The sequence below is a fragment of the Cervus elaphus genome, chromosome 7 (genome assembly GCF_910594005.1).
Source record: "Cervus elaphus chromosome 7, mCerEla1.1, whole genome shotgun sequence".
In the NCBI taxonomy this organism is placed as follows: domain Eukaryota; kingdom Metazoa; phylum Chordata; class Mammalia; order Artiodactyla; family Cervidae; genus Cervus; species Cervus elaphus.
Window position 1 is genome coordinate 1,494,792 of NC_057821.1, and position 57,848 is coordinate 1,552,639.

Consider the following 57,848-nt stretch of genomic DNA (forward strand, 5'->3'; position numbering starts at 1 on the left):
GTGTGACAGTGTGTGCAGAGCAGTGTTAGCCATCATTAAGCCTTGGTGTCCAGGGTTGTTACTGGGGCTCAGTCACATTCGAATGAAAGGATCATATGACTGTACTTACTACTTAGTCACCAGTACCCCTCCCTGACATCAGACTGTTATAGCCTGTCCAAATGACCAGGACTTGATTAATAAATAACAACATTTCTAACTTTTCTCACTGCTTCCAGCTTAGGACAAACCACAGAACCCAAATATATATACCTAACCAGTCACATAAGGTGCCCTACTTTGGGACTTCCCTGGTGGTAGAGTGGCTAAGAACCTGTGTGGCAATGCAGGGAACATGAGTTTGCTGCCTGCTCTGGGAAGATCCCACAGGCCCTAGGGCAACTACACCCGTGTACCACAGCTCCTGAGCCTGTGCTCTGGAGCCCACAACTACTGAAGCCTGAACACCTAGAGCCCGAGCTCTGCAACAATGAACACCTTACTCATCACAGCTAGAGAAAGCCTGAGTGCCACAGTGAAGACCCAGCACAGCCAAAGACGATAATAAATGCAAACGTTACAAATATGCCCTACTTCTAGTTAGCTGTCAACAGCTTCCCAGTTCCAACAGCCTCTACTCAGGGCACACCCAAAGCCTCCCATTATCTCCCCTATAAAGCTCCCCCCTCCCCTGCCAAGCTTTGGATCTCTGGCCAACACAAGTAATGGTGGCTGACTCCCTTGTTAAAGCAAGCTCCGAACAAACAACTTGGCTTCTTTTCATTTGGTTGGTTTGTATTTATTCCCAGCTACATTTTTAATGGCTTTCCTAGATTCAAGTCTTAAATGATAGAAAATTGAAATAGAAAAGTTATAGAAAGAACACTGTCAAGGTTCTGATTCAAGATGGTGATGCAGGAAGATGCTTTGCTCACCACCTTCCACGGACACACCCATTTTACAGCTCTATGTGGAATAATTTCCTCGGGGCGGGGCTGGCGGGACTAAAGACTGGCTGAGCAATAACTACACATCAGGCAAAAGAGAAAAAACACACACTGAATCAGATGTGAGAAGGCAGACCACATCTCACAATTAACCCCACCTCTGACACTGCAACGCACAGTAGGGATGGAACTCAAAAATAGGAGATTCTCCCTGAGAAGCAAAGGGCTTGAACCCCACATGGAGTACCCCAACTTTTAAGACCTACATATGAGAAATGAGCCCCCCAAACATCTAGCTTTGAAACCCAGCAGAGATTGCATGTATTATACAAGACCCTAAGACTGCCATGATCAAAGAAACAGATCTTAAAGAGCTCATGAATCACACTCACCCATCCAATGGCCCAGTCCGTTGTGCAAACTTTAAGTGAGAGAGAATCATTTGCATGTATTACAGCATTGACCTGAGGGGCACACACCTGATTTAAAACACACAGCAAAGAGTGTGCTAGACAGTCATCAAGACAGTATGGTACTGGCACAAAGACAGAAATATAGATCAATGGAACAGAATAGAAAGCCCAGAGATAAATCTACAAACCTATAGACACCTTATCTTTGACAAAGGAGGCAAGGATATTCAATGGAAAAAAGACAACCTCTTTAACAAGTGGTGCTGGGAAAACTGGCCAACCACTTGTAAAAGAATGAAACTAGAACACTTTCTAACACCATACACAAAAATAAACTCAAAATGGATTAAAGATCTAAATGTAAGACCAGAGATTATAAAACTCCTAGAGGAGAACATAGGCAAAACACTCTCCGACATGAATCACAGCAGGATCCTCTATGACCCACCTCTCAGAATATTGGAAATAAAAGCAAAAATAAACAAATGGAACCTAAAGAAACTTAAAAGCTTTTGGACAACAAAGCAAGCAGTAAGCAAGGTGAAAAGAAAGCCCTCAGATTGGGAGAAAATAATAGCAAATGAAGCAACAGACAAAGGATAAATCTCAAAAATATACAAGCAACCCCTGCAGCTCAATTCCAGAAAAATAATTGACCCAATCAAAAAATGGGCCAAAGAACTAAACAGACATTTCTCCAAAGAAGACCTACAGATGCCTAAAAAATACATGAAAAGATGCTCAACATCACTCATTATTAGAGAAATGCATCAAAACCACAATGAGGTACCATTACACGCCAGTCAGGATGGCTGCTATCCAAAAGTCTACAAGCAATAAATGCTGGAGAGGGTGTGGAGAAAAGGGAACCCTCTTACACTGTTGGTGGGAATGCAAACTAGTACAGCCACTATGGAGAACAGTGTGGAGATTTCTTTAAAAACTGGTAATAGAAGTGCCATATGACCCAGCAATCCCACTTCTGGGCATACACACTGAGGAAACCAGATCTGAAAGAGACACGTGCACCCCAATGTTCATCGCAGCACTGTTTATAATAGCCAGGACATGGAAACAACCTAGATGCCCATCAGTAGACGAATGGATAAGGAAGCTGTGGTACATATACACCATGGAATATTACTCAGCCATTAAAAAGAATTCATTTGAATCAGTTCTAATGAGATGGATGAAACTGGAGCCCATTATACAGAGTGAAGTAAGCCAGAAAGATAAAGACCATTACAGCATACTAACACATATATATGGAATTTAGAGAGATGGTAATGATAACCCTATATGCAAAACAGAAAAAGAGACACAGATGTACAGAACAGACTTTTGGACTCTGTGGGAGAAGACGAGGGTGGGATGTTTCGAGAAAACAGCATGTATATTATCTATAGTGAAACAGATCCCCAGCCCATGTTGGATGCATGAGACAAGAGCTTGGGCCTGGTGCACTGGGAAGACCCAGAGGAATCGGGTGGAGATGGAGGTGGGGGGGTGGGATGGGGATGGGGAATACATGTAACTCCATGGCTGATTCATGTCAATGTATGACAAAACCCACTGCAATGTTGTGACGTAATTAGCCTCCAACTAATAAAAATAAATGAAAAAAAAAAAAAAAGCCTTAAACGCCAAAAAAAAAAAAAAAAAAAAGTGTGGTAGAACACTTGGGGGACAGAGACTGGGGGAGCATACCAGTCTGGGTATGCATTCTTTCTGTCTTGCTCTGGACAGCAGGCACCATTTATTTTTCTTCTACTTCTTATGGGGGTACCCACCAATAGGTACCCACCTAGCTACAGTCAGCAGAGGGCATGTTTGCATGCTATCTCTGCCATACTCCAGAGCACCAGATTCTATCAGAAGGAAGCTTTTACAGGCTTCTGGTGCCCTGATTTCTGTAGCTACTGCCCAGGGAACCTCCTTGGTCATCTGGTTCTGGAGACAATGGGAGGCTTGTATTCCTTCATGTCAGAGAGACACGTTTTGGTAGGCTATCAACCCCAGAGCATTGCACAGATAGCAGACTGAAAAATGCCCCACACTCCTTTTCCCACAGTGGAGGAGGCATATTTGCTGATCTAAGAGCTCTGGCCTGAGGAGCAGGCTTATGGTATGATATAAATCCAGGGACCTAAGGTAGTGCTTTCAGGGAGCAGAGGCGATCAGAGACGATCTCTGCATTCTCCCTTGGTCTCGCCCCAGCTCATCAGTATCTCTCAGAAGGTAGCTTCTACCCTTGGCAGAAACCACAGATTTTGCACCTGCTGCCAGGTGATGCGTGTACATGGTCTGCCTCTGGTGGTTAAATGACTTACACTAATATGTCCCACAGGATGGTAATCAAAAGAAGAAGTGTTCTCCTGAGCACAGCAAGAGACAACAGGCCCAGGAGCTCAGTCTATGAGACAGGCCTAATTTCTCTCTCTTTGCTATTGGAGTCAGCTTTTCCCCTTCAGGAGTTGTTATTCTTTATTTGTTGTTATTCTTCTTTTTTCTTTTCTCTCTTTTTTTTTCCTCCCTCACACCCCACATCATGTGGGATCCCAGTTCACAGGCCAGAGATGAGGTGTGAGCCCCTGTGGCTGAGTTCGAATTTCTTGAGTAACAGAGAATGTCGGGCCCCAGGAAATATTAATCAGAATAACGTATCCAAGAGGTTCACATCTTAACACCAAGACCTGGTTCTACCCAACTGCCTGCAAACTCCACTTCTGGAAATGTCAGGCCAAACAACTAACAAGATGGGAATAAAGCCACAGTCATCACACACACAGACACACACACAAATGATGAGACGGCAAGAAAAAAAATGTTCCAGATGACAGAGAAAGGTAAAAATTTACAAGACCAAATAAATGAAGAGAAAATAGGCCAACCTATCTGTAAAATAATTAATGATAGTAAAGAAGTTTCAAAATATCAAAATAGAATGGAGAAAATGCAAGAAAGATTTACTCATTTAACGGACACCTAGAAGAAATAAAGAATAAACAGTGACGAGCAACACAGTACCGAAATTAAAAATACTTCAGGAGTTGATAGCAGAATAACTGAGGCAGAAGAATGGATAAGTGAGCTGGAAGACCGAATGGTTAAAAGAACTACCAAGGATCAGAATAAAGAAAAAAGAATGAAAATAACTGAGGACTGTGTCAGAGACCACTGGAACAATATTAAACACACCAACATTTGAATTATAGGGGTTCCATAAAAAGACAAGAAAAAGAAAGGGTATGAGAAAGTATTTGAGGAGATTATAGTCAAAAACTCCCGTAACATGGAGGAGGAAAGCCACCCAAGTCCAGGAATTCCAAAGACTCCCATACAGGATAAACCCAAACAGAAATGCACCAAGACACATACTAATCAAACTAACGCAAATTAAACACCAAGATAAATATTAAGAGCAGCAAGGGAAAAGCAAAAAATAACATACAAAGGAATCCCCAAAAGGTGAATACCTGACTTTTTGGCACAAACTCTGCAGGCCAGAAGAGAGTGGCAAGATATATTTAAACTGATGAAAGAGAAAAACCTACAAGAGACCTCTACCCAGCAAAGATATCATTCAGATTGGATGGTGAAATCAAAAGTTTCATAGACAAGCAAAAGCTAAGAGAATTCAGCACCACCGAACCAGCTTTACAACACATGCTAAAGGAAATTCTACAGCAGGAAAGGCCAGACAGGAGAAAGATCCACAAAAGAGACCTATTGCTAATCATCAAAGATGCAGTCTGAAAGATAAATTTCTAATCAAACACACATCTGAGGTCTGACAGAGACATCCTTTCTGTAGAACTCAGAGGCTGGGTACTAGTAACATTTGACAAAATTCAACATCCATTTATGGCTAAAAAACCCAACAAAGTGATAGAGCAGGAATAGACCAATATGAAATAAAGTGATTTATGACAAGCTTACAGTTATGGTGAAAAACTAAAGCTTTTTCTCTAATATAAGGAACAAGACAAAAACGCCCACTCCTTCTGGTTTATTCAAGAAAGTGTTGGAAGTCCTAGCCAGACAAATTATTAAAAATAATGATAATAATCATAATAATAATAAAAGCATTCCACTAGAAATAAAGAAATAAAAACTGTCACTATTTGCAAATGATGTAATATTATTTATAGAATAAAATAAAGAAGGACCAGTCAAGATGACAGGGTAAGAGGATGTGAAACTCACTATGAACACAACAAAACTAAATCTACATATAGAAGAAGTCTCAACGAAAGGTAACAGAAAACTGGATGAAGGATTCCAGTACAATCAAGACTATCAGAAGGAAGCACAGGTAGTCAGGTAGGAAGGGATGAAAAGCAATCTTCTTGACATCTGTGGCCTTAGGAGGACACTCAGAAGAAAAGGGAAAATACACAGCTGGACACCTCCCCTTGGGAGGGATTCTTAAGACCCACAAATTGGGGTCTAACACAAGGGAGACAAGCCCATTGGGTGGTGGAAGGACTGCTGGGACAAATAGATGGACAGTGGGAAACTTGGACTTTCTTCACAGGGAGAGCATGTGCTGGCTTGCTCCTGAGGCAAGGCGAAGAGAATTCTGTTCTAGCAGCTGTTGATTTTCTCCTTATCACCTCAAAACATGTCCTAGCCTTAGAAAAGCAAACACTTTGGTCCTGCTCACTCCATGGCAAAGTTTGGCATTGAATCTGGAGCAATGACGAGAGATAAAGACATGACTGTGGCAGCAGAAGTAACCTGGCTTTGGGGTAGAGCCTGGGTTTGGCAGAAAGAGCGCAATGCTTGGTGCTTACTCAGCAGGGCATCAGGAGCAGCCCAGACCTCTGACAACAGCCACTGCATGACATCTTGCTCCCAGATACATGCAGAGAGGTCACTAAAGCCCTTTGTCTCCACAACTGGGCAGGAATGGCAGAAAATGGGGGCAGTGATCAGCTGTGAGGACCAAAGAAGTCTTGAACCTCACGCTGAATCTGTGCAGACTGAAAGAAGTAACTATGGGTGCCTGCCCATGCAGAGCATCAGAGAGAGCTCAGGCCTCTGTCCACAGCAGACTTACCTGAAGAACCTCCAAAGGCCCCACTTGCTGCATGTCTCACCCCCTCAGGGGCAAGGGACTTGGTGAAGGGACAGGAGAAAACACACTTAAAGGAAACAGGGCCAACTTGGGCCCAACCCATTAAATAAGAATATGGGACTTCAACACCTCAAGTGCATCAGTGGCCTTCATTGGTACAATAGACAATAGATCAATTGGACTTCATGTATCATTACAAGACATTGTATCCTAAAGTAGTAGAATAAACTTTCATATGAATACATAACGTGCTAGGGCACAAAACAAATCTCAACAAATTAGAGAAGAAAAATTATATAAAGCATTTCTTTTTTCTGGTCACACCAGTACGAAATTAAAAATAAATTGCTGTAAGAAAATGTGAAAAAGCACAAGAGACTAAAAATTCTAACAACAGCAACGAAAAAGCAATTTGTCAGTGAATATCTCAATGCCAAAGAAAGGCAATGCCAAAGAATGCTCAAACTGCCACACAAAAGTACTCATCTCACACACTTAATAAAATAATGCTCACAATTCTCCAAGCCAGGCTTCAGCAGTACATGAACCATGAAGTTCCAGATGTTCAAGATGGTTTTAGGAAAGGCAGAGGAACCAGAGAGCAAATTGCCAACATCTGCTGGATCATTGAAAAATCAAGAGAATTCCAGAAAAAACATCTATTTCTGCTTTATTGACTATGCCAAAGCCTTTGACTGTGTGGATCACAATAAACTGTGGAAAATTCTGAAAGAGATGGGAACACCAGACCACCTGACCTGCCTGTTGAGGAACCTGTATGCAGGTCAGGAAGCAACAGTTAGAACTGGACATGGAACAACAGACTGGTTCCAAATAGGAAAAGGAGTATGTCAAGGCTGTATATTGTCACCTTATTTAACTTCTATGCAGAGTACATCATGAGAAATGCTGGGCCAGATGAAGCACAAGCTGGAATCAAGATTGGTGGGAGAAATATCAATAACCTCAGATATGCAGATGATACCACCCTTATGGCAGAAAGTGAAGAGGAACTAAAGAGCCTCTTGGTGAAAGTGAAAGAGGAGAGTGAAAAAGTTGGCTTAAAGCTCAACGTTCGGAAAACTAAGATCATGGCATCCGGTCCCATCACTGCATGGCAGATAGATGGGGAAACAGTGGAAACAGTGGCTGACTTTATTTTTCTGGGCTCCAAAATCACTGCAGATGGTGATTGCAGTCATGAAATTTAAAGATGCTTACTCCTTGGAAGGAAAGTTATGACCAGCCTAGACAGCATATTAAAAAACAGAGACATTATTTTGCCAACAAAGATCCATCTAGTCAAGGCTATGGTTTTTCCAGTGGTCATGTATGGATGTGAGAGGTGGAGTATAAAGAAAGCTTAGTGACAAAGAACTGATGCTTTTGAACTGTGGTGTTGGAGAAGACTCTTGAGAGTCCCTTGGACTGCAAGGAGATATAACCAGCCCATTCTAAAGGAGGTCAGTCCTGGGTGTTCATTGGAAGGACTGATGCTGAAGCTGAAACTCCAATACTTTGGTCTCCTGATGTGAAGAGCTGACTCTTTTGAAAAGACCCTGATGCTGGGAAAGATTGAGGGCAGGAGGAGAAGGGGACGACAGAGGATGAGATGGTTGGATGGCATCAGTGACTCGTTGGACATGAGTTTGGGTAAACTCCGGCAGTGGGTGATGGACAGGGAGGCCTGGTGTGCTGCGGTTCATGAGGTTGCAAAGAGTCGGACACAACTGAGCAACGGAAATGAACTGAACTGAACTGAAAGTGGAGGTAGTAATATTTTGTGTGTTATAGGTTTATTAAGAGGATCAAAGCATGTCTATAAAGTCCTTGCCTCTTTGGGAACCAGTTATAAAGTTTAGTCGTGCTGATGACCATTGCTTACTACCCTGGCCAATTGCCCAAGCTTCCTCAAAATGTAATGTTGGAAATTTAAGAGCTCTGACGATAAAACAATTCATTTATTGACAAAAACACAGACCCAAGAAAGGACTCAGTTCAGTTCAGTTCAGTCTCTCTGCCGTGTCCGACTCTTTACGACCTCATGAATCGCAACACGCCAGTCCTCCCTGTCCATCACAAACTCCCGGAGTATACTCAAACTCATGCCCATCAAGTCGGCAATGCCATCCAGCCATCTCATCCTCTGTCGTCCCTTTCTCCTCCTGCCCCTAATCCCTCGCAGCATCAGGGTCTCTTCCAATGAGTCAACTCTTCGCATGAGATGGCCAAGGTATTGGAGTTTCAACTTCAGCATCAGTCCTTCCAGTGAACACCCAGCACTGGTCTCCTTCAGGATGGACTGGTTGCATCTCCTTGCAGTCCAAGGGACTCTCAAGAGTCTTCTCCAACACCACAGTTCAAAAGCATCAATTTTTCGGTGCTCAGCTTTCTTCACAGCCCAACTCTCACATCCATACATGACCACTGGAAAAACCATAGCCTTGACCAGATGGACCTTTGTTGGCAAAGTAATGTCTCTGCTTTTTAATGTGCTGTCTAGTTTGACCATAACTTTCCTTCCAAGGAGTAAGGGTCTTTTAATTTCATGGCTGCAGTCACCATCCACAGTGATTTTGGAGCCCCCCCAAAAAAAGTCTAACACTGTTTCTACTGTCTCCCTATCTATTTCCCATGAGGTGATGGGACCAGATGCCATGATCTTAGTTTTCTGAATGTTAAGCTTTAAGTCAACGTGTTAACTCTCCTCTTTCACTTTCATCAAGAGGCCTTTCAGTTCCTCTTCACTCTCTGCCATAAGGGTGGTGTCATCTGCATATCTGAGGTTATTGATATTTCTCCTGGCAATCTTGATTCCAGCTTGTGCTTCTTCCAGCCCAGCGTTTCTTATGATGTACTCTGCATATAGTTTAAATAAGCAGGGTGACTTATGTACTCCTTTTCCTATTTGGAACCAGTCTGTTGTTCCATGTTAAGTTTTAACTGTTCCTTCCTGACCTGTATACAGGTTCCTCAAGAGCCAGGTCAGGTGGTCTGGTATTCCCATCTCTTTCAGAATTTTCCACAGTTTACTGTGATCCACACAGTCAAAGGCTTTGGCGTGGTCAATAAAGCAGAAATAGATGTTTTCTCTGAAACTCTTTTCCTTTTTCAATGATCCAGTGGATATTGGCAATTTGATCTCTGGTTCCTCTGCCTTTTCTAAAACCAGATGAACACCTGGAAATTCTCGGTTCACGGATTGCTGAAGCCTGGCTTGGAGAATTTTGAGCATTATTTTACTAGTGTGTGAGATGAGTGCAATTCTGCGGTAGTTTGAGCATTCTTTGGGATTGCCTTTCTTAGGGATTGGAATGAAAACTGACCTTTTCCAGTCCTGTGGCCACTGCAGAGTTTTCCAAATTTGCTGGCATTGAGTGCAGCGCTTTCACAGCATCATCTTTCAGGATGTGAAATAGCTCAACTGTAATTCAATCACATCCACTAGCTTTGTTCGTAGTGATGCTTTCTAAGGCCCAGTTGACTTCACAATCCAGGATGTCTGGCTCTAGGTGAGTGATCACACCATTGGGATTATCTGGGTCGTGAAGATCTTTTTTGTACAGTTCTTCTGTGTATTCTTGCCACCTCTTCTTAATATCTTATGCTTCTGTTAGGTCCATACCATTTCTGTCCTTTTTCGAACCCATCTTTGCCTGAAATATTCCCTTGATAGCTCTAATTTTCTGGAGGAGATCTCTAGTCTTTCCCATTCTGTTGTTTTCATGTATTTCTTTGCATTGATCACTGAGGAAGCCTCTCTTATTTCTCCTGGCTATTCTTTGAAACTCTGCGTTCAAATGGGAATATCTTTCCTTTTCTCCTTTGCTTTTTGCTTCTCTTCTTTTCACAGCTATTTGTAAGGCCTCCTCAGAAAACCATTTTGCCTTTTTGCATTTCTTTTCCTTGGGGATGGCTTGATCCCTGTCTCTTGTACAATGTCATGAACCTCTGTCCATAGTTCTTCAGGCTCTCTGTCTATCAGATCTAGCCCCTTAAATCTATTTCTCACTTCCACTGTATAGTCATAAGGGATTTGATTTAGGTCATACCTGTATGGTCTAGTGATTTCCCCTACTTTCTTCAGTTTACGTCTGAATTTGGCAATAAGGAGTTCATGATCTGAGACACAGTCAGCTCCTGGTCTTGTTTTTGCTGACTGTATAGAGCTTCTCCATCTTTGGCTGCAAAGAAAATAATCAATCTGATTTTGGTGTTGACCATCTGGTGATGTCCATGTGTTGAGTCTTCTCTTGTGTTGTTGGAGGAAAGTGTTTGCTATGAGCAGTGCATTCTCTTGGCAAAACTCTATTAGCCTTTGCCCTGCTTCATTCCGTACTCCAAGGCCAAATTTGCCTGTTACTCCAGGTGTTTCTTGACTTCCTACTTTTGCATTCCAGTCCCCTATAATGAAAAGGACATCTTTCTGGGTGTTAGTTCTAGAAGGTCTTGCAGATCTTCACAGAAATGTTCTGCTTCAGCCTCTTCAGCATTCCTGGTTGCGCTACACAGCTCTGTGGAAAGGGAGCATCTGTGAGGAGACACCCCGCGTCCAAGGGGAAAAGGAAAAGCGCAAGCAAGAGGGCCGGAGGGGCGAAGTCACCTTTAGAATCAAACCCCATGCCTACATACCTTGTACGCACCAGGACACAGAGACACCCACATGGACCGAGACAGAACTGTGTCTGAGTGTCTCCTGTGGGGGTACAGGTCAGCAGTGGACTGCTGCAGGGGCATGGGCTCTGGGTGCAGCAGACCGGGGTATGGCATAAGCCCTCCTGGAGGAGGTAGCCATTAACCCCACAACAGAACCACCAGAATTTGCACAGGCTTGGGGAAACAGACTCTTGGAGGGCACAAACAGAACCTTGTGCACACCAGGACCAAGGAGAAAGGAGCAGTGACTCCACAAGACACTGACCCAGACAGGCCCATGAGTGTCCAGGAGTCTCCAGCGGAGGCATGGGTCGGCGGTGGCCTGCACGGTAGGGGCGCTGAGTGTAGCAGTGTGTCCATGGGACCTTCTAAAGGAGGTCACCATTATCTTCATTACCTCTACCATAATTTGGCCTCAGGTCAAATAATAGGGAGGGAACACAGCCCCACCCATTGACAGAAAATTGGATTAAAGGTTTACTGAGCATGCCCTCCCCCGCCCCCCCATCAGAACAAGAACCAGTTTCCCCCTCAGTCAGTCTCTCCCATCATGAAGCATCCATAAGCCTCCTATCCTTCTCTATCAGAGGGCAGACAGACTGAAAACCACAATCACAGAAAACTAAGCAATCTGATCACATGGACCATAGCCTTGTCTAACTCAATGAAACTATGAGTCACTCCGTGTAGGGCCACCTAAGACGGACAGGTCATGGTGGAGCATTTGGAGAAAATGTGGTCCACTGGAGAAGGGAAAGGCAAACCATTTCAGTATTCTTGCCTTGAGAACCCCATGAACACTACAAAAAGGCAAAACGATAGGACACTGAAAGATGAACTCCCCGGGTCGGTAGGTGCCCAATATGCTACTGCACAAGAGTGGAGAAGTGACTCCAGAAAGAATGAAGAGACAGAGCCAAAGCACAAACAACACCCAGTTGTGGATGTGACTGGTGATGGAAGTAAAGTCCAACGCTGTAAAGAGCAATATTGCATAGGAACCTGGAATATCAGGTCCATGAACCAAGGCAAACTAGAAGTGGTCAAACAGGAGATGGCAAGCGTGAACACTGATATTTTACAAATCAGTGAACTAAAATGGACCAGAATGGGTGAATTTCATTTAGATGACTATTACATCTACTACTGTGGGCACGAATGCTTTAGAAGAAATGGAATAGCCATCATAGTCAACAAAAGAGTCCGAAATGCAATACTTGGATGTAATCTCAAAAACAACAGAGTGATCTCTGTTCATTTCCAAGGGAAACCATTCAATATCACAGATCACAGTAATCCAAGTCCTCTTGGGTAGTCCTCCATTATTTGAGACGTGGCACCGAGTCTCTCCTTCTTCATGGAGATTTCTTGACTGTCCAGCTCTCACTGAGCCTTTTCACTTCAGCCCCTGTTATCTAGTCTCTGAGGAACAGTTTAGCCCCTAATTTTAAGCTGCCGTCTCACTCCCCCCGCCATGGGGGAGAATCTTGGCTAAGTATACATTGGTTGAACAGGGAATATTTATTGATATGCACAGCTCTTGTCTTGCATAAATGGACAGTAACAAAGCATGACAAGAATGAGGCGGTTTTTGTTGTTGTTGCTGCTGTTGAGAAAAATGTATGGATCATCTCAGTAATCTATTAGGAAATGGGATTTCTCCTTGGAATGCCATTCAAATTAGCAAAAAGTCTTTGTAGTTCAGAAAAAGGCTTATGGGATTAGAATCCATATTTATAAGATTTATGAATCAGAGTCTTATTCTCACAGTCTCCTTGTGGGAGGCATTTATTAACTTAGCCCTAGATAACTGATTACAGCATCCATCCCTCAAACTTCTTTAAAACCCTGGGACATTAAGATGAGGGGAAGGAGTAAGAGACGGTCTATGAAGAGGTGACTTGTAGTCATTTTATGGAGGAAAGATAGAAAAATATTACTGTAGAACAATGAAAGAGTGTAAAATCAAGTACAAACCTTGTGTGACAAAGATGACAGTGAAGAATATGTTCTGTGACTCTTGGTGGTGTGAACATCTTTCTTGATTCTCTGAGTAATTCCTGGTCGTACATTCTACAATATAGATATTTATTTGATCCTGGGTTTGAGTTAGGCTGTGCTCAGTCCACTTTCTTCATTACCAATTGGTATTGTTGTATTCCTGAAGACTGATGATCTTCCAGCAGAGCTGGAAACTGCATTTTCAAACTGTCTGCACTGGATGCACAAAAATCAAGTGTTCAATAGGAGTTATTATCTATGAAAGGAATGCAAAAGAAATGTGAAAAACTAGAGAGAAGAAAAAGAAGTTGGAGCAAGAAGTAATGAATCTCAAAAGTCATATAGAAAAATGAATATAATAGAACACAGTCAAGTTGAGCAGTATAAACAGGAGACCGAGGAAAGGGAGACAAGATCTAGCAGAGAAATAAAAAGAAGTCAAACTATTTTTGCAGGTTAATTCGTTGATCTGCCATGTGCTTGAATTCACTTTCACTGCAGATTACATTCCAGAGGTAAACTGCTTATGTGTTTCCTCTATTTCCCTTAGAGCAGTCTGTTTTATAGATTTCAAAGAAGGGGACACTTGTCCTCCCTTTAGATATTTCAGTTTTCATCATACTTACACTAAATTGACCTATCAGAATGATTCTCACAAGAGAATCCTTTTACTTATAAGATCAATTGGTATAAAACAAAACTATGAAGAATAAAAGAAAACATTATGGTTTAGAGCTAGTACCATCCTCTTGAATTATTCTTAAGTTGATCCTCTTATTCATTGAATTGTCAGTATATAAGTACTACTATAATAATGATTTCACTTTAATTTTATAATTCAGATTTAATTCACTTGACATTGTCAATAATTATTTTAAACTTCCGTTCTACTTTATTTTTTCACTTTTAAAATCTCTCTCTGAAAAACTGACTCAACACTAAAGGGAAAAAATATAATATTCCAGGTTATAATTATTTTAAAAATGTTACCTTTTTCAATTTGCTTTAGATAAAAGCAGGATCTCAACAGATGGAACTCAGAATTAAAGTCTTGGGACCTGAACCCTCCAAGATGAAAACCCTGCAGGAAGATTCTAACAAAGCAGAGTTGGAAAAATATAAGAAGTTGTACTTAGTAAAACAAGACGTTAGAAAGTCATTGGAAGATAAACTACACAAGTGAATCAAAACACAGTGTCACAGGAAAGAAATTTACGTCATTAATTTGTCTCTAAAGCTTAATTTTTATAGAGTGTGGTTCATGAGATTGGCAGAAAGTGAAAGCTAACTAGATAGTCACTGCTAAGGGAGAGCCCCAAGACAAACTATTAATACTGTATCAAGTTTTTCTACACTATGAGCAAAGTCTCTGTTTCATAATTTTATTAATGTATTTTTAGGCGTCTACACTGTTCTTCAAATTTTATGAAAATATCAACATCAGTTCAGTTCAGTTCAGTTGCTCACTTGTGTCCAACTCTTTCTATTCCCATGGACTGCAGCACACCAGGCTTCCCTGTCCATCACCAGCTCCTGGAAGTTTTACAAACTCATGTCTATTGAGTCAGTGATGCCATCCAACCATCTCATCCTCTGTCGTCCCCTTCTCCTGATGCCTTCAATCTTTCCCAGCATCAGGGTCTTTTCAAATGAGTCAGTTCTTTGCATCAGGTGGCTAAAGTATTGGAGTTTCAATGTCAACATCAGTCCTTCCAATGAATATTCAGGGCTGATTTCCTTTAGGATGGACTGGTTGGATCTCCTTGCAGCCCAAGGGACTCTGAAGTCTTCTTCAACATCACAGTTCAAAAGCATCAATTCTTCGGCACTCAGCTCTGCTTTATTCCCCAACTCTCACACCCATACATGACTACTGGAAAAACCATAGCTTTGACTAGATGGACCTTTGTTGGCAAAGCAATGTCTCTGCTTTTCAATATGCTGTCTAGGTTGGTCATAACTTTTCTTCCAAGGAACAAGTATCTTTTAATTTCCTGGCTTCAGTCAACATCTGCAGTGATTTTGGAGCCCAGAAAATCACCATCACTGTTTCCATTGATTCCCTGTCTATTTGCCATGAAGTGATGGGACCAGATGCCACGATGTTAGTTTTATGAATGTTGAGTTTTAAACCAACTTTTTCACTCTCCTCTTTCACTTTCATCAAGAGGCTCTTTTGTTCTTCTTCACTTTCTGCCTTGAGGCTGGTGTCATCTCCATATCTGAGGTTATTGATAGAAATACCAATATTTCTATATTTCAGTATTTCATCCCAGCAATCTTGATTCCAGCTTGTGCTTCATCCAGCCCAGCATTTCTCATGATGTACTCTGCATATAGGTTAAAAAAGCAGGGTGGCAATATACAGCCTTGACATACTCCTTTTCCAATTTGGAACCAGTCTGTTGTTCCATGTCAACTTCGAAGTGTTGCTTCCTGACCTGCATACACATTTCTCAGGAGGGAGATCAGGTGGCCGGGTATTCCCATCTCTTATAAGTCATTAGGAAAATAGAAATTAAAATCTCAGTGAGATAGCACTACACACCCATTAGAATGGGTAAAATTTAAAAGGCTAACCATACCAAGCATTGGAGTGGATGCAAACTGGAACTCATATACTGCTGGTGTGAATGCAAAGTGTACAACCACCTTGGAGGAGTTTGGAAGTTTCTTCAAAAGTTAAACTCACACCTACATTAAGACCCAGCCATTTCACTCCTAGTTATTTGGCCAAAGAAAAGGAAATACACACTCAGAACAGACTTGTACATCGACATTCCTGGCATCTTTTCTGTAACAGCACCAACTGGAAATAACATAGTGTTGGCAAAGAAGGTTAGGGGGAGTGACTCTCATAACTCCTGGTGTAGTATAAAATATAATTCCGATATCTTTCAGCAAGAGCCATCAAAAGTACAATTATCCTACACACAAAGCTGTGCATGTGTAAAATGATGTATCCACAAGGGTACACATATAGCTTTGTCTATAACAGCAAAAGGATGGAATCTCTTCAAGTGTCTGTCAATTAGGTAAATACATTAAAAAAAACAAAAAAAGATACTAAACGTCCTCTATTAGTTTTCAGGGGTTGCCAAAACAGAGTATTACAGAATGGGTGACTGAAACAAAAGTAATTTATTTTCTTACAATTCTGGAGGCTAGAAATCGGAGATCAAACTTATTAGCAGGTTTGTTTTTCCTGAGGTCTCTGTCTTTGGCTTGCAGATGGCTGCCTTCTTTGTTACTACATTTTGTTCTAAATGAAAACATTGTTTTTGCAATGTCACAAATAGAATAAATTCAACTCATCCTAAAATACCATCAATTGTGAAAAGCAATAGACCACGAGAAATTAGCACCTCCCTCCTCTACATCCTTGAGGATTAATACAGTATCAATACAGATACTTCTTCCAGTTATAGGGCTAAGACGAGAAAGGAAAGACAGACACATATTAGGGATAATTATATGTAGTGAAATGACAAAAAAAAAAAGGCCTTAATACATTTCAAAACATAGATTTTAAAAAGCTTAGGAAAAAAGACTAACTGAAATTTACTTAAGAAAAAGTAGAAAACTTTGACTACAAACTAAAGAAAAGAAAAGAAAAAATCATCAAGTATCTCTCTCCAAAGAAGATTTGTACTGAGATAGTTAGATAGGTATCAATGCCATTTTCAAAGGTACATGTCTATGAAAAATAGATAAAGGAACTTGCACCACTAAAAACTAACATCAGAACACTGACACCCCATCTGACTGTGGGGCCTCTTGCTGTTCTGCCTTTATGTGGTCCACGTGGCCTCTTCACTGACTCTGAGCACCCAGGACTGTATTAGTTGACTGAATTTGGCAGAAAATGGTGCTAGTCCACTACCGGGCCTAGTCGTTCAGAAAATTAGCAGCACCCACATCCACCCTCTTAACCCTGCAGGGTCCCAAGCTGCCAGGTAAGAAGCCCAACCAGCTCACTGGAGACAACCTCGCAAGAGGCCCACATGGAGAACAGAGGCCAAGCCATCCCCGTCAGGCCACCAGAGGAATGCACCTGCAACAGGGACCCTAAGCAAGAGCTGCAGAACCTCCCAGTAGAGCCCAGTCAACCTGCAGAGCTGGGAAAGTCAATCAAATGGTGTGGTTTAAAGCCATTGTGTTCGGATGGCTGTTTCATAGGAACAGATGACTGAAAACACTCACAAAGCACAGACACATATGCGAATACATACACACCCATCCCTTCTTGCTAAGCACTATAAAACAGCATCACTCAACGTTGCAAAATTCCACAATAAAATAACAGCAAACCAATCTGGCAGTTCAATGAATGGTTAACACACCATGGCCAAAAGAATGCTACAAATGGACTGTAAGATAGTGCAACAGTTCTATATATATATGCAATCCATAACTTTAGGGAGTTAAGGGAGAAACCATATATGATCATCACTCAAGTTCCAAAAGTACACTTGGAAAACATGTTAATTACCACTGTTTTACTACAGTTTTAAATTTATTTTGAAGTGTCAGGCTGCACTGAGGGAGGCCACAAGTCTCGGCAGTTTTCCTGGAGAACTATGGGGCAGAGAGATGAAGACAGTGTCATTCAGGTTGAGTGAGGAAAAGGTTAAGCTGCCAGCTATTACCAGCAGTAGTCAACATTTTTCCGAAAGTTCCAGATGACAAAATCAATGTGAAAAAGAGATGACTTAATATAGGAAAATGGCCAAATCATTATCACACACTGCTTTTTAATATTTATCAGCCAAAACCAGTTAGAAAATGTAACAGAAAAGAAGATTCCGTTTACATCAGGAACAAAAACTGAAAAGTATTTCATTGGAAAAACACCTGAAATGGGACTGCATTTTATATCCGTAATCAGTTAACAATGGGCACACTGGACGGTGGCATTTAGTAGGTAAAATGGGAACTTACTTTGATTTTCTACATTGTATGTTTTCTTTTAGCTTTTTAATTGTGCATTACCTTTAAATAAAAAAATATATATATTTTAAAATTCTAGACACAACTCTATAGAACCAACCAACATAAATCAATAAAACCTACAAAATTTTAACTTTTCAACCAGTATACATTTACTTCAAATAAGAACTATACTTATTATTTTATTTTGGGAATGAATCAGAAAAGTATATCATATGGTTTATATACAGGAATGATGCTGGGCTGGCAACAGGGCATTGGCCTTTACCGCAGGTTCCTCCTCACAGCTGACTCACATGGACTCTGGGCTCCCCTGCACATGGTTCCACATGCTTGGAAGAGTAGAATGCAAGGGAAGTGACCACTGGCCTACAGTTAAAACATCATCCATCCCATTCACTAGAGAAATTTTCCTTATGGTTTCCTGGCAGAGATTCAGATGAAAATCTGATCTGGCTATGAATCTATGGAAAGAAGTATTTTTAAGAATGAGGGGATTCCCTAGAGGTACATGGTTAGGGCTCTGTGCTTTCAATGCCCAGGGTGCAGGTTCAATCCCCGGTCAGGAACCAGATCCTGTGAGCCGCACTGCTTGGAAAAGAATCTGCCAAGGGCAGCCTGCTGACCTAAGTTTTAATACGTGTGTTGTGAAAATATGCAGATCCACACCCTAGGTAGAGGCTCTCCGTAGCTTGACTACTTGAGTATAATTTTGGCCTGAAATATTCCCGTCTAAGAAATAAATTGTACAGAGAGTGCCAGGTACTGGGTTTATCTGGGTTTTAAACTTGAATGTCTCTGAGATGACTGGGCTGGTCATGGAGGGGACTGGTGGAGAAAGGGTACTGACCAGCAGGTAGGACCCCCTTGTGCCTCTCTGATGCCTATCATTTCAATGGACAGTAGAAATTGCCCTCCACTTAGCTGATCAGCTCTTCCTGTGAGATTTTGGTCAATGTGACTCTTGGGGTGAAATTGCACAAAATTCCTTTCCTAGCCCCAGTCTCAATTTCCTTTTCCAAAATGGACATCCTGCGACACAAGCTTGCACACAGGCACGAGCCAGACCAGCCACCACTGGAAATGGGCAAAATCCATTGTGTCCTTTAGAGACCGCCAGCTCCACCTGCCCATGGGATTTGGAAACAAACTTCGGAAACGCAGCTCCCTGGCCTGCACAGCACACTTCCAGCAACAATCCAAGAGGCAGAGGGACACGAGGCCTCCCTTCACACCAGCTGAAGCTCTCCCTCAGTGTTTAAAAGAGACGAACAGCTAACTTGTGTTTACTGGCATGAAACTGAAACACAGGGGAGCATTTGGGGAATTGTAGGACGTTGTGATTACAGAGACAGCTAACTACACAAAGGGGAGAATCCTGTACGATAGAAACTCAAACCTCCTGCACGCTGTGAGGACAGAATGAGAAATGGCAGTTTACGCGCCGGGAAGCATTCTCTTTAAGCTCAGCATCTGCTAAAACCCTGACCATGGACTCTGCTGTAGAGCTGTGGACAGCAGGGTGGATGTGTGTGGATTCTCTGCATGGCCAGAGTGCAACTCTCTTTTGAGAACCAATACTTCAAAGTACAAACATACAACACAGATTCACAAATATGTTTACCATGGAAGGTAATGGGATTATATTCAGAAATGAAAAAGAGAGAAATTAACATCCAAATGAAAAGAAAAAAAAAGAAAACAATCTAACCATACTCTTCTGCAAAGCATTCCTGCATAAAGACAGTTTCCATTTGAGAACCAAAAAGCAGTGGGCCTTGGGGAGGTAGAGAGGGAGGTGGAGAAGTGACCTTGGTTGGTGCAGTCTCACACCAGGAGGGAGTCTTAGCAGCCATCTGGCCAGGGGTCATGACAGCACACGCTCCAGAACGCCTTGTCTAATCAGCTGCTCGTACTTCCACCGAGGTAAAAAGTGCTCAGGGGAGAGGGGAGGAAGAGAGAGGAACGAAAAGTGTTTTAAATTACATGCTGTGTCATTAAAAAGCAGCAATACACGATGAATATTTCAAACTGCACCAGTGAAGGAGTTAAAGTAAGCTTAAGTATATTTGCTATTTTCATCAACTGAAATTGATGTTACTTAGAGCTATACTAAAATCTGAATTTTATACACAAATGCATTCCTTGCTTAAGTTAAATCTAAACTAAAGACTTATGAATTCTAGTAGGTATTCTCCTCAGTGTTCGCATTTTAAGATTTAAACACAGGAAAGCCAGGTAGGTGATCTGGGCCACGGCCCACAAGGGCTGTGGCAACAGTTCACTAAGAAGGCAAGCGGAAGGAGTGTATTCTCCACTAAACCTCTTCTAGGATCTATGTCTGAACAGTCATTCCTCTAACAGTGCAATTCTTCTCCCATATTCTTCAAGGATGAAAAGTCTTTGTAACCCAAGAATGCTGGCCACACGCTGTGTGTGAAGACAGTGGTGCCCGGCTAAGGCTCATCCTCCGTATCTCCCGAGAGCACACTGCTCTCATTCTGAGCTGGAATGGCATCTCCTGGTCTCATTCCCTCCCAAACAGCAAGGCTTAACACACAAGGGCACACTGACTAAATTCTGGTACGGGGAGGTGCAGGGAGTGAGGCAGGAAGACTTTTCAAGCTCACAGGTGACCAAAGGAATCTCAAAGACTAGATAGATATAGATCCCTGAGTAAAAATGAAGAACAGTGCATTAGAAAGTGCAGCGTAGAGAACTCTAGAAAGGAACTGAAGAAGCGAGTAGAGTAAGTGCTCAAGGAAGCGGATGCTGTTTCAGCAGCACCGTGCGCCTGACAGTTCTCTACAAGCTCAAAGGCCTCGCGTGGGACCCACGGCCAAAGAAACTCCTGCCAACCAGTCATGAAGACCCATGGGCCAAGGGCTGGTGTCTAACTTAACTGAATATTTAAGTCTTACAACTATGAAATCCAATAAGTAAAAGGAAAAAATGAAAATGATGGAGGTGTTCACTGAACAGTTATTCCAATGTCTACTAAAGACATTTGTTCTCATTTCTGGCCAATGAGAAACATGCCCCATAGAGTCAAGAATAAAGGACTGTATGGTAGGAAACTGTTTCTCTATTAATATTTCACATGATGTGGGTGATCTATAACACAGATTTTATAGAGAACTTATTTCAGATGTGCTAAGACATGTTAGAGGCCCCTTAATGTCCACTACAGTAGATGATGCTTTTAAGCTACCCCAGTTTTACAGGTTGATCCTGAGAGACAAAATCTCATCAAGAGGAAGGCTTCTGCCCACAAACTCTAGAATCCACATGCCACAGAGCCCACACACCAGAGCTACCAAGTCTGCGTGCTGCCACAATGGAAGCCCGTGTGTCTAGAGCCTGTGGGGAGCGGGCAGTCTGACTACACCCATTATCCCTACATGATGTTCAAGGGTCAACTGTATCATCCCTCTCTGCTTCAAGTTTTTAGAAAAAGGATAAAAGGATATTTTATGATAAACTTAATGTCTATGACACAAATGATCATCGCAAGGTGGTATTTAGTTTACTACTGATTCCAACATTTCCATCATTTGACACTCTTAAAAAGTTAAAGTATCCTAAGACAGTAAATCCCTGGCTATGTTTTTTTTTTTTTTTTTTTTTAATAGCACTGAAGTACCATCTTCAACTTCAAATTCTCCGTAGTCTTTTAGACACCGCACCTGAAAAGAAAAACGGATGTTTTACAATACCTACATTATTTTTCATTATGGAGTAACCGTCCAGTAGCTGGGCACTGCACATGCACCTCCAGGTAAGCGTTAGGCTCTGTCTGTGTCTTCTCTGTGTAGTTAGGCTTAGCATTCTTTCCTGAGGCATTCTAGCAGTTCAAACTGTCCAGTTCTGATGGGGAGGAAGAAAAATGGCAAATCTCTGAATATATGTATAGGTCAGCATGGACAGCAAGGAAACTGAAGGAGATGCCAAGGAGAGTTTTGGGTTGGTTTTTCACTTTGATTTCATTTTCTTTTAACAATGTGTAAAATACTTACATGGTTCTAAAGTTAAAACTTTAAAAACAGGTACAGCCAGAAATTTTTAATTGTTCAATCCCATTCCCACTACAGGAAGCATTTTGGCTTGGGTTTATGTTTCCTCTCTTGTTTGTGCTTTGCTTTATTGTGCTTCTCTATTACTGATTTTTTTTTTTTTTTTTTTTTTACAAACTAAAGATTTGTGTCAACCCTGCATTGTCAGAGAGCAGAATTTTTTAGCAATAAAATATGTATATAATGCTGAGACATACTCAATAGATGAGTGTAAGCATGTTTTACATGCGCAGGGAAACGAAAAGATTTGTGTGAGATGTTTTAGTGAATATTCACTTTATTGTGAGTCAGAAACCAAACCTATGGTGTCTCCAAGTTATATGGCTATATACACTAGTATATATTCCTATATCCCCTCCTTTGGACAAAAGTAAGCACACTATAAGCATTAAAGAAACACCCATGTTTTAAAAAGGTATACTTACTTCTATATATAGGCTTTTTGGAGGTTTCACATCCTGTGTGATGTCCAAACCTTGGTCTCCTGCCAATGACCTCATGTAGGTAGCAAGGGACATTTTGTAACCATTGAACCAGTCCACCTGGAAACATAAAGACGGCCATTTGACAAAGCTGTAAGAAAATAAACTTGCAGAAACTGTACATTAAGCCTTTCAAAAACAGCACAGATGCCCACATGCATCTTTCCTATGACCATTCATTCAAACTACAAATATTATCGATTGCCTCTTATGAACCAAGCACTGGTACCTAGAACAGTAGGTATTGGTCATTCTGCACAGTGGTACCTAATAATGATACTTTCAAGGACTGGAAGATTCAGTATTACAATAATGTTAACTGATCTACAGATCCAAGTCATTCTCACTCAAAACTCCAATTGTTTAAAAATATCAAACTTGACAAATAAGGCTAAAATTTACATGGAAATGCAAAAAGCCAAAAATAGTCAAGACACTTGAGAAAGTAGAACAAAATGGGAAAACTTACTTAAGAAGTACTACAAAATTATAATCATTTAAACAGTATGAAAAAGGTACAAGGACAAACAGACTAAGACAAAAGAAAGCCCCCCCTCTCCCCACCAACCACAGACATGCAACTTGGTTCATACATTATTCACAAAAATGTATTCCAGTAGATATCTTGGATATCTCTGTGAAAACTAAAACAAGATAACTCCGAGAAGACTGTACAGAAAAACATCTTCATAACCTTCACTAGCAGAGTGTGTGTGCATACATACACACATACACCCCTCCCTCAGGTTTAATACTTGGCCAGAATGACTCTCAGGACCCAGGAAAGCACTGCCCTGATGTCCCCTGTTGTACTGTAGTGAAAGGAATACAAATGAGAACCAGCCAAAGGAAGAGACACCCAGGGTGAGGTCTGGGAGGGTCCCAGATGTGAAGCTTTGACTTCCCCTCCCCGAGGAATCAGGACACACCATCCTCCCGGCACACTGCCGTGGAACAATGCACATGATGTGGTGTCAACCAGGGAAGCTCACACAAGTCTGATGTCAGGACACAGGTGCATCGATGGATCAAACTATGACGGACTGAATCCAGGTGACGGAGCCCTACTTCTGGCTCCCCTCTCCTCTCTGCAATGGTGTCAAGAGGCTAAAAGCCTCAAACCTGAGGGGAGAGTGGGAATCTCTGAATTTGCAGCCAGGTGGTCAGAAGGGAGAGTGGCCCTGGGAACACCCAAACCATGGCTGGTGTCTGAAGTGAGGGCAGTCTTAACCTATGAAGTTTGGTCTAACTAGGGAGCTAGTGACTGAAGTCACTGCAGCAGATGCTATGACTTTCACTTTGCAAATGAGGGAATTTAGGCACAGGGAGAGATGGAGGCCCCTGCCTAGGATCTCACAGAAGCAGAGCCAATATTTCCACACAAGTCTGCTTGCCTTCAATCGTGTGTCCTTAAATATTGTGCCTCAGTGACTGAAGAAATCAAGAATTCATCACACATATTCACAAAGATAAGCAAAGTATGTGTGTGCCTGCTGAGTCTCTTCAGTCGCGTCCGACTCTCTGTGACTGTATGGACTGTAGCCTACCAGGGTCCTCGTCCATGGGATTCTCCAGGCAAGAATACTGGAGTGGGTTGCCAAGCCCTCCTCCAGGGGATCTTCCCAACCCAGGGATCGAACTCGCATCACTTACGTCTCCTACTTTGGCAGGCAAGTTCTTTACCACAAGTGCCACCTGGGAAGCCCCAAGCAAAGTATGTACACACACATATTTTATGAAAAATTTCCAAATAATGATGCCAGTTTTGCAGCCTACTGATGGATCTCTAGCAACTAACATAACCGGACCCTTTATTTTGTTAACAGTAGTTTTCCATACAGCATTTAGAATTACTACTACCATTCTCAAACAGACCAAAAACTACTGAAAATCAAAGGTTCAAACAAAAAGACAAGTACTATAAATAGTATTGTAGAAGCTGAGCCAGAAGCTCAGCCAGTTTCCGACTTTACAGATTTGAACAAGAGTGCTAACTTATCTCTTCAGCAGACATGTGAAATCATAAAGTTCTTGGCAAGACACTGCCATAACCCCACCTGAGGGCTCTAATCCGAAGCAGCTGGTCATGCCTGGAACATTAATACCGCATTGGATCAGAAGTTGTCTTGATCAGGAGAGGCTTAAGACTGAACCACCAGAAGGTAACACGTGGATCTGATTTGGTTCCGGAGGCAAACAGACCACTGCAAGGGGACACCTTCGGGACAACAGGGAAAAGAGGAGCAGACTGGATGGATGCTGTGAAGGGACGGTCACTGCTCCAGACAGGAGAGTTACACAGTGGTCACAGGTCAACTATACAGTGAGAAAAGGCCACAGAGGTCCTTATTTCTTAAAGATGCACACAGAACTATTCAGCGGTAAAGTGCCTAATGTTTAGCCTAGACACATAAAACAAGACGAAGCAATTATGGCAAGATGTTAAGAACTGTTTGACCTATATGATGGATCCATGGGGGGCTGTAATATTATTCCCTAATTTAAGAATACTGCAACTTTCCATGATAAAAAACATTTAAAAGGAAACAAAGAGAAAATTCTGAATGCTCATAGAAGAGAGACATCGCCAAGAATTTCTGCCACCCCCTGGAACGGGAACGCCCCCTGCTCCCTGCCACCCCCGCAAACACAGAAGCTCACAGGCAGGCTCCGGCGCAGCGCTGACTTCTTAGCAAAGGACAGTGTCGAAACTTGATGGCTGGGACCAAATCACCCCGTCCTCCTGACTTTGCGTTATTCCTGGTAAAACATTTAAGGAAAAGAATGTCTACTGAGAACAAGTCACATTTTCAAAGCCAGCTAACAACTGAGGCCATACTGGTTATTAGCCATTTGTGTTAGTAGTTAACCTACCTGCCTCCACATCAGAGCTTTTGCTAATAGGATGAAATAGAAAAGGGTCAGGGAATTCCCTGGTGGTCCAATGTTTAAGACATTGCACTTTCACTGCTGAGGGCACAGGTTCAATCCCTGGTCAGGGAACTAGGATCCTGCAAGCTATGTGCACAAACTTAAATTAAATAAATAAATAAATACCTAACTAATTTGCCTAGGATCACACTCCCACTCTCTTGGTTAGCCATGTGGCACATTGGGTTTTGTACACTGATGAATTTCCATTGTCTCCAAAAGACAATCTTTGCCTCACTTTTTAGAATCCCTTTTTCATGATGGGATAAGAGATCAAATATCATGGTGCATAAGATTATGGCCTCACATCATGCTCTCATCCTACGAAGTCCTCTTTCTATGATATCAATACTTTCAAATCCTTATTCCCAGAAAGTGAGCAAAGGACTCTCAAGTCAAGTGCTCCTCCACTCATCCAAGAAATAGTTCTTTATCTTCAACTCTGGGCATGTTTGTACTTTAGGGTCCTTTACACAGAGAGGGAGAAAATTTTGGCTTTACCCTATAAAATATGTGTCTCCTTAGATATCAGACAAGCATCATCCTTTCCAATCACATATACAATTGTTTACTGGGTATGGTATTTCAGTTTTGTAAAATGAAGAGTTCTGGAGAAGGTAGTGGTGGTGATAGCTATATGACACTATGAATGTTTAGAATACACTGTATGGTATGTGTTTTCAGTCAGTCATGTCCACCTTTTTTGACACCATGGACTATATCCTGCCAGGCGCCTCTGTCCTTGGAATTTTCCAGGAAAGAGAACTGGGGTGGGTCACCAGTTCGTTCTCCAGGGAATCTTCCCGTACCAGGGAATGCATCTCCTGCGTTAGCAGTCAGATTCTTTACCACTGAGCTATCTGGTGTGTATCTTAACCACAATTGAAAAAAAAAAGAAAACAAAACAAAACCAATTGTACAGAATTAATAAATATCTACTTTAGAGTGTTAAAAGGAACCGATAAATACAAAATGTATGTGCCTGCTCCAGACCCTGAAAATAGAGGCAAAATATATGTCCCATGTCTTCTAGATCTCTACCACGTATATAGATGTACCATGTCTTCTAGATCTGTTCTAGACACTTCTGCCATTCTAGAAATGTTAGATTTATTTTCCACACTGCTTACAATGTGCTCTTGATTATAATGAATAGCACAAATAAAATACACCCAACTTAACATCAAAGTACTTGATTCAGTACACAAGAACTTCCTTAAAGAATTCACATTTCCATGTGAGCAATTAAATAGGAATATATTTCTTCTGACAAACAATTTTAACCAGAAACTGATGATAGTGGTGTCCCACTCAGAACCAAACTAGGAGGATAGGGCACAGAATTTTGCATCCTGATTTTCCTCACGGTATGAGTAGAGGAAAATCATTCCCTTACTGGACCAAGGCCTGTTCAGTCACCTCCTAAACAGCTGTGTAAACTGTTCTCCTTCCCGCTGGTCTGGCTCAACTCTCCTGTCACCTGCATGACCACCATCCTCCCTCTCGATCCCACCATCCCCTATCCACATGGGGCCAGGGTCATCCTTAGATGACCTTAGAACACAAACATGCCACCACCTGCCCCACATGCTTAGAAATCTCCCCTGGTGTTGCTCTCGGCCTGCTCACTAAGTTCCAGCCACACTGGCCTTTGGGAAGGCCCAGGTCCCTGGGCATTCCACCCTCTTTCAAGACTCAGGGCCTTTGCACATGCTGTTGCCTCTAACTAGAATGCTCTCTGCCCACAGTTACTTCCTCGCTAAAACCCGCTTCTTCAGGCTCCAGCTGAAGAGTCTATTCCTCGGAAAGAATTTCCCAGATTTCACAATCTACCAATATTTTCAGTGCATGACTCTCCTCCCAGTATGGTGTTTTCCTTCACAGCAGGTACTCTGACCCGCTTTACCTGCATTTAACACCTGCCTTCTGCATGACACTGTTGAGGGCCATGGGGACAAACCTCTTGATTCTGCTGTTTACAACTGAAACACCAGAGCCCTTTATCAGCTCATAACTGCTGAGTTGCAGGAACAAATGAAGGACTTGGGAACCTGAGTGCACGACTTTCCATTTCCCTTACATTTACCGCAGACCTCTTGCACATCAGTTCCTCATCATCAGTAACACAGTCACTGCAAAGTGTCCCTGCTGTTCTGTGTACTCCACACACCCTAACAACATGCTACCGATGTCCATGCCCAACTAACTGATGAAAACGCTACCGAACAAGCCCAGGGACGAAATCTCAAGTTGCAGACATACTTCTCTCCAGGATGAGCTCTCAATAACTCATTTTCCCACCAGCAGTCAGTACTCTTGTGTCTCATTCTTCACCCAATCACAGGTCCTCTGAAGTTTGTCATTCAGCTCAAATTCTCCACTGTGCCAACTACCATGCTTGGCTCTAAACAGTCTGCAACTCCAGAACCCTCTAGCCTACCAAGCTGTAGTGTTCTGCAGCACAAGTTCCCAGCCAACTTCAGTCAAGCTTTCACAGTTTGCTAAATTTGCAAACTGCCTGTTCTCCCTTTAAGCCCACTAAGGCCTCAACTGATGAAAACAAGCAGTGGAAACAATGCACTGTACTCATCAGCTCTGTTACTTGCTCCTGGATCATCTCTTTTGGATCCACCCTAATTCCTTTCAAGTCACACCAGTCAAACAAGAAGTATTTATTGAACATCTACCATGTGCCAAACACTATTTCGTCCCTAGAGACATAACAATCATTAACACAAATCCTTCTACTTCTGTATAGCTAGGGTATGGCCAGGCTCACAGAGAATTAAAAAAAAAAAAACACAAACAAATCATCTAAAAAATAATGTTAAGATGATCTGACATCAATATCATATTTCTTAAACTGTTTTAAAATATCAACTTACCAACTTACACATCAGGTAGGTTTTGCTCGTCTAAGGCTTTCATCTCCTCCAGAACTTGCCTCAGTCCATCCTCCTGGAACATATACAATTACACTCATTAATTCCCCTACCAAGTTGGTAACAACAGTCTTTGCTTATGTATCTTATGAAAAACCAATAGTCCTTCCACACCTACTAAGATGGCTATAATAACAAGTGTTGGAGTGGATGGGGAGAAACTGGAACCCTTGTCCAATGCAGGTAGCAATGTAAAATGGTACAGCCCTATAGAAAACAGCCTTGTGAGTCCACAAAAAGTCAAATTTCGAATTTCCATCTTATCCAGCAATTCCTCTTCTAGGTATACACTCAAGAGAACTGAAAACCTATGTTCATACAAAGTATGTCTAGTCAATGGAAAATTACTCAGTCAAAAGGAAAATGCTGATAGATACAACAACATGAACTTTGAAAACACTGCTTAGTGAAAGAAGCCAGACACAAAAGGACAAATATTGTATGATGCAACTCATCTGAAATGTCTAGAATAGGCAAACTCATAGAAGCAAAGTAGATTAGAGGCTACCAGGCTGAGGGGGTAGGAGAGTGGGTAGTCACTACTTGAAAGCTATAGAGTTTATTTGGGGTTATGAAAAAGCTTTGGAAATAGAGGTGATGGTTGCACAATGGGAATATAATTAATGCCACTGAAGTGGACACAGAAGAATGGTTAGAAATGGCAACATTTAGTTTTGTATCACTTACCACAATTAACAAAAATAAAAGGAATGAATTACCAACAAAATACACAATCAACATAGTCATTAAGGATAATCTTAAAGACTGAGAAGTCAGACAGAAAGGAGCACACACTGTATGCTTCTAACTGGCCCTGTACAGAGGAGTTTGCTATTGCTGGCATGTGGACTCCAGAAATACAATGAAAAAGACAAAGATAATCTGTAGGGGAAAGAAAATCCTTGGCTGCCTAAGGCTGCAGATGGGAAGTAGCCAGTGCCACAAAAGAGAAAAGGGAATCCTTGGGATAGCAGAAATCTTGGTTGGGTTGCTGGTTATAAGGATTGTATATATTTGTCAAAACTCTATTAAAATGTGTATTGTGTTACAGGTAAATTATACCTCAATAAAACTGATGACAGAAAACCAACAGTCTACAGAAGTAATAACACATGACAAAAGCATGAAAATAACTTACTATATTGGAAAAGGATCTTAAAAGGTTACTACCAAAAAAAAAAAAAAAAAAAAAAAACTACACACTGCTAGGATAGAAAACAGAATGGCAAAAGGAGTTTTTCCACTTTCTACTTTGACAAATTTCTAAAACAATTTCCCTTGGAAGTATAAAAATACTAGAATTATAAAATTCATAAATGCTACACAATGTTTCTCAACAGGCAACCCCTATGCCTGAAACACTGTAAATAAACTATATTTCAATTAAAATTTTTACCAAAATAAAACCCAATAATGCTATAACAATGAAAACCAAAAAACAAAGAAACAAACAAACAAAAAGAAACCTCAAAACCAAACAATGATAAGCAACTCATCTACTGTTAGAGCCAAAATAAATGCATTAGCAAAAGAAAAAAAAAAGATGCTTTAGCACTACGGGTATAACTATAAAATTACACTATTTAATGCTGCTTGGATGTAAGAAATGATTTCTAATGAAAAATGGAAACATGACTTTTACCTACTCTTTCATCAACTAGTTAAAAAGATATCATGGAAAAGTCTGATTTACTAGAATTCACTTAAGTATTCCTTTTATCACAAATATTATTTTAAAGGACAGCTGAAACTCTTGCACAATTAGGAGATCAGCAGGTATACAAAAGATAATATGAAATAAACTTGTAAAGATACAACCGAGTTTTCAGATTTAAATTTTTTTTTTTTTTTTGAGACTTAAATTTTTAAAATTTACCCTGGGAATTGCATCATTTTCTGCTCCCACCTCCAGCTGTAAGCCCCTGGAAACTCAAGATAATTTTCCTAAAGACTCAAACGCTGATCAGTTCTGCAGATACAAAGTGCATCATTCCAATTTGCCAAACACAGCACCTAACCATGAGGGAGTCTGGAATGAACAAGGCAGAGTCCCTGCTCTAAACCAGCTACCATCTGCCAGGAAGGAATGATTCTTGAAAGCATGTGTGGGTTCAGGGTGTGAGGGGTCAATCAGATCAAGACCAAGTCTTAGTCTAATTCCAACTCAGCTGTCCCAGTGGCCAGCCCCCAAAGGCAGCCACAACTGCAAGAAAAGGTGCACTGACGCCCTCTAAGACCCAGAAAAGCCAGTGATTTTACACTTCTAAGTTCATCCCTGAATACCCCCCTCCACCCTGCCGCTTCCCAAAGTGGGAAACCAACACTTCAAGTCTAAGCGAAATAGACAGCCGGACTAACAGTCTGAAAAGCCAGCACCTGTGGGCACTGTCTGCACCTTTGGGCTCCTTTCCTCCCGTGTGACCTAGTCTTCCCACCCTAGTGGGGACATATTTGAAAGCCTCCACCCTTCTCAAATATCTGGCTTAAAACTCAGCATTCAAAAACTAAGATCATGGTATCTGGTCCCATCGCTTCATGGCAAATAGATGGGGCAAAAATGAAAACAGTGGCAGAATTTATTTTCTTGGGCTCCTAAATCATTGTGGATGGTGACTGCAGCTGTGACATTTAAAGACCCTGGCTCCTTGGAAGAAAAGCTATGACAAGCCTAGAGAGCTTTGCAGACAAAAGTCCCTATAGTCAAAACTATGGTTTTTCCAGTAGGCATGTACGGATATGAGAGTTGGACCATAAAGGAGGCTGAGCACCAAAGAATTGATGCTTTTTGAACTGTAGTGTTACAGAAGACTCTTGAGAGTCCCTTGGACAGCAAGGAAATCAATCCACTCAATCTGAAAGGATATCAACCCTGAATATTCCTTGGAAGGACTGATGCTGATGCTGAAGATCCAATACTTTGGCCACCTGATGTAAAGACCTGACTCATTGGAAAAGACCCTGATGCTGGGAAAGATTGAGGATATGATGAAGGAGAACGGGGCTACAGAGGGTGAGATGGTTGGATGACATCACTGACCCAATGAACATGAATTTGAGTAAACTCAGGGAGACAGGGAAGGACAGGGAAGCCTGGTGTCAGGCCTCAGTACATGTGGTCATAAAGACTGGGGCATGACTTAGGGACTGAACAACAACAACCCCTCTGCGATCTGTCTGCAGTGAACCTCCCACTGTGGTCTCCTAACTTTTTAGATAAGGTAACTGCCTGAAGTTGCAAGAATAACAGACTGGAACAGAATTCAAGCTGGGGTTCAGCTTCCAACAACTGCAATTTCAGACATGCCCATTAACTTGATGCTTAATTCCAGTGGTTCAGCTTCCCCATCTGTTAAATGGCCCAAGTGTTAGATTAAGTGCTCTTGAATGTTCAAAACAAAACTCACCTTACCCAAAGGCTCTCCCTGATGACCGCCAGATGTTTACTCTGCTTCCTGAGAGAAGCCTCCAGAGACGCGGTGTTTCCCCTCCCCTGCTATTCCTCTCAACTCCACCCCTGTCCTTGTACCTACAAGACCTGTCGTCTCAGGACACGGTGTTCAGTGACCCCCGACCAGCCTGTTGACCACATCCATCTCTCGTGCTGTCTATCATAACCCACTCAGAACCAGTCTTTCTTTTATCCGATCCATTCCCCTAAGGACTGCGTGGTGGTTTAGTCCCTAAATCGTGTCCGACTCTTGCAATCCCATGGGCTACAGACCGCCAGGCTCCTCTGTCCATGGGTTTCTCCAGGAAGGAATACTGGAATGGTTGCCATTTTCTTCTCCAGAGGATCTTCCCAACCCAAGAATCGAACCTGGGTCTCCTGCTTTGCAAGCAGATTCTTTACCGACTGAGCTATGAGGGAAGCCCCTTAAATATGGGGAAGCCCCTTAATCAGTGAAGCGAAAGTCGCTCAGTCTGACTCTCTGTGGCAGTCCATGCCATAATAGTGGAGTGGGTAGCCTTTCCCTTCTCCAGGGGATCTTCCCAACCCAGAGATTGAATCCAGGTGTCCCACATTGCAGGCAGATTCTTTACCAGATGAGCCATAAGCACTGCGACAGCTATCTAAACACAGAGACATCCCATCGCTCCTCTGAAAAGCCTTGTGAGTGAAGAGCGAACCTCCCGACCCAGAGCCCCCTTGCGGCCGGCCCTTCCGCGGCGGGTAGGGGAGGGTGTTTGCCTGGCCGGCCCCGGGGGGCTACCCACACCGCAGCCCTCAGGGCGCGGCCCTAACGCCCGGGCTACCCCGTCCCCACCTCTGCGGGGTAACTCGCACCTGAGCTCCAACCGCCCGTCTCCCGGTCTCTCCGCGCCTCACCGGGGCGAGACGCCCACCGCGCAGCCCGCCCGCGAAGCGGCTTCGAGGAAGGGGGGCGGCGGGGGGCGCTGAGGAAATGGCGGCGACCCCCGCGCGCGAGAGCCACCGAAACCGACCTGCCCACAGCCACGGAGTGGAACCACAAGCACAACCGCCATCCCATTGGCGGTTGTGCAGCCCCAGAGTAGCGGCCCCGGGAGGCGCCCGCCCGCCCCCGCCCTCACAGCGCCCCGCCTCAGGCAGCCTTCGCTCGGCCACGCGGGCCATTTCCCGGGCGGCTCCACGGCCTTCTCGCAGAACTCGGCGCAGGCGCCGGGCGGAGAGCTTAGCCGAGCCTCTACGAGGATCGGCGGCGCGCAGAGGGTGTGAGCGGCGAGTAGCAGCCGGCGCCTGGGGGGCGGGGGTCGTGTGGGCGGTGAGCAGGGCCGGCGCCTGCGCAGGGCCGGCGGCCGGGGAGCGCGGGCCGGCGTTGGGGTGAGAGCGGGAGCTCCGCCGGCGCACTGGGGCGAGGGCGGCGGGTGAGCGGCGAGCCTGGCGGGGCGGGGAGCCGGGAGCGTGAGCTGGGAACGTGGGAGCGGCGAGCCCAGCCCGCACCGCAGGGGGCGTGTGAGCCAGAAAAGGGGCCCTGTCATTGGGAAACGGGCGCCGGCGCCCCGGGGCCCTGTGAGCCGGGAGGGCGGGCGGTCGTCCTCTCCTGAGGGGCGGGAAGCTGGCCTTGGAACCCGGGCCCCTTCTGTGAGGGACCGGCCGGTAGCCGGGAGTAAGGTGCGAGGCGCCAGCGGTGGGCTTGGCCAGTGCCTGGGCCCTGCCGCCGCTGGGCTCCTAATTGTTTTTAATTTGAGGATAATGACAATATCCTGATTTTCCTACCCAACACTTTGGCTTCTGAAGTGACATTTATCTAAAAACTGCTGCATTGTTCCAGGTCAGTCTGTAGCCAAATGTTTGTGTTTCTTCCCTCTGTTCTCCCCTCCGTTTTACTGGAGTAGAGCTGATTTATGATATTGTCTCAGTGTTGGCTGTGCAGCGAAGTGAATCAGTTATGTGTCTATATGTGTATCTGCTCTTTTTAGAAACGTTTTTTCCATACGGGCTGTCACAGAATATGGCGTCCCCTGTGCTGTACAGTTGGCCGTCGTTTGTTCACAATAGTGTGTGGTGTGTGTGTCAGTCCCAGCCTGCCAGCCACCTGTGTGTTTCTTTGGTGCATGTGTGTGTGTGTGTGCGCGTGTGTGTAAAACTGCTAGAGAGGGTCAGAAACAGGCTGAATGGTGGTTTTTTTTTTGTTTTGTTTTTTTTTGTTTTGTTTTGTTTTTACCGCTTTGGCCTTGAAAAGATAGTTCTTGAAACTTGAAAGTATTACTGCATTTGGATTGTCTAGTTGATCTGCAAGGAACATTTCAAGAGACACAAAAGCATGGGGGGTAGCGATAAATATGTGGGCTTATGACAACAGCAGTTTGCTTTAGTGATGTTTTAACAAGGGCTTCCCTGGTGGTTCAGTTGGTAAAGAATCCGCCTGCAATGCAGGAGACCCCGGTTTGATTCCTGGGTTGGGAAGATGCCCTGGAGAAGGGAAAGGCTACCCACTCCAGTATTCTGGCCTGGAGAGTTCCATTGACTGTATAGTGCATGGGGCCGCAAAGAGTCAGACTCAACTGAGCGACTTTCACTTCCATGCTAATAATACAAAGCATTTTGGATGTGCAGAGTACCTTTATGGCAATCGTACTTGAAGAAACAGGAAGTAAGGGTGCCCTGTTTGAAGGTGGCACCAATGGAAGGAGATAGGAAGGGCCTGCTCTCTTCGTTGCAGGCGGCTGCTGCCTGGTGATCCAGGACCGTGCCTGAAGTCAGCATCCTGGTTCTGACACTTACCAGCTGTGGGATCTTGGCAAAACCTGTCTTGCCGGGTTAAACGTGGGCAGTTTTTAAAAGCAGGATATTTTCTTAGAAAGGGTTTAGGAAATCTTCAAGCACCTGAGTATTAATTTTAACAGAGTATCTCTGGGAGCCTTCCACAGAAGTATGTGGATCCTTTATCTGGAGCTGCTGGCCAAAGAGGAAAAAAGACATTAAATGGAGAAATAGAAGGTAAGAACTGGATTTGATAGAAAACTCATTGACAGAATGGTGAATTAAAATGGGACTGCTGACATATTCTAATAGCCAGAGAAAATCACCTGTTGGACATCTAGTGACGAAAAAGACGAGGAGGGAAATAGTGTATCTTATCAGGTGTCAGCCACAGATTAAATTGAGATTGCCATTTCAGGAGCTAAGTTATGAGTTCCTGGACTTCCTTGGTGGTCTGTTCCAATGGTTAAGACTCTGTGCAGTTAAGACTCTCCAATGCAGGGGGTGCAGGTTCGATCCCTGGTCAGGGAACTAAGATTCCATCTGATTCATGGCCAAAAGGAAAAAAATATATTAGTTCTGTTTCCAGATATTCTACAACCTCAGGAAGGTTGAGAAATAAGAGGAAAGAGGGGATGAAGGATGAGGGAGGCATAGGGCACAGGGAGGAAATGAAGTAAAGGAGATGGAAGCAAGGGTCTTTGGGGAAGGTGGCAAGGAATGAGATAGGTCTTTAGCAAAAGGGAGAGTCCTTGACATGGGTGATGAATCTGAAGTGAGCTTGTCCGAGAAGAACAGCAGAGTTTTCCCCATCTTACTTTTCTCCTGGCTGTTAGAAGGCATTCAGCATTGAGGTCCCTGGGCGTGCAGAGCTGTGTGTAAACCTCTGTGCAGGAACACGGGCATAGGTACTCATCTGTAAATGTGTGCAGATTGATGTCATATGAAATGTTACTGCTTTATAGGATGGTGTCACGTAGGCCAAAACAAGAGAACTGGAAAGGAGAGAGCAGGGGTCATGATGGGGAGATCAGGGAACCTACAACCTGATACAGTGTCCACTGGAAAGTTTCCAACTTCTAATGCAGTTTCAGTTTGGAGGGAAGTGTCTCCAAAGTGAGGGTAGAGTGAGAGTAAGTTGAGGCTAAGATTTTAGAAGAATAAATTAAGTTGAAGTCATGTAGAAGCAGACTCAGTGTAGACCAGAGTTTCTCACATTTGAATTAGTTGCCTGGGGACCTTGTGGGAAGTGCACTTGCTGATCAGGAGGTCTGAGATTCTGTGTTTCTAACAAGCTCTCTGAGTAGCTAGGGTATAGCCTTGTATTTAGAGACATCTGGAAGAAGAGCATTGGATAGTGCAGGACATAACAGGATCAAGAAAAAGCATTATTTTCTTTTTCTTTCCGAGCGTGTTTATAGCCAGAGGGAAGCAAGGAGTTGAAGTAGCAATTACAGGTGTAAGATACCATTGCTAAGCAAAGGGAAAAAGAAGTGGTGGAGATGATCCATAGAAAGACTGTAAAGGGGGAGGAATTAAGACCATAGATCCAGAGATTACCCTTTGGAGAAGAGAGATTCTAGTGAAAGGAGGAAAGGAAGAAAGTAAGTCCTTAGAGAGGTGAGTTTGGAGTTGATGAGGACACTTCAGAGAATTCCTTCTAGATGGCTTCAGTGTATTTACATTGAAAAGAGATAAAATCATTGTTGCTCCAGAGAATACTGGGGGTTGGGGAGAAGGGTGGTGGTGCTAGAAGGAGGGGAAACCCCAGCCACTCTAAGTAACTCTCAGGCATCAAAGGTATATGTTGTATTGATATTTGTTATTTGAACTAGATTAATTTGAATATGGAGGGCATTGACTTTCTTTTTCTTTTATTTAAGATAACTGATTTTTTGGCAGTTGTTTCACAGAAATCCTTTGAAGCATTAGCATGATGTAGCAAACCAAACTAAGTTTTCAAACAAAACAGATGAATAGGGTTCATTCCCTAAATGCTAGACCTGTCATTTTCAATAAACACTACACTGATTTTGAAACATGCAAGATTTTTAATATCTAATCATTTTGTGGCAATTAAATTATTCATAAAGTTCTTATGGAATACAGAATAGGGAACAGATTGAGTGAATCGATGTAAGTCATACTAGAAAAGTAAAAATTAGAAAAAATGAGACACTAGTTAGCATCTCTTCATGAATAGCAGTGATGTATAAGATACAATAAGCTGTGAAGGAGTAGTGAGTTTGAGGGGAGAGGAGGACGTGGAAGTGATTCTCTGACATAAGAGTTTGTAGGCGGTAGTCAGAGCTGTATTCTTACTCACATTCTAATAAATGGAGACTTTGTTTTCAGATTTTTCAGATTGGGATTCTACTAGTTTGAGCCTCAGTAATGAGACTTGTCAAAAAGCCAGGCATTTGCAAGTTGATGATCAGTGTCTGTTGATTTCACAACCAATGACCAAAAATCAGTCAGCATCCACAAAATTGGAACAGATGACCTTGTTAGGTTGTTAGAATAGGAAAAAAGAGTCCAGAACAGCGGTGGCTGAAAGACAAGGAAGGGTAGAGCCCACAAAGATAGAACAAAGGAAGGTCCAAGGACCGGAGTGAGGACCTCAGGTAGAACAAACAGCACTCCTGGCTTGCCCAATTTACAGGGGGCAAGCACATGGGGAGGAAAAAAACCTAGATAAAGAGGAACCAAAGGGCCAGGGGTGTTTCCCCCATGCGTGTACACTCTTGACTCTCTCTCTCTCTCCCTCTCTTCTCTTTGCGTCTTTTGGGTCGGCATGCCCTCACACCTCCAGGATGCATTTTCCAAATAAAACTGAGCTGTAACATGGAGCTCTAACACTTTCAGAGAGCTGTGATGCGCCGAGAGGTTTAACGTCTGTTGCTTCAAATTTTTGCTGTGACAAGACAGAACCGAGGAAATTACACACTCCCTTGACAACCTTAATAGATAAAGAAAAGGTGAATATTGGAGTGGTGTTTCTGGTAGGGAATCACATGCTCCATCAGCTGTGCAAGTCTCAGCTGCCAGAACACAGAGAAAGCAAACAAGGCAGTGAAGAAGCCCAGAGGACTCAGCCCTGGGCCACGTGGGCACCGACATTTCCAAAATTAGATGTTGTGGCAAAACCTACTGTGTGCTTACTCCTTTTATGCAACCTGCAGCCAAACAGTATTTCTTAGAAAGGTGTTTGCATTCTTCCTCTGACCATAGTAAGACAATCCATGACAAAGAGAGTTAGGAGAAAGTAAATTCATTTAGGCTATCATGTCGCATACCTGAGAGTGGGTAGCAGGATTATATGTAGAATTTTGCATCTAGTTGGGAGACCTAGGTAGACATCTAGAGATTGTCTTCTCAAAATGTGGCTTCATAGCCATATCTTTGCATAGCTCTGAATTCATAAGTATTAGCTATAAATTATATGCAGTATGACTGCAGGAGCACCTCTGAAGCCAAATGCTAAAACATTTCTTGTGTTTTCTATGATGTTATATATTTTAGAATTGGCTTTCCCAGTGATAATGGGAGGCACGGGAAATTGCTACATAGTACTTCCTCGGTTGTACCTGTCTAATATATCAACTTGTTTTATTATTTGTAATGAATTAATAGTTCAGAAGGAATGTTGGTTTTGAGGAGTGCTGTATCATTTAAAAGCAGTGTATAGAAAAGCAATTCTTATTCTACTGGGATGCCCAGACTATTGAGTAACCACATCTAATAGGGTGTTGTCCATGAATACCAATTAATTTAGTGCCTTCAATCGGTCATACAATCAGGGCTATAGTAAGAAATCATACACTGTTTCTTTTTTCACTCCTATTGTTTTTTTCTTTCCTTTCCTCACCTGTAGAAGTTACCTTTGCATTTACAAGATTCTCAGTTATCTCCTAGAATAGTGACTACAAGCTATCAACTCAAAGTGTGTGTGTGTGTGTTTACATCTCTACAAGTGACTTGTTTGCTCTTGTTTCTCAGTGAGCTTAGTAGGTCCGAGAAGCACAAATTCAAATAAATCACCTACCTGAATCCTTTCAACACTGGAAGATGTGACATAGGAAAACCACCAAATAAATAGAAGCAACTTCAGACAGTTCATGCAGATTCTCAGTCTCTTCTCAGTCGCTACCTTTTCTAGAGTAACCGGCAGAGTCTACTCCTTTAGATTCCTAGCATTTGTACATATATTGATTTCATATAGATTTATTCTGTACTTGACCTAGAAAGTTTTACATCCTAAATATTTCTGGAAACATTCCCCAGTGCAGGCCTGCATCACCTTTTTTTTTTTTTTTTTTTCATTATTAATGCCTTCAGATTCTTCTCCCTCCATTTATTTGTATGCCCTTCAGTTTCCATCCCCTGTAGTGTTTAGAGTCACCTGTCTTAAAAGCACATGTGACCGTATACCCCTCGTCAAATCGCATTAATATGTAGACATCTTACAGCGACGCATGATGCTTTCATAGTCTGACTTGCGCCTGACTCTCCATGTCTCGCCCTTTCTGTCCTTTGCTCTGGAATCCTGAGCTGCTGCTGAAGCCCCCTCACCCGTTCCTGCGCTCTGGGCAAATGTTCACCCTCTCCTGTGCGCTTCTGTCGCTGTCTTGCTGCAGCCTTCCGTGCGCTCCCTTACCTGCCCGCTGTTCCCGTGAACTGCCTAAGTCTGCACTCAGGCAGTCTCTCATGAAAAGCCATCCCTGACCCCCTTTATCTACATTTGTCTTTAAAGTCCAGTGTCTAGTACTGAGCAGGAACCCCCCAAATAATTATTGAATAAAAGAACTAAAGACTTATGTATACCAGGGTGATTTTTAAGAGCTTGTCCTCTGCAGTCTAAGAGCCAAGAGGGTAGACATGTGAAGAAATAACTTACATTCAGGTGATGAAGATACACTGGAAAAATCTATAAAGTCCTACGGAACTTTAGGAAAGAGATACCTGTTTATCTGGGGAAAAAGCAGCTATAATCAAGGAGAACTTTACAAAGCAGGCTGAGTCTTAAAAGCTGAAAAATAATTTGTTTGGAAAAAAGCATTTCAATTTAAGGAATTGAGAAAAGGAAAAAAAATTAACAGGAGTTTTGTAAACCATGAATAATGTTGCAGTTGAAGCTTGGCATGTTGTTATAAAGGTCCTGTTATGAAGTAGAGAAGAGAAGATATTGTGGCTTTATGTGTCTGTCCAGTATTTTGAAATTTTGTTTGGTTTCTGATTGTTTTGTTCACTGATGTTTGGATGAATTTATGAATGAATCTTTGAGATGTTTGTGTGCCTGTAACCTGATGAATTCTGGTATCTCCCAAAAGGTTTCTTGAAGTTTTAGATCATTGGAAGTGTTTCTTAAAGAAGTAAATATTTAGCTGAAGATTAAGATTGATATAAGCTGTCATTTGATACAATATTTTAAATCTATATCTTAAATATTCTGTCTTTTATCTAAATATTCTAGGTAATTTTAACAAAACGTAAAGATTTGTCAGCAGAACTAGACTTAGAAATGACATGAGAGGAAGAACAAGAAAAATCTGATGGAGATGAAAATAACCATTCACAGGTAAGTGAAAGTGTAAATTTAAATTTCTGGTTTAATACTATTTTCTAGTCTTTAACAACATAATACGGTTTGCAACAAAGTTCATAACAAATAAAATTACCTTTCAAAAGTAGACTTTTAGAATCAACAGATGATCACTTAAGTTTTTATAGCACTTCAATGAGAAAACTTAAAATATTGTTAGAGTCTACTGTAATTTATAGCTTGTCTTTGGAATTGAGGCAAAAAACCCTCCTGACTACTGTTTACTTCTTCCATTTTTATAATTTCTTTACATGGTAAAGAAGGTGAGATCGAATACCGAATCATAGGATTAAAGAGTTGAATTTATGAACAATAGGACAATGATGGTCCCTGACCTAGATATGTGTAGAGAGAAATCATTGCCAGTGGTCAAGGTTTTCTGTTGAAATTGCCAGTCACTGATGCCAAGACTAAAGATTCATTCTGTCTGATATCTCAGCATAGTTGACTTCAGTTCAGTTGCTCACTCATGTCCAACTCTTTGTGACCCTGTGGACTGCAGCATGCCAGGCCTCCCTGTCCATCACCAATTCTCGGAGTTTACCTAAACTCATGTCCATTGAGTCAGTGATGCCGTCCAACCATCTCATCTTCTGTCGTCCCCTTCTTCTCCCGCCTTCAGTCTTTCCCAGCATCAGGGTCTTTTTAAATGAGTCAGCTCTTCGCATCAGGTGGCCAAAGTATTGGAGTTTCAGCTTCCACATCAGTCCTTCCAATGAACACTCAGGACTGACCTCCTTTAGGATGGACTTAGGGATGAACATTCAGCAAGAGAGTAGATCATAGAATCAGCCCAACTGCCTATTAAAAGTATTGAACCTTCCAGATTGGACCTTTGTTGTTAGGGTACAAATAATAACTTTATAGTTTATTTCATTTCCAGGTGGGAAATCCGTAAATATTATTAAAAATGCTTTATCCACTTTCATCGGTGGCTGTTAGGATTTAATATAACTGAATGTAGGGGCTTCCCAGGTAGCTCAGCTGGTAAAGAATCCACCTGCAATGCAGGAGACCCCGGTTCAATTCCTGGGTCAGGAAATTCCCTCGGTGAAAAGGCTGGGATACACACTCCAGTATTGTTGGAAGACCTGGGTTCAATCCCTGGGTTGGAAAGATCCCCTGGAGGAGGTTGTGGCAACCCACTCCATGTTCTTGGCTGGAGAGTCCCCATGGACAGAGGATCCGTGCAGGCTACAGTCCTAGGGGATGCAAAGAGTCAGACAGGACTGAGTACACACATGACGGGATTTAAGCAGGTAATATGTATTGATGTACAACAGTATCATTATATATAATTTGCATTAATTTAGGAATTGGTTTCTCTTTCTGATTGGTGTTAATAGATTTTGGATCATCATAATATAAAGTTTGTCTGTTCTCCAAATATTAGTCCTTTAATAAAAAAAAAAAGCTTTCAAATGTGCTGTAGGGACTCGCTGTTTAAGATATAGTGAGAGGAAATATTTTTAAGGGAAGCCAGCATTTATAACAGTAAAAATCATCTCCTAATTCAAATTTGGTAGATTTAATATACATGAATTAATTCAAACAGGGACAAAATTCGGTTTTGAGTTCAGGTGTTTCTCCTATTTTCGGGTAAGGCAAGTTACTTTTCACCTAAGCGCAAAAGGGTAAGGTGAGGACGAGGGCCTCTGGCCAGAAGTCGTTTCAGGGCCTCGTCCCCTTGGCAGCTGAACTGTAGCAAATACACGTAAACAGCTGCACAGGCGCTATTTCCTGGGACAGGCAGTGGAGAACTGGATGGTAACTGAAGGGGAATAGGGAGTTCATGGGAGTTTCCTATTTTATATTCAGAGGGGAGCTTTTAGTGTGTATATGCTGCTAGAAATGAGCCAGCAGAGGATGCGTTTATTGAGTTGAATCTTGTTTCCATTTCCAATCTTAGAAAGCTTATTGATTATATGACATTATCTTTCAACTATTACAGTAAACTAATTGTACACAGTACTTCTGTTCATATATAGTTTTGTGGTAAGGGCTTGTTCATTGGTTCTGAAGTGTAATATTCTTATGTAATTGAATATACAGATGATTGCTTCAATTAATTCTATCATACATAGATTTTTTTAAATTATAGAATCATGAATATACAAACCCTTAGGCTATACTGAATAGGATTTAATTATTCCTTGGTGATTCTGGATGATCGTATCATCGTGAGTAGCTACGGTTTTGTAAGGTACTCTGAAACATCACATCATATTAACTTCATGTTGTTTACAGATTCCTGGGAAAAGGGGAATTTTTGTTTATATTCAGTAGAAAAAGCTATTGACAATCTTTCATTAATTATTATTTTTGGATCATAAAGTTCTAAATTACTAAAACCATGCTTCCCATACTAAGAGTGCCGTTAACACATCTTGTGTGCTCAATAAGTGCATGTCAGATGCATGTAGAAAGAGCAGAATGGTTACATGAATGCCTATTGATGAATTTCTTTACAAAAAGCAAGTCTTTATTGCAAGTAGATTTCCAATATTGCCTACATGGAAAGATGTTTGATTTTTTTACAAATATGCTAAGATTCAGAAATCATTAATTATTTATAGCTATTGGTAGGCATGGAATAATAATATAGATTCATTTGCTATGATATTACTTAGAAAGACTTATTTAAATCTCACTTTCTCAGCATGCTTTGGAGCCGCAGCGTTGAGGCCAGACTTCCTGGGTTTGAACTCTGGGTCTGTTGGTGACCTGCCGTGGGCTTGGACACGGTCCTCAGTCTCTCTGTGCCCCATCTTTCCCCGTGTAGAGGACCTCATGCATTACCTGTCTTCGAGAATCACTGTGAGGATCAAAAGTGCCTTCAGATATGGCAAGTGCTGATCATAATGCATAGTGGTTGCATAGGAAGTCCTCAGAAGACTAATATCATGGTTATTGTGGTTTTCTTAAAAATGGGTTTCTTTCTTATAAGGAATTAAGGAATACTCCAAGATAGGTTTTATTGCCATAACAGGTAGTTCTTATTGAAAATGACAACTGCCATAAACCCTGGTATACTGCTTCCTATCAAATAACACAAGTAATGTTATATTTTTCCTTTTCCTTTCATCTAAATTCAATGCTTTATTAGCATTATTCATATATTTTCTTTGTCCATTAATGCCACTCTTATTCATTGTTTAATCTTTTAGTAAAAAATTACTTCCCAGTGCAAAGGTTTTATGTAAAAAGCCAAAGCTTAGATATTGTATGTATTTTTAAATATTTAATATTAGCCTGAAAAGAATCATTTGTTATTTTAGGGCTGCAAAGAAAACATCTAATGAAAAGAATAAGGTATAATAAAAAAGTTAATTATAAAAAATATCATCCTAGTAAAATATATTTTGTAAAAGGAATAGTGTCAAAACAGAAAATCTTCATATGTTGTAGAGACATACACTTTGAGAACTTAATTTAGAAACGCTATTGATCAAATTATCATTTTGATAAAAATCTGTCCTTTTAAGAAGTGTCTGTTTTTCATTTAATGACGAGCTATTTATCACCTTTGTACAGTTAGTATATTTTATAAATATTTTAAGGACATTGTGAAACAGTATTGTTTATATGGAGGTCAAAGCACAGATTAATGACGTGAGCTACCTGAATGACTGAACTCAGTCATCTGAAAGTGCTTCCCAGGATGGTGATGTCTTCACTCTGAGATTTCCACATTGCAAGTAGAACCGCTTGGCTTGAGGTATAAAGTTAGGACCGTGGTGTAAATATCAACACAAAGCCTGTTTGTGTACAGTGTAGTAATACATGCTCACCTTGTCTAGGACTGCTCTAGAGCTATGGATATTACAGTGCTGTGCATCTTATAGATATATTTTGTATTAAAAGACAGTGAAAGTGAGTGTGTACGCTGAGCCTATGATCATTCTTACTGTACCTGAATTTATAATTTTATATATATACATATATATGTCATTATTTCATTTCTCTTTCTCTTCTACTAGACTGCAAGCTAAACAAGAGCCAGGGTCATGTGTTTTATCTGGAGAGCTTAGAATAATGTCTTCCACTTGATAGACACTCAATATTTGTTCAGTGTATGGAGGAGTGGACATGAAAGACACAGTCCTTTATACTCAAAAATTACTCACATCAGTGTGTTTCTTGTTTCTTTGTGTTTTCTTCTTGTTGCAGATTGTGTTAGCTTGTTGAAAATTCGGGATGCAATTGTTTCATGTGAAAGATAAATAGAACTTTAAAAAAGCCACTGTGAACTACTTAGAGGAGAAATTTAAAAACTGGAAAATAAGGTCCATGAGCTACAGAAAGAACTGTCGGAGAGAAAAGAAGTGAATCACAGTTAGGGCATCAGAAAGTGGAGTGGCAACGAGAGCTTTGCAGCTTGAGATACTGCACATCCTAGTTTTAAAGCAATATATGAACTGTTATTTACTTCAATACTGCAGAGACGTAGCTGTGTTATAATTTTTAACTTACCCTCTGGGATTTTACAGCAGAGAATACGTCGTTAGTATTCTGGAGTGTGAAATTCATGGAAGTAATATAAGTTCTTAACAGTGAATGCTTCTAATGACTTAATGTATATTTTTCCAAATCATCATTTTCATGATCATACAGGAGTCCACCATAACGGAAACCTCATTCAGGATTCAACAGATTGACTTTCGATTGTTTTTCACTTTTCTGTATTATGTTTAATCTTACAAGGAACATCTTTTCTACAGATTCATTTCTACATTTCTAATTATTTTGAATTCCTTTTCTTTAATAATAGTGTATTATTTGGTTAGAGTATGAGAACGTTTAGAAACGGTCTTCGATCCATATTTCTAGACTATTCTTTAGAAAGTTTAGATTACTTTTCATTTCCACCCACAGAAGTATGAAGTAGCCATTTTTCTCAAGACAGAAAAAAATATTTATGCTGTTTTATTCTTAACCCTCTGCATGAAAACAGTGATCATTATTAAGTGTTCTTCACTGTATTTCCCATCATTTTACTATTTTAATCATTGTGAAGAGGGAGTGAAAGTTACTGCAGCAGTGAATAGTCTCATGTTTTTTTTAAGAAGAGCTCTATAAATTTTGCAGATTGACCTTAAAGCAAGAAGAAGAGAATAGAAGAAATGCTGGCATGTTATATGAAAAAATTAGGGAGCAGTTAAGAAGAAAGGAAGACCAATATAGTAAAGAAGCTGAAATGAAACAGCAACTTGAACTCACTCTCAGAGCACTAGATGGAACTGAAGACTGAGAAAGGATCTGAATCAGGTAGAGTAATCATTGCTGAAAATTTCAAATTTCTCACACCATTTCATCAATATTATTTATAATATCCCATTTATTTAATATGTATTATTTAGATTTCAAACAAGGTGTTATACCAACCTAGGTATGAACTGTGACATTCGTAGTTTAAGTGATTAGTTTCTTACTATTCTTGGCTTCTAATAGATGCTCTGTATGTGTTTTCTGAGTGGAGGACTGGATATAACTTGAGGTTAATTATTAACATAATGATTGGCACTTTTGATACATTAGACAAAATAATCTTAATTCCAATCCATGTATTAATTTGGGGTTTTTAAATGTTAAAATACAGTCTAACTTGGCTTGAGACTATGAAGGAACTAGTTAAATGCTTTGTAAAGAAATTTCCTTTCACAATAATATATCTGCATGCTTTTGCTTTGTGATAAATTTAGCAGACATTTAAATTAAGATCCAAGTTAATCACGTGAGATAAAGATTCTTGTGCTTGAAAAGGCTACTTCCTCTAAACAGTTTTATATATTTTATATTCTGCTTCTAAGCTTTTAACTGTTTTTTTTTTTTTCTTTTAATGATATGGGCCCAAAAACTTCATACAGTGTCTCTCCAGGTTATGGAAGAGTGACATGACTCAGAAGCAGCTTTCTGGAGAATGGAATGCCAGAAGCTTACAGGAGGGAATCCTGGCCAATCACCTTGGCAAAGAAAAGCAGAAAGAAGTGGCTGATAAAGAAATGAACTCTTAGGTATTTTCTGTATTCATTTATGTGTGTGTATGTATCTGTGTATGTATGTTGTTTATAAATGTGGAGTATGTACCACAGAAAATGTAGAGGCTTGTGAAAGCCTATATATCTATATTTTGAGGAGGGATGACATTTTTCATGTGTCGGATAAAGTAATATTTGTAATTCAGATCCATTTGTCTACAGCAGTCAGGTAGGGACATACGTTGACCTCATCCAAGGAGAGGCCTTTAATATTTTCCATAGGAATTGATCTCAAAATTATTGCAACTGTATCGGAGGAGCCGGCACCCTCCTCTGTGCTTTAGGCCAGGAAGACGGCGTGTGCTCCGCCATCGCGTGCGCTGCACACCAGAGTCCCTCTGCTCTGGGGGGAGCGTGTGCGCCGCTCCATGCCCGTCCTCACCTTCCGTGTCTCAGTCAGAGTCCGCTCCTGGCTCCACTCTCATTTCTGTAACCAGCGCCCTGTCAACGGCCTTTGCATGTCATTTACAGTTTTCCAGTTTGTGAAAACTGCAAGATCAGTTGTAAAAACATTTTTGAGCACTTTAAAAAGTAACTTCTTCAAAATAAACTTATAAAAGTTCTGCCTACCCCATCCCCCCAGAAAACCATACCTCTTGCTACTAACAATAGATACTCTTAATTTTTGGTAATGATTTCACTTCCTTGATAAATCATTAGGGTCGGTTATCACTTCCACTGGTGGTAAGGAGGAAAAGTACAGGCAGTTCCGAGACCATATTTTGGATGTCATTCTTGTGAGGAAATGATCGCTTTGCTCTATGTAGGGTCCTATTTTAGTACAAGGAACTTTTAAAAACAGTGATAGATATGACATCATATGTATTTAGTGATAATTAATAAGTGTTTTTCATTCTCTTTCACCCTATCTTACTTAGACATTACAAAAAGGTATTGAAAGTTATGGAAGCAGCAAATAATCTCATGGTTGTCTAAGAAGAGCTCTCCAAGTTTTACCTATCACCATCTGTGTATGCACCGTGAGTGAAGTAAGAGGCTTATTCTGTGTTGATGTGTTTGCACCAGAGAAGTGGCCGTGGTCTGATGTACGAGGACAGGTGGAGTTGGAAGACCTGCTGCTTATTATATTTCTAGCTTCTTCCTTCCCAGAGTCGTTATAGCTGATGAGCTAACTGATGTTTTTATAGAAGTGCTTAGTGCAGCTCTCAATAGGTTTAATTCTTGTAATTGACTATTAAGATGTTAGAACAGTAACATATTCTCAAGAAAAAAACTTTTTACAAAATGTAATCTGTTTAAATCTGTACAGAGCTAAGGCTCTTATTGTAGGGCAGCTGTACAGGTTAGGGATCAGCTGTATAGTTTTTAAAGCTAGCAAGTGGTGGTGTGTACTGGACGTATTTGTCATATGTGTTGGGATAGTTTTATTTCCATTCATGTCAATCTGAATTAATTTGGGAAACATTTCAGCATTGAATCATTTATTTTTATAGCCTCTCAACTGTTTCAAGGCATCTACTTTAATGAAATCATAATTTGGAACTCAAGTGGTGAGCTTTACCCAAACTCTTCTTGATTTAATCTTCCATCTGCTATTTATGATTTACTTAGAACATTTTTGCAAACGATTTGTTGATAATTCTCATTTTAAGGGTCAGTTACTATCGTTTAGGTACACGCTTGTCCACTAAAACTGAAGGATGGCAGGATTCATGAGCAGCAGAAATGGAGGAAGTCAGGGACAGGGTTGTAACAGCTGCATTCCGAAGGCAGCTGTAGGCCAGGTTTTCGAGGCTCCTTGAAGGCATGGGAGCATCCTCATTTTTTAAATTTGATGTTTCTTTTATATTGGAATGTACTTGATTTCCAATTTTGTGTTAGTTTCCTCTGCAGGGGAGAGCTAGTGAGCCTAGGTCTGTCTGGAACATTCCTGAATCCTTCGGGGATACACTCTGTGTGTCAAGCTGAATACCAGACCTAGGGGGCAAAATTTGCATTTTTCTCTCAGGGAGCCCTAACGTGGTGTGGCCTAGCAACTGCTTGAAAATCCATCAAATTGCTGTTTCCTTCCTTCTGACAGAGCTAGCTTTGCTCCCCGCTTTGGGATTTCTGAAGCAAGGGGGCAGCACGAGACACCTCGCCTGTGGTCCATTTGAGGTGCAAGGTGACCTCGACCAGGTGACCACAGTATGGAACCTGGCCCTCTCAGACACGCTCCCACAGCCTGCTTCCTCGTGGGCAGTACTGCTATGACCTAGGAATGTGTTTGCAAGGCTCGAAAAGTGCAGGGAGACACGCAGCCCTGACTTGGCAATTTAGGCCCTTGGATCAGGCCTGGAGGTCTGACGTCTGAGAAGTGAAACACTTGCTGCAAGATCGAGGCCTGGAAACACTCTCTGGGGCTGCCTTTCCTGGCTCCAAGGAAGATAGCTTCCCCAGCCGCCTGTGGGCTGAGAGTCACACACGGCTGGAAAGCGCTTGCTTGGAGGTCATTTGTCAGTGGCAGTGGCCCCTGAGCCCCGGTGCCTAGGGAGGGGTCCCACACTCAAAGGGAAAGTCAAAGCGACGTCCAAACGTCTGTTCCATCACGTTTCCTCTGCAGGAGAGATCTAGTGAGCCTAGGTCTGTCTGGAACATTCTTGGATCCTATGGGGACACACACTGTGTGTCAAGCTGGATACTGGTCCTAGGGGGCAAAATGCACATTTTTCTCTTGGGGAGCCCTAATGAAGTGCGGCCTAGTAAATGCTTGAAAATCCATCCAATTGCTCTTTTCTTCCTTCTGACAGAGCTAGCTTTGCTCTCCCCTTTTGGATTTCTGAAGCAAGGGGGTGGCCTGTAACTCCTCGCCTGGGGCCAATCTGAGGAGCAAGGTAACCTTGAGGAGGTGGCCACAGTATGGAACCCAGCCCTCTCAGACTCACTCCTGCAGCTGGCATCTTCATGGGCAGTATTGCTATGACCGAGGAATGTGTTTACAAGGTTCGGAAAATTCAGGGGGACACATGGCCCTGACCCTGGAATTTAGGGCCTTGGAGCAGGCCTAGAGGTCTGACGTCTGAGACATGAAACAGTTGCTGTAAGATAGAGGCCTGAAAACACACTCTCTCTGGATGCCTTTTCTTCCTCAAAAGATAGCTTTCCCAGCCTCCTGCGTGCTGACAGTCACACACTGCTTGTAAGCATTGCTTGGAGGTCATTTCTGAGTGACAATGACCCCTGAGGCCCTACACCTAGGGAGGGGACCCACACTCACAGGGAAAGTCAAAGCAACATCCAAAGGTCTCTTCCATCATGTTTCCTCTGCAGGAGGGATTTATTGAGTCTAGGATTGTCTGGAGCATTCTTTTTTTTTTTTTTTTTTATTTTTTATTAGTTGGAGGCTAATTACTTCACAGCATTTCAGTGGGTTTTGTCATACATTGATATGAATCAGCCATAGATTTACACGTATTCCCCATCCCGATTCCCCCTCCCACCTCCCTCTCCACCCGATTCCTCTGGGTCTTCCCAGTGCACCAGGCCCGAGCACTTGTCTCATGCATCCCACCTGGGCTGGTGATCTGTTTCACCATAGATAGTATACATGCTGTTCTTTGGAAATATCCCACCCTCACATTCTCCCACAGAGTTCAATAGTCTGTTCTGTATTTCTGTGTCTCTTTTTCTGTTTTGCATATAGGGTTATCGTTACCATCTTTCTAAATTCCGTATATATGCGTTACTATGCTGTAATGTTCTTTATCTTTCTGGCTTACTTCACTCTGTATAATGGGCTCCAGTTTCATCCATCTCATTAGGACTGGTTCAAATGAATTCTTTTTAACGGCTGAGTAATATTCCATGGTGTATATGTACCACAGCTTCCTTATCCATTCATCTGCTGATGGGCATCTAGGTTGCTTCCACGTCCTGGCTATTATAAACAGTGCTGCAATGAACATTGGGGTGCACGTGTCTCTTTCAGATCTGGTTTCCTCACTGTGTATGCCCAGAAGTGGGATTGCTGGGTCATATGGCAGTTCTATTTCCAGTTTTTTAAGAAATCTCCACACTGTTTTCCATAGCGGCTGTACTAGCTTGTATTCCCATCAACAGTGTAAGAGGGTTCCCTTTTCTCCACACCCTCTCCAGCATTTATTGCTTGTAGACTTTTGGATAGCAGCCATCCTGACTGGTGTGTAATGGTACCTCATTGTGGTTTTGATTTGCATTTCTCTGATAATGAGTGATGTTGAGCATCTTTTCATGTGTTTGTTATCCATCTGCATGTCTTCTTTGCAGAAATGTCCGTTTAGTTCTTTGGCCCATTTTTGAATTGGGTCATTTATTTTTCTGGAATTGAGCTTCAGGAGTTGCTTGTATATTTTTGAGATTAATCCTTTGTCTGTTGCTTCATTTGCTATTATTTTCTCCCAATCTGAGGGCTGTCTTTTCACCTTACTTATAGTTTCCTTTGTAGTGCAAAAGCTTTTAAGTTTCATTAGGTCCCATTTGTTTAGTTTTGCTTTTATTTCCAATATTCTGGGAGGTGGGTCATAAAGGATCTTGCTGTGATTTATGTCGGAGAGTGTTTTGCCTATGTTCTCCTCTAGGAGACACACACCCGGAGCCTGCTTCTTGATGGGCAGGACCACTCTGAACTAGGAATGTGTTTGCAAGGCTCAGAAAGTGCAGGGAGACACACAGCCCTGACTCCATAATTTAGGCCCTTGGAGCGCGCCTAGAGGTCTGACATCTGAGAAGCGAAACACCTGCTGCAAGACAGAGGCCTGAAAGCACACTCTCTGTGGATGCCTTTCCTTTCTTGAAAGAAGAAGGCTTTCCCAGCCTCCTGCCTGCTGAGGGTCACACACTGCTTGAAAACACTTGGTTGGAGGTCATTTTTAAGTGGCAATGGCCCCAAAAGCCCTGCCCCTAGGGAGGGGACCCCCACTCCCAGGTAAAGTCAAAGTGACTTCCAAAGTCTGTTCCATCACGTTTCCTCTGCAGAAGAGATCTAGTGAGCCTAGGTCTGTCTGGAATATTATTGGATCCTGTGGGGGGACACCCTGAGTGTCAACCTGGATACTGGGCCTTGGGGACAAAATTCGCATTTTGCTCTCAAGGAGCCCTAATGCGGTGAGGCTTAGCAAGCTCTTAATAATCCATCCAATTGCTGTTTTCTTCCTTCTGAGAGAGCTGGCTTTACCCACCCCCACCCCCCACCCCCTTTCAGATTTCTGAGGCAAGGTACGAGGTGACCTCAACGTGAACACAGAATGGCACCCGGCCCCCTCAGACACACTCCTGCAGCCTGCTTCCTCATGGGCAGTATGACTATGACATAGGAATGTGTTTGTAAGGCTTGGCAATTACAGGGAGGCACATGGCTCTGACTCTGGAATTAGGCCCTCGGAGCAGGCCTGGGAGGTCTGATGTCTGAGAAGTGAAATACTTGCTGCAAGGTAGAGGCCTGAAAACACACTCTGTGGATGCCTTTCCTTCCTCAAAGGAAGATAGCTTTCCCAGCCTCCTGCGTGTTAGGAGTCAAACACTGCTGGCAATCACTTGCTTGGAGGTCATTTCTCAGTGGCAATGGGCCCTGAGGCCCTGCCCTTTGAGAGGGGTCCCACACTCACAGGGAAAGTCAAATCAACATCCAAATGTCTGTTCCATCACATTTCCTCTGCAAGAGAGATCTAGTGAGCCTAGGTTTGTCTGGACCATTCTTGGATCCTGTGTGGACACATCCTGTTTCAACCTGTATTGCAGGCCTAGGGGACAAAATTCATATTTTGCTCTCAGGGAGCCCTAACACGGTGCGGCCTAGCAACTTCTTGAAAATCCATCCGATTGCTGTTTTCTTCCTTATGACAGAGCTAGCTTTGCTCCCCCTTGGGGATTTCTGAAGCAAGGGGTGGCCCCCAACTCCTCTCCTGGAGCCCTTTTGAGGTGCAAGGTGACCTTGATGAGGTGACCACAGTATGGCACCCAGCATTTTCAAAACACTCCCACACACTGCTTCCTCAAGGGCTGTACCGCTATGACCTAGGAATGTGTTTTCAAGGCTTGGTAAGTGCAGGGTGACACACGGGCCTGACTCTGTCATATAGGCCCTCGAAGCAGGCCTGGAGGTCTGCTGTCTGAGAATCGATACAGTTGGTGCAAGATAGAGGCCTGAAAACACACTCACTGTGGATGTCTTTCCTTCCTCCAAGGGAGATGGCTTTCCCAGCCTCCTGCGTGTTGAGAGCCACACACTGCTTGAAGGCACTTGCTTGGAGCTCGTTTTTTAGTGGAAAGTTCCCCTGAGGCCCTGCCCATTCAGAGGTGTCCCGCACTCACAGGGAAAGTCCCAGCAACATCAAAGTCTCTTCCACCACGTTTGCTCTGTGGGAGAGATCTAGTGAGCCCAGTTCTGTCTGGAAAGCTCTTGGATCCTGTGGGGACACAGCAAGTATGTCAGCCTGGATACAGGCCAAGGACGCAAAATTTACATCTTTCTCTCGGGGGCCTCTAAATTGGTGTGGCTTAGCAACTGCATGAAAATCCATCCAAATGCTGTTTTCACAGTTGTGACAGAACTAACTTTACTCTTCTCCACCCCTTGGAATTTCTGAAGCAAGCAGGTAGCTCACAATTCCTTGCCACTGGCCAATTAGCAGTGGAATGTCAACTTGATGAGGTGACCACAGCATGGCACCCAGCACTCTCAGAAACACTCCCGCGAGAGTATCCTCAGGAACCATAGCGGAATGAACTAGGAATTTGTTTTCAAGGGTAGAAAAGTGCAGGGAGACACATGGCCTTGACTCTGGAATTTAGGCACTCAGAGCAGCAACTGAGGACTCACATCTTAGAAGCAAAATGGTTCATGCAAGATAGAGGCCTGGAAACACACTCTCTGTGAATGCCTTTCCTTCCTTGAAAGAAGAAAGCTTTCCCAGGATCTTGCATGCTGAGAATCACACACTGCTTGAAGGTCATTTTTCAGTGGCAAGTCCCCTGATGCCATGAATGTTGGGAGGGTCCCCATTTTCACAGGAAAAATCAAAACAACATCCATAGGTCTGTTCCATCACGTTTTTTTCTGTAGGAGAGACCTAGTGAGCCAGGTCTTTCTGGAACATTCTTGGATCCTGCAGGGAAACACCTTGTCGTTCAAACTGGATACAGAGCCTAGGAGCCAAAATTCACATTTTTCTCTTGGGGGACCCTAAAGAGGTGCAGCCTAGCAACTTCTTGTAAATCCATGCAATTGCTGTTTTCTTACTTCTGACAGAGCTAGCTTTGCTCCACCCACCCTTTGGGATTTATGACACAAGTGGGCAGCTCACAACGCCTCGCCTTGGGCCAATTTGCAGTGACATGTTACCTCCATGGCGTAAACACAGTATGCACCCCGCACTCTCAGACCCAGCCGCACAGACTGCATCCTCATTGTCAGTACCGGTATGAACCAGGAATGTGTTTGCAAGGCTCAGAAAGTGCAGGGAGACACACTGCCTTGACCTGGAATTTAGGACCTTGGAGGAGGCCTGGATGTCTCACGTCTTAGAAGCAAAATCCTCCTTTGGGAGGGATCCCACACACACAGGGAAAGTCAAAGCAGCATGCATATGTCTGTTCCATCATGTGTTCTCTGTAGGAGAGATCTAGTAAACCTAAGTATGTCTGGAACATTCTTGGATCATGTGGGGACACAACCTGTGTGTCAACCTGGATACCGGGCCTGGGGGCAAAATTCACAGAATGCTCTCGGGGGGCCATAAACATGTGTGGCTGGGCAATTTCTTGAATGTATTTCCACCTGCTGTTTTCTTACTCCGGAAAGCGCTACATTTGCTCTACCTTTTGGGATTTCTGTAGCGAGCAGGCAGCTCTGAACTTCTTGCCTCAAGTCTATTTGCTGTGTAATGTCACTTCAATGAGTTGACCCCAGTATGGCACCCAGCACTCTCAGACACACTCCTGCAACCTGCTTCCTCATGGGCAGTATGACTATGACATAGGAATGTGTTTGTAAGCCTCATTAAGTGCAGGGAGACACATGGCCCTGACTGCAATTTAGGTCCTCGGAGCAGGCCTGGATGTCTCATGTCTTTGAAGCTAAAGAATTCCTGCAAGAGAGAGGCATGAAGACACACTTTCTGTGGATGCCTTTCCTTCCACGAAGGAAGATAGCTTTCCCAGCATTCTGGGTGCTGCGAGTCACACACTGCTCGGAAGCACTTGCTTGGAGGTCAGTTTTCAGTGGCAATATCCCCAGAGGCTGTGATCATGTGGACGTGTCCCACAGTCACAGGGAGAAGCAAAGCAACGTTCAAAGGTCTGTTCCATCACGTTTCCTCTGTAAGAGAGGTCTAGTAAGCCTAGGTATATCTGGAGCATTCTTGGATCCTGTGGGTACACAGCCTGTGTGTCAACCTGGATACCGAACCTAGGGGGCAAAATTCACATTTTTCTCTCTGGGGACCCGAACGTGATACAGCCTAACGACTGTGTTAAAATCCATCCAATTGCTGTTTTCTTTTTTCTGATGGAGCAAGATTTGATCCACCCTTTTGGATTTTTGAAGCAAGCGAGTGGCTCGCAACTCCTCACCTCAGGCCCATTTGCTATGGAATGTAACCTCAATTAGGTGACCACAGTATGGCACCCAGCACTCTCAGACACAATCCCACTGCATGCTTCATTATGGGCTGTACCAGTGTGACCTAGGAATGTGTTTTCAAGGCTCAGAAATTGCTGCCACCACAGGATCCTGTCTTACCAAGAGGAAAGGAGAATGAGGAGAGATACACCCCGTTATCACCAAGCCACCCCGACGGGCATAGCTTTTCCAAAAAGAGTAAGTGGACCAGTCCCAGGGACAGCAAGTGGGCCTTCTCACCCAGGGAGCCAGGTCCCCCTCCAGGCATAGTCTGCCAGCATGGCTCACGAGTGACACGGGTCGCAGGCCATTCCCTCCACTGTCCAAGGCATGGTCTCCCTCAGAAATATACCTCTTCTGGTGAATCCGAACATGCTTTTCACAGCATTCTGCGTAGGAATACTCTCCTCCAAGAAAAAAATGCATGCCATGCAGATAAATATTTTTCTCCAATGTTAGCACATCCTCTGTGTGCTAAAGGCTTCTTCCTACCAGAAATTTTGTTTCATGAAATAAATGTTTTCTTTCTCATGAGCAGGGGTAGTGGCCTGTCGGTGCCTCACTGAGGGAGATGGAAGGCATCGGGGTCCACGCTTCCCAGGTGCCTGCTTTGACTTCCAGATGGGATGGGGCCGTGGAGGGAGGGTGACCCCAGCATGGATCCTCATCCTCACCCCAGTTCCATAACTGCGCCTTCAGTTTCCATAATACCAGCATTAGAGAAACAAGCAACAGCGTTTAGGACATGTCACAGTGAACTAAACCGAAAGACCTCCCCCTTCTCAGGATCTTGCTCAGTTCCATCCTACTGTCTCTCCACCTGGACGTTGTACAGCTGGTAGGGAGGTGTGTTCAGAAGCTGAAATTCCCCTCAGGCTCAAGAAGTGTCAGGGACAAACTCACATATCAGAATAAGGAAGGGAGTCCAGAGGTGGGACAAGCCTCACCCCCGAGTCACAGCAGGGTAGATGCTGCTGCCCTGAAAGCCCCTTTCTCTCCCAGATGTGGCTGGGATGGGATGCAGAGGAAGGATGTTAGTGGCAGGGGAGCCCATAGATGGTGCATTTACCAAGGAGCATTGGTGTCCCACCACCGTCCACAGGGCCAGAGGAAAGAAGTGAGGGGCCTGGTGGCTCATGCTGGCATCACTCCAGAGTCTCCCCTCTACTCTAGTTCCCCGGACCTGTCTGAGGGAGGACACCTGGAGGCCCTCAACAGAGGGCCAAGCTCCCAGAGGCAACAGAAACTCAAGCAGAGAAGCTTCACTTTTCCCCACTGTAGCAATCAGCTTTTACAGGACTGGGTACTCAGGACAGACTCACAGCCCGTGACCTCTACCTACATGTGTGGTCCAAGGAGGCTCCCAGGGTACAGGTAGGACTCAACAGGCCCAGGGCCTGTTCAGGAGTCACAGCAGGTCTCACCTGCACTCAGTCTTACTCACTCCAGAGGCCGGGGTGGAAGACACCAGCAGCCAGGATGTGTCACCCAGCATGCATGGAAGGGACCTGCAGAAAATGAACACGCCATCAGCTTTCCTCCTTGGGCTCATCCAAGCTGGAAAGCGGGGAAATGAGCATTTCTCCAGAGAGATTCTGGGCTCTATGTCACAGACACTGCCCTGGTGCACAGTCCCCCTCCAGAAGGGGGCCTCTGATCCAGGAGCTGGCAGGAACGGCCCTGCCTCCATGCCTGTCAGGGCCCCCACATGTGGGACCAGGCCCAGGGCTGTGGGGGCAGTGGGCATAGGCCTACTTGTGCTGTGGTTCCTCCCTGGAGACTAGTCCTGACTCTGCACCGCATCCCCCACGGTGGGCACAGCGGTGGGGGCTTAGCCAGGGTCTGAGGGGAGGCGTTGGGTCCTAGGTCATCGAGTGACCTCGAGAGTTCAGGAGAGGGGAGCACAGAGCTTGGATCCTCAGCCTGGCTGCTGCCATATACACACAGTGTATACACACAGTATACACACACAGTGTATATACACAGTATATATATGTATATATATGTATATACACAGTATATACACACAGTGACCCAGCACAGGGCCACACAGTGTATATACACAGTATATATATGTATATATCTATCTATACACATATATATATATATATATATATATATGTATATATCTGTATATACACAGTGTATATACACAGTATATACACACAGTGACCCACCACAGGGCCCCCAATAACCTCACAGACACCTCGACAGACCCACACTCACCCCACAGAGGGACCCCCCCATAACCCTCACTGATCCAGCACAGGGCCCCCATGAAGAGTGGGTCAGACCCACACTCACCCCAGAGAGAGACCCCCCATATACCCACAGTGACCCAGCACTGCTGCTGCACAGGGCCCCCAATAACCCCACAGAGACCTCGACAGACCCACACCCACCCCAGAGAGGAACCCCCCATATACACACATATGCACAACTTTCACATCCAGTAAATGGTTAACTGATGCTTAAAATGATTATTCTTTTGCAGTTGATGCTTTTGTTTTGTTTTGTTTCTCCAGACATCCCACTTCACCCTGGCTTGCCAGCTGGCACTGTAGTAACTAGGATTTCAGGAGTAGGCATCCCAGCTTCCCTTTCTATTCCTGCTTTTAGATTTTGTTTCCTTGAACAGTTTTACTTTTCATGAATGTGTTTTCTCAGGGAGAGATCCCTTTCTGAAATGATACCTACATTCTGGGACAATGAAGCTCCATGTCTATTCAAGAAAGCATCTCCTATTTCTTTTCTAAAACTCCACTCTTGTGCCAAGACCCCATTAATCATCAAACAAGTAGTACAGGAAGTCCTGGCTGAACACCTGTCATCTAATCCTTCTCAAAAGTGGACTGGGAGAAACCAAATCATGTGGTAAGATGAATCAAGTTTTAGTTCTGAATGAATTGGCAGTCCTTTAAAAAATGATTTTGTTTTCAACTAGGAACATTAGAGAAATGTATTAGGATTTTTT

At 42.8% G+C, this 57,848-nt stretch overlaps 2 long non-coding RNA genes across 10 annotated transcripts; one reads left to right on the top strand and one right to left on the bottom strand.

Moving 5' to 3' along the window:
- Positions 1–21,530: 21,530 nt before the first annotated feature.
- LOC122696864 lies at positions 21,531–32,940 on the bottom strand. Of its 8 annotated transcripts, none has more exons than XR_006341915.1 (5): positions 32,898–32,940; positions 28,398–28,470; positions 25,243–25,341; positions 22,525–22,641; positions 21,531–21,712 (listed from the first exon to the last, which is right to left on the bottom strand). It is a non-coding gene; the product is annotated as an uncharacterized LOC122696864 (long non-coding RNA). The 8 variants fall into 8 exon arrangements; XR_006341919.1 differs by lacking the exon at positions 32,898–32,940 and adding an exon at positions 32,740–32,891 and having other exon boundaries at positions 28,406–28,470; XR_006341913.1 differs by lacking the exon at positions 32,898–32,940 and adding an exon at positions 32,740–32,891.
- Positions 32,941–33,314: 374 nt separating this feature from the next.
- On the top strand, positions 33,315–52,556 carry LOC122696863. 2 transcript variants are annotated; one of them, XR_006341911.1, is made up of 6 exons: positions 33,315–33,706; positions 40,112–40,216; positions 45,329–45,508; positions 46,108–46,254; positions 47,157–47,267; positions 52,440–52,556. It is a non-coding gene; the product is annotated as an uncharacterized LOC122696863 (long non-coding RNA). The 2 variants fall into 2 exon arrangements; XR_006341910.1 differs by lacking the exon at positions 52,440–52,556 and having other exon boundaries at positions 33,318–33,706; positions 47,157–47,499.
- Positions 52,557–57,848: the final 5,292 nt, after the last annotated feature.